We start from the raw sequence: 72,089 nt of genomic DNA on the forward strand, positions 1-72,089 counted from the left end.
TACAATGTAGAGAAGTGTATGGTCATGTACTTTAGTAGAAGGAATAAAGACATGGATTGTTTTCTGAGCAGGAAGCAAATTCAGAAACCAAAGCGACTTGGGAGTCCTCATGAAGAATTTCCTAAAGGTTAATTTGCAGGTTGAGTCAGTGGTGAGGAAGGCAAATGCAATATTAGAATTCATTTCAAGAGGACTAGAATATTAGAGCAAGGATGTAATGTTGAGGCATTATAAGGTATTGGGCAGACTGCACTTAGAGTATTGTGGGCAGTTTTGGGCCTCTTATCTAAGAAAGGATGTGCTGGCATTGGAGTGAGTTCAGAGGAGTTCACGAGAATGATCCCAGGAATGTCTGGTTTCATGTATGAGGAGCGTTTAATGACTTCGGCCCTGTAATCACTGGAGTTTACAAAAATGATGTTATTGAAACATATTGAATATTGAAAGCCCTAAATAGAGAGGACATGAACAGGATGTTTCCGACAGTGCAACACACATCAAAGTTGCTGGTGAATGCAGCAGGCCAGGCAGCATCTCTAGGAAGAGGTACAGTTGACGATTCAGGCCGAGACCCTTCGTCAGGACTAACTAAAGGAAGAGTTAGTTAGAAATTTGAAACTGGGAGGGGGAGGGGGAGATCCAAAATGATAGGAGAAGACAGGAGGGGGAGGGATGGAGCCAAGAGCTGGACAGGTGATTGGCAAAAGGGTTATGAGAGGATCATGGGACAGGAGGTCCGGGAAGAAAGACAAGGGGTGGGGGGAACCCAGAGGATGGGCAAGGGGTATAGTCAGAGGGACAGAGGGAGAAAAAGGAGAGTGAGAGAAAGAATGTGTGTATAAAAATAAATAACAGATGGGGTACGAGGGGGAGGTGGGGCATTAGCGGAAGTTAGAGAAGTCGATGTTCGTGCCATCAGGTTGGAGGCTACCCAGACGGAATATAAGGTGTTGTTCCTCCAACCTGAGTGTGGCTTCATCTTTACAGTAGAGGAGGCCGTGGATAGACATGTCAGAATGGGAATGGGATGTGGAATTAAAATGTGTGGCCACTGGGAGATCCTGCTTTCTCTGGCAGACAGAGCGTAGGTGTTCAGCAAAGCGGTCTCCCAGTCTGCGTCAGATCTCGCCAATATATAAAAGGCCACATCGGGAGCACCAGACGCAGTATATCACCCCAGCCGACTCACAGGTGAAGTGACGCCTCACCTGGAAAGACTGTTTGGGGCCCTGAATGGTGGTAAGGGAGGAAGTGTAAGGGCATGTGTAGCACTTGTTCCGCTTACAAGGATAAGTGCCAGGAGGGAGATCAGTGGGGAGGGATGGGGGGGACGAATGGACAAGGGAGTCGCGTAGGGAGCGATCCCTGCGGAAAGCAGAGGAGGGGGAAGGAAAGATGTGCTTAGTGGTGGGATCCCGTTGGAGGTGGCGGAAGTTACGGAGAATAATATGTTGGACCCGGAGGCTGGTGGGGTGGTAGGTGAGGACCAGGGGAACCCTATTCCTAGTGGGGTGGCGGGAGGATGGAGTGAGAGCAGATGTACGTGAAATGGGGGAGATGCGTTTGAGAGCAGAGTTGATAGTGGAGGAAGGGAAGCCCCTTTCTTTAAAAAAGAAGGACATCTCCTTCATCCTGGAATGAAAAGCCTCATCCTGAGAGCAGATGCGGCAGAGACGGAGGAATTGCGAGAAGGGGATGGCATTTTTGCAAGAGACAGGGTCAGAAGAGGAATAGTCCAGATAGCTGTGAGAGTCAGTAGGCTAATAGTAGACATCAGTGGATAAGCTGTCTCCAGAGACAGAGACAGAAAGATCTAGAAAGGGGAGGGAGATGTCAGAAATGGACCAGGTAAACTTGAGGGCAGGGTGAAAGTTGGAGGCAAAGTTAATGAAGTCAGCGAGCTCAGCATGCATGCAGGAAGCAGCGCCAATGCAGTCGTCGATGTAGCGAAGGAAAAGTGGGGGACAGATACCAGAATAGGCACGGAACATAGATTGTTCCACAAAGCCAACAAAAAGGCAGGCATAGCTGGGACCCATACGGGTGCCCATAGCTACACCTTTAGTTTGGAAGAAGTGGGAGGAGCCAAAGGAGAAATTATTAAAAGTAAGGACTAATTCCGCTAGATGGAGCAGAGTGGTGGTAGAGGGGAACTGATTAGGTCTGGAATCCAAAAAGAAGCGTAGAGCTTTGAGACCTTCCTGATGGGGGATGGAAGTATATAGGAACTGGACATCCATGGTGAAAATAAAGCGGTGGGGGCCAGTCGGAAATGGACCAGGTAAACTTGAGGGCAGGGTGAAAGTTGGAGGCAAAGTTAATAAAGTCAACTAGGAATATGGTTCCCCTGGTCCACCCACCAGCCTCCGGGTCCAACATATTATTCTCCGTAACTTCCGCCACCTCCAATGGGATCCCACCACTGAGCACATCTTTCCCTCCCCGCCTCTCTGCTTTCCGCAGGGATCGCTCCCTACGCGACTCCCTTGTCCATTCGTCCCCCCCCCATCCCTCCCCACTGATCTCCCTCCTGGCACTTATCCTTGTAAACGGAACAAGTGCTACACATGCCCTTACACTTCCTCCCTTACCACCATTCAGGGCCCCAAACAGTCCTTCCAGGTGAGGCGACACTTTACCTGTGAGTCGGCTGGAGTGATATACTGCGTCCGGTGCTCCCGATGTGGCCTTTTATATATTGGCGAGACCCGACGCAGACTGGAAGACCGCTTTACTGAACACCTACGCTCTGTCCGCCAGAGAAAGCAGGATCTCCCAGTGGCCACACATTTTAATTCCACATCCCATTCCCATTCTGACATGTCTATCCACGGCCTCCTCTACTGTAAAGATGAAGCCACACTCAGGTTGGAGGAACAACACTTTATATTCCGTCTGGGTAGCCTCCAACCTGATGGCAGGAACATCGACTTCTCTAACTTCCGCTAATGCCCCACCTCCCCCTCGTACCCCATCTGTTACTCATTTTTATACACACATTCTTTCTCTCACTCTCCTTTTTCTCCCTCTGTCCCTCTGACTATACCCCTTGCCTATCCTCTGGTTCCCCCCCCCCACCCTCCTTGTCTTTCTTCCCGGGCCTCCTGTCCCATGATCCTCTCATATCCCTTTTGCCAATCACCTGTCCAGCTCTTGGCTCCATCCCTCCCCCTCCTGTCTTCTCCTATCATTTTAGATCTTCCCCTCCCCCTCCCACTTTCAAATCTCTTACCAACTCTTCCTTCAGTTAGTCCTGAGAAAGGGTCTCGGCCTGAAACGTCGACTGTACCTCTTTCTAGAGATGCTGCCTGGCCTGCTGCGTTCACCAGCAACTTTGATGTGTGTTGCTTGAATTTCCAGCATCTGCAGAATTCCTGTTGTTTCCTACAGTGGGTGGGTTTAGCACCAGAGGGCACATCACAAACTATTCACTCTCTCGGCTGTGATAAAATGAGTTACTGTACCTTTCAAGACAATTCGAGCATTATTTACGTGAACAGTACAAACAGCCTCCAGTTCAGTGTGCACAGTGACTACAATTGTTGTGATCTTCGACCAGTCGTAATGATTCCAATCGCTCTCGTCCAGGTGAAAGGCAAATACCTTGAATAAAAATAAAACTGCCACCTGAGGTAATGGAAACATCAAAGTCTCATACAATAATATAGATTTGCATAGCATATAGCATTACAAAGAACAATTACAAGAAGGTCTTTACAAAGAAGGCACGGCAGCACCTCTACTTTCTTAGAAGTTTGCACAGATTCAGCAAGTTATCTAAAACTTTGTCAAATGTCTATAGATGCACAGTGCAGAGTATACTGACTGGTTGCCTCATGGCCTAGTATAGAGATACCAATACCCAGGAACAGATAAATCTAAAGATGGTGGTGGATTACAGCCCAGTCAATCACAGCCCTCCCCATCACTGGGCACATCTTCGAGGAGCACTGCCACAAGAAAGCAGCATCCATCATCAAGGACCCCCTCTATCCATTCAAGAGCTCTTCCCACAGGAAGGAGTTACAGGATCCTTGTGTCCCACACCACCAGGTTCAGAAACAGCTAATGCCCCTCAACCATCAGGAAGGAGATACAGGAGCCTCAGGTCCCACACTACCAGGTTCAGGGACAGTTATTACCTCTCAACCATCAGACTCCCAAACCAACATGAGTAATCTCACTCAACTCAACACTGAACTGTTCCACAACCTACAGACTCACTCTCAAGGACTCTACAACTCATGTTCTCAGTAATTTGTATTTGTTTTTATTTATAGAATTTGTCTTCTTTTGCACATTGGTTGTTTATCAGTCTTTGTTTATGCATAGTTTTCATAAATTCCCTTATACTGCATTTCTGTTTTTCTGCAAACGCCTTCAGGAAAATGTCGTGTATGGTGACATTTATTTTTGATCATCAATTTACTTTGAAGGTTTTGAACTTTTAACACTGAACAGAGAACGGTACAGCGCAGAAACAGGCCCTTCAGCCCACAATATCTACCCCAAACATGAAGCCGAATCCAGCTACATCTCTACGGTCTGCACATGATTCATTTCCCTCTATGTGTCTCTCTAACAGCCTCTTCAATGCCACGTTCATATCTGCTTCCGAATTACTTCATGTACTGAAGTAGTTCATTGTAAAATTATTGGTTTTCCGGCATATCCAATGATGACAGGAGGCCTGTGCAGGAGAGTTTTTAAAGTGGAAACACGGGAATAGTTCCACCCTCTCGACTTCAGAAGTCCGGGTCCACTGGTACAAGTAGTCGTCTCAGTTGGAGTATTCCTTGGTTGCAGTGGATGACCATGACTTCTGTACCTCGTCAGGACCTTCACTCTCCACGGAGCGCTGCAGGATCGTCTCCCTGGCTATTGAATCCCATCCACCCAGTCCGCCAGAGCTGACTTCACATGCTAGGACAAACATATGTCTACCTCACTGGGGTATGAGGCCCACCAGCTGCCCTCACCTTGTTTAGCCACCACTCAAAGCGGTGTGGCCCCTCCCATGCAAACAGCTTCCTGCACCGTAGGTGTGAGCTGACTGTTTAGTGGCACCAAAAGTAAGTGCTGTGCCCCAGAATGGACACGACAACCCCCTTCACCAGAGGAGCTACCCCTCCCTGGACACCCCATTCTCCCCTAATATCATTAAGGAATATACTTTTCTCCTGGGTCTGAGGTCGAGTTGGCGGTAGACGCATTCAACCTGCAGATTATTTTGCTGACTTTTGAAGAAGCACAGTCTGCAGAAGGAAGATTAAGAGAATGGGTGAAGAAGCGCCAGATGGAATACGGTGTAGGGAAGTGCGTGTTCATGCACTTTGGTAGAAGGAATAAAGGCACAGACAGTTTTCTAAATGGGGGGCTAATTCAGAAATCAAAGGTGTCAAGGGATTTGAGACTCCACGTGCAGGATTTCCTAAAGGTTAATCTGCTGTTTGATCGGAGGTGAGGAAGGCAAATGCAATTCCTTGGCATTCATTTTGAGAGGACTTGAATACAAGAGCAAGGATGTAATGCTCGAATTGAATTAATTAAATTTATTACCTTCATACATCCTTCTTTTGGCCAGACATGCCCTGCACAAAAAGGACAGGTTGCACTTGAATCTGAGGGGGACCAATATCCTGGGGGGGAGGTTTGCTGAGGCTATTGGGGAGAGTTTAAATTAGAATTGCTGGGGTGTGGGAACCAAACTGAAGAGACAGAGGAAGGGATGGTTGGCTCACAAATCGAGAAAGCTTGTAGACAGTGTGAGCGGGAGGATAAGCAGGTGATAGAGAAGGGATGCGCTCAGACTGATGGTTTGAGACGAGTCTATTTTAATGCAAGAAGCATCATGAACAAAGCGGATGAGCTTAGAGCGTGGATTAATACTTGGAGCTATGATGTGGCCGTTACAGAGACTTGCATGGATCAGGGGAGGGAATGGCTACCTGGAGTGCCAGGTGTTAAATGTTTCAGAAAGGACAGGGAGGGAGGCAAAAGAGGTGGGGGCGTAGCACTGCTGATCAGAGATAGCATCACGGCTGCAGAAAAGGAGGAAGACATGGAGGGATTATCTACGCGGTCTCTGTGGGTGGAAATTAAGAACAAGAAGGGGTCAATAACTCGACTGAGTGTTTTTTATAGACCACCCAGTAGAAATAGGGACATCATGTAGCAGATAGGGAGATAGATTCTGGAAAGGACACCTTTGTTTGTCATGCTGGGAGATCTTCATTTCCCAAATATTGATTAGCATCTCCCTAGAGCAAGGGGTTTAGATGGGGTGGAGTTTGTTAGGTGTGTTCAGGAAGGTTTAGAGAATCATGGTCTGATCAGGGACAGTCAGCATGGCTTTGTGAAGGGCAGATCGTGTCTAACAAGCCTGATAGAGTTCTTTGAGGAGGTGACCAGGCATATAGATGAGGGTAGTGCAGTGGATGTGATCTATATGGATTTTAGTAAGGCATTTGACAAGGTTCCACACGGTAGGCTTATTCAGAAAGTGAGAAGGCATGGGATCCAGGGAAGTTTGGCCAGGTGGATTCAGAATTGGCTTGCCTGCAGAAGGCAGAGGGTCGGGGTGGAGGGAGTACGTTCGGATTGGAGGGTTGTGACTAGTGGTGTCCCACAAGGATCTGTTCTGGGATCTCTACTTTTCGTGGTTTTTATTAATGACCTGGATGTGGGGGTAGAGGGGTGGGTTGGCAAGTTTGCAGACGACACAAAGGTTGGTGGTGTTTTAGGTAGTGTGGAGGATTGTCGAAGATTGCAGAGAGACGTTGATAGGATGCAGAAGTGGGCTGAGAAGTGGCAGATGGAGTTCAACCCGGAGAAGTGTGAGGTGGTACACTTTGGAAGGACAAACTCCAAGGCAGACTACAAAGTAACTGGCAGGATACTTGGTAATGTGGAGGAGCAGAGAGATCTGGGAGTACATGTCCACAGATCCCTGAAAATTGCCTCACAGTTAGATAGGGTAGTTAAGAAAGCTTATGGGGTGTTAGCTTTCATAAGTCGAGGGATAGAGTTTAAGAGTTGCAATGTAATGATGCAGCTCTATAAAACTCTGGTTAGGCCACACTTGGAGTACTTTGTCCAATTCTGGTTGCCTCACTATAGGAAGGATGTGGAAGCATTGGAAAAGGTACAGAGGAGATTTACGAGGATGCTGCCTGGTTTTGAGAGTAGGCATTATGATCAGAGATTAAGGGAGCTAGGGCTTTACTCTTTGGAGAGAAGGAGGAGGAGAGGAGACATGATTGAGGTGTACAAGATAATAAGAGGAATAGATAGAGTGGATAGCCAGCGCCTCTTCCCCAGGGCACCACAGCTCAATGCAAGAGGACATGGCTTTAAGGTAAGGGGAGGGAAGTTCAAGGGGGATATTAGAGGAAGGTTTTTTGACTCAGAGAGTGGTTGGTGTGTGGAATACACTGCCTGAGTCAGTGGTGGAGGCAGATACACTCGTGAAGTTTAAGAGACTACTAGACAGATAAATGGAGGAATTTAAGTTGGGGTGTTATATGGGAGGCAGGGTTTGAGGGTTGGCACAACATTGTGGGCCGAAGGGCCTGTAATGTGCTGTACTATTCTATGTTCTATAAGGTTTCCTGACACAATATGTCGATAAGCCTACAAGAGGAGAGGCTGTACTTGATCTGGTATTGGGAAATGAACCTTGTCAGGTGTCAGTGGGAGAGCATTTTGAAGATAGTGATCACAATTCTATCTCTTTTACCATAGCATTGGAGAGGGATAGCAACAGACAAGTTAGGAAAGCGTTTAACTGGAGAAGGGAGAAAATAAAGCTATCAGGCAGGAACTTGGAAGCATAAATTAAGAACAGATGTTCTTAGGGAAATGTACAGCAGAAATGTGGCAAATGTTCAGGGGATATTTGAATAGGTACGTTCCAATGGGACATGGAAAGGATGGAAGGGTACAGGAACCGTGGTGGACAAAGGCTGTTGGAAATCTAGTCAACAAGAAAAGAAAAGCTTATGAAAGGTTCAAAAAAAAGTTAATAATAGAGATCTAGAAAATTATAATGCTAACAGGAAGGAGTTTAAGAATGAAATTAGAAGAGCCAGAAGGGGCCATGAGAAGGCCTTGGCAAGCAAGATTAAGGAAAGCCCCAAGGCATTCTACAGTTATGTGAAGAGCAAGAGGATAAGACGTGAGAGAATAGGACCAATCAAGTGAGACAGTGTAGAAGTGTGTATGGAACCAGAGGAGATAGCGGGGGTACTTAATTAATACTTTGCTTCAGTATTCACTACGAAAAAGGACCTTGTTGATTGTCGGGACGACTTGCAGCAGACTGAAAAGCTTGAGCATATAGACATTAAGAAAGAGGATGTGCTGGAGCTTTTGGAATCATCAAGTTGGATAAGTTGGATCAAGTTGGAACAAGTTGGATCAATTCCAAAGAAGGAACATGCAAATTAGCCAGAATAAGCGGCACACCTGAGGACTGGGAGAAATTCAGAGTCCAGCAGAGGAGGACAAAGGACTTAGTTAGGAAAGAGGGAAAAAGAGAAAACTGGCAGGGAACATAAAAACTGACTGTAAAAGCTTTTATAGGTATGTGAAAAGAAAAAGATTAGTTAAAACAAATATAGGTCCCTTACAGTCAGAAACAGGTGAATTGATTATGGGGAACAAGGATGTGGCAGACCAATTGAATAACTACTTTGGTTCTGTCTTCACTAAGGAAGACATAAATAATCTTCCGGAAATAGTAGGGGACCGAGGGTCTAGTTAGCTGGAGGAACTGAGGGAAATACACATTAGTAGGGAAGTGGTGTTAGGTAAATTGAAGGGATTAAAGGCAGATAAATCCCCAGGGCCAGATGGTCTGCATCCCAGAGTGCTTAAGGAAGTAGCCCAAGAAATAGTGGCTGCATTAGTGATAATTTTTCAAAACTCTTTAGATTCTGGATTAGTTCCTGAGGATTGGAGGGTGGCTAATGTAACCCCAGTTTTTAAAAAAGGAGGGAGAGAGAAATTGGGGAATTATAGACCGGTGAGCCTGACATCGGTGGTGGGGAAAATGCTAGACTCAGTTATCAAAGATGTGATAACAGCACATTTGGAAAGCGGTGAAATCATCGGACAAAGTCAGCATGGATTTGTGAAAGGAAAATCATGTCTGACGAATCTCACAGAATTTTTTGAGGATGTAACTAGTAGAGTGGATAGGGGAGAACCAGTGGATGTTGTATGTTTGGATTTTCAAAAGGCTTTTGACAAGGTCCCATACAGGAGATTAGTGTGCAAACTTAAAGCACACAGTATTGGGGGTAAGGTATTGATGTGGATAGAGAATTGGTTGGCAGACAGGAAGCAAAGAGTGGGAATAAACGGGACCTTTTCAGAATGGCAGGTAGTGACTAGTGGGGTACCGCAAGGCTCAGTGCTGGGATCCCAGTTGTTTACAATATATATTAATGACTTGGATGAGGGAATTAAATGCAGCATCTCCAAGTTTGCAGATGACACGAAGCTGGGCGGCAGTGTTACCTGTGAGGAGGATGCTAAGAGGATGCAGGGTGACTTGGATAGGTTAGGTGAGTGGGCAAATTCATGGCAGATGCAATTTAATGTGGATAAATGTGAGGTTATTCACTTTGGTGGCAAGAACAGGAAAACAGATTATTATCTGAATGGTGGCCGATTAGGAAAAGGGGAAGTGCAACGAGACCTGGGTGTCATTGTACACCAGTCATTGAAAGTGGGCATGCAGGTACAGCAGGCGGTGAAAAAGGCGAATGGTATGCTGGCATTTATAGCAAGAAGATTCGAGTACAGGAGTAGGGAGGTACTACTGCAGTTGTACAAGGCCTTGGTGAGACCACACCTGGAGTATTGTGTGCAGTTTGGGTCCCCTAATCTGAGGAAAGGCATTCTTGCCATAGAGGGAGTACAAAGAAAGTTCACCAGATTGATTCCTGGGATGGCAAGACTTTCATATGTTGAAAGACTGGATCAACTAGGCTTATACTCTCTGGAATTTAGAAGATTGAGGGGGGATCTTATTGAAACGTATAAAATCCTAAAGGGATTGGACAGGCTAGATGCAGGAAGATTGTTCCCGATGTTGGGGAAGTCCAGAACTTCAAACAGTCACAGTTTGAAGATAAAGGGGAAGCCTTTTCGGACCGAGATGAGGAAAAACTTCTTCACACAGAGAGTGGTGAATCTGTGGAATTCTCTGCCACAGGAAACAGTTGAGGCCAGTTCATTGGCTATATTTAAGAGGGAGTTAGATATGCCCCTTGTGGCTAAAGGGATCGGGGGTATGGAGGGAAGGCTGGTGCAGGGTTCTGAGTTGGATGATCAGCCATGATCATACTGAATGGCGGTGCAGGCTCAAAGGGCTGAATGGCCTACTCCTGCACCTATTTTCTATGTTTCTATGTTTCTAAGTCACCAGGACGGGACAGTTTATACCCCAGACTACTGTGGGAGGTGAGGGAGGAGATTGCTGAGCCTCTGATGATGATCTTTGCATCATCAATGAGGACGGGAGAGGTTCTGGAGGATTGGAGGGTTGTGGATGTTGTTCCATTATTCAAGAAAGGGAGTAGAGATAGCCCAGGAAATTATAGACCAGTGAGTCTTACTTCAGTGGTTGGTAAGTTGATGGAGAAGATCCTGAGAGGCAGGATTTATGAACATTTGGAGAGGTATAATATGATTAGGAATAGTCAGCTTGGCTTTGTCAAGGGCAGGTCATGCCTCACGAGCCTGACTGGATTTTTTGAGAGTGTGACTAAACACATTGATGAAGGTAGAGCTGTAGATGTCGTGTATATGAATTTCAAGGCATTTGATAAGGTACCCCATGCAAGGCTTATTGAGATCCTATATAGCTGTAACATTACATCTCAGCTCTTGAACTCAATCCCACGGTTAATGAAGGCCAATGCACCGTATGCCTTCTTAACCACATGGTCAACCTGCGCAGCTGCTTTGAATGTCCTATGGATCTCTCTGATCCTCCACACTGCCAAGAGTCTTACAATTAATACTATATTCTGTATCATATTTGACCTACCAAAATGAACCACCTCACACTTATCTGGGTTGAACTCCATCTGCCACTTCTCAGCCCAGTTTTGCATCCTATCAATGTCCTGCTGTAACCTTTGCAGCACTCAACACTATCCACAACACCTCCAACCTTTGTGTCATCAGCAAATTTACTAACCCATCCATCCACTTCCTTATCCAGGTCATTTATAAAAATTATGAAGAGTAAGGGTCCCAGAACAGATCCTTGAGGCACACCACTGGTCACTAACCTCCATGCAGAATATGACCAGTCTACAACCACTCTTTGCCTTCTGTGGGCAAGCCAATTCTGGATCCACAAAGCAAGGTCCCGTTGGATCCCATGCCTCCTTACTTTGTTGTCAGACCCCACTTGGAGTACTGTGCTCAGTTCTGGTTACCTCACTACAGGAAGGATGTGGAAACCATAAAATGGGTGCAGAGAAGATTTACAAGGATGTTGCCTGGATTGGGGAGCATGCCTTATGAGAATAGGTTGAGTGAACTTGGCCTTTTTCTCCCTGGAGCGACAAAGGATGAGAGGTGACCCGATAGAGGTGTATAAAATGATGAGAGGCATTGATCGTGTGGATCGTCAGAGGCTTTATCCCAGGGCTGAAATGGCTAACACGAGAGGGCACAGTTTTAAAGTGCTTGGAAGTAGGTACAGAGGAGATGTCAGGGGTAAGTTTTTTTATGCAGAGGATGGTGAGTGCGTGGAATGGGCTGCCGGCGACGGTAATGGAGGAGATACTATAGGGTCTTTTAAGAGACTCCTGGAAAGGTGCATTGAGCTTAGAGAAATAGAGGGCTCTGGGTAACCCTAAGTAATTTCTGAAGTAAGTACATGTTCAGCACAGCATTGTGGGCCGAAGGGCCTGTATTGTGATGTAAGTTTTCTATGATTCTATATACATGAGGATTAAAAATCTTTATGTTACGTCTCTGTCTAAGTGTGCAATTTATAATAATTTATCATAAATAGTATGCATAACCAGACAGTCAATATAACATAGAAATACAATTGTATCAGCATGAGTTCATCAGTCTGATGGCCTGATGGAAGAAGCTGTCCTGGAGCCTTTTGGACCTGGCTTTTATGCTGCAGTACCATTTGCCACCACAAATGAAAGAATTAACATATGAATGAAGGGGGATCACATTGAAACTTAACGAATATTGAAAGACCAAGATAGCGTGTTCATATAGAGGATGTTACCTATAGTGGGGGATCTAGCACCATTGGCCACCAACTCAGAAAAGAGGGGCTTCCTTTCAGAATGGAGATGAGGAGGAATTTCTTTAGCCAGAGGGTGGTGAATCTGTAGACACAGGCGGCTGTGGAGGCCAGGTTGTTGGGTATATTTAGAGCAGAGGATGATAGATTCTTGATTAGACTTATTGAGTCAGAGTACACTACAGCCCAGCAACTGGTCCTTGGACCCATCTAGTCCACGCCGAACTATTAATATCCCTTCGACCTGCACTGGGACCATAGCCCTATATACCCCTCCCATTCATGTACCTATCCAAATTTAACTTAAATGTTGAAATCAAACCCACATCGATCCCCCACTGGCAGCTCATCCCACACTCACTACCCTCTGAGTGAAGTTCCCCCTCATGTTCCCTTTAAACATTTCCACTTGTTCTAGTCTCATCCCACACTCACTACCCTCTGAGTGAAGTTCCCCCTCATGTTCCTTTTCAACATTTCCTCTCATCCAACCTCAGTGGAAGAAGCCTGCTTGCATTTACCCTATCTGTACCCTTCATAACATTGTAGACTTCTATCAAATCTCCCCTCATTCTTCTAAGTTCTAAGGAATAGAATCATAAACCTGTTCAACATTACACTATCACTTAAGTCCTCAAGTTCTGACAACATCTTTGTAAATTTTCTCTGCACTCTATTAATCTTAATGATTTCTTTCCTGTAGGTAGAACCAGAACTATACTTTATATTCCAAATTAGGCCTCACAATGCCTTATACACTTCAATATTACATCCCAACTCTGGTACTCAATACTCTATTTACTGACTTCAATATTACATCCCAACTCCGGTACTCAATACTCTATTTACTGACTTCAATAATACATCCCAACTCCGGTACTCAATTCTCTATTTACAAAGGCCAACGTGCTAAAAGCTCTCTTTATGATGCTACCTAACTGTGACAACACTTTAAAGGAATTGTGGATATGTATTCATAGAAGTTCTGCTGTACCATAATCCTCGGTGCCCTGCCACTCACTCTGCAAATCCAACTCAACAGTTTGCCCTCCCAAACTGCAACATCTCACACTTGTCTGCATTAAATTCCAGCCGCCATCTTTTCAGCCTGTTCAGATCCCAGTGCAAGTTTTTATAGCCCTCCTCATTGCCCATGATGCCCCCAATCTTGGCTAATTTGTTAATCCAGTTCACCACATTATCATCCAGATCATTGACATAGATGACAAACAACCACAGACACGGTACCAATCCCTTCAGCACACCATTTGACACAGATGTCCAGTCAGAGAGACAACTATCTTACAACCAACTCTCTGGCTTCTCCCACAAGGCCAATGTTTCATCCAATTTACTACCTCATTCTGAGTGCCAAGCAACTGAAGCTTCTTGATCAACCTCCCATGTGAGACCTTGTCCAAGGCCTTGATAAAATCATTCACTTCCTTGTCTTCATCAACTTAGTAAGATTAGTAGGGGTGCCAGAGGACTGGAAAATTGCAAATGTTCCTCCAATCTTTAAGAAAGGAAATTATAGACCATTTAGCCTGACCTCAGTGATTGGGAAGATGTCAGAGTCAATTGTTAAGGACGAGGTGATGGAGTATGTGGTAAAACAGGACAAGGTAGTGCAAAGTCAGCATGGTTTCCTTAAGGGAAAGTCTAACATGGTAGGAGCATTGGCTGATTGGTAAGAGGCAGTGTGTGGGAATAAAAGGATCCTTTTCTGGTTGGCTGCCAGTGACTAGTGGTGTTCCGCACGGGTCAGTGTTGGGACTACTTCTTTTGATGTTGTATATAAATGATTTAGATGATGGAATAGATGGCCTTGTTGCCAAGTTTGCAGATGATACGAAGATTGCTGGAGTGGGAGGTAGTGTTGAGGAGAAGGGTAGGATGCAGAATGACTTAGATAGATTGGGAGAATGGGCAAGAAAGTGGCAAATGAAATACAATGTTGGAAAATGCATGGTCATGCACTTTGGTAGTAGAAATAAATGTGCAGACTATTTTCAAAATGGGGAGAAAATCCAGGAATCTGAGATGCAAAGGGACTTGGAGTACTTGTGTAGAACACCCTGAAGATTAACTTGCAGGGTGAGTTGGTGGTGAGGAAGGCAAATGCAGTATTAGCGTTCATTTCAAGAGGTCTAGAATACAAGAGCAAAGATGTGATGCTGAGGCTTTATAAGGCAATGGTGAGGTCTCAACTTAAGTATTGTGAACAGTTTTAGGCTCCTCATCTTAGAAAAGATGTGCTGGCATTGGAGAGGGTCCAGAGGAGGTTCACAAGGATGATTCCAGGAATGAAAGGATTATCATATGAGGAACATTTGATGGCTCTGGGTCTGTACTCTCTGGAATTCAGGGGGAATCTCATTGAAACCTTTTGAATGTTGAAAGGCCTAGACAGAATACATGTGGAAAGAATGTTTCCCATGGTGGGAGAGTCTGGGACAAGAGGGCACAGCCTCAGGATAGAAGGGCACCCTTTCAAAACAGAAATGCAATGAAATTTCTTTAGCCAAAGGGTGATGAATTTTGGAATTTGTTGCCACATGCAGCTGTGGCGACCAGGTTGTTGGGTGTATTTAAGGCAGAGATTGATAGGTTCTTGATTGGACATGGCATCAAAGGTTACGGGGAGAAGGCCGAGAACTGGGGTTGAGGAGGAGATAGAAAAAGGATCAGCCATGATTGAATAGTGGAACAGACTCGATGGGCCAGGTGGCCTCATTCCGCTCCAAATGAAGGTGGAGTTAAGATGGCGCTAAACGATGACTCCTTTGCTTGCGTCTTCGGAAACAGCTCTATTCCCATCTATATTATCTTTATTTTTCCCTTTCAGGGTTCTTTTGAGGACCCTGATCTGGAGTCGCACGCTGACTTCGGTTCCTTGCGGGAATGGGACCCATTCTTGGGGTTTCAGGACTGGTGGTTGCCAAGGGTTCGGCCTGAGAGTCTGGCTCGGATTTGGAAGCCAAAGATCTCGGGACTCTGGAGACGGGTGGATCAAGGGTCAGTGTCACAACAGGAGACCCCTGTGTCGTTGGGAGAGTCAGGATATCTACTGTGGGCCTGAAGACCTGGGATCTTTGTGATCTTTAAAAATGGTGGGAGGAGAGAGAGCAGCGCACCTGCGCGTGTACAGCCCTCTGGTGAAAAATGATATCGTATCTGTTAAATAGGGGCCGTGGATAATTCTGATTTGATGGAGAGGGACGTGAAAGCACAGAGGAACATCTGGAGAAATTTCTGAAACGCTCATTCGCTGCTGTCGTTACTGCGTAGTCGGGAATCTTTTGGAGGGAAGGCCTCAAAATCCCCGGCTTTGCCTGCTGTTGGCGACCAAGGTTGAGGACGAATGGTTCGGACAGAGATGGCGCTCAGTACTCGGTGTCGGACAGCTGATCAGAGTTTGAAGTTTTCGGATGACCCAGAGTCGGACTGTGGTCGGTATGGCAGGGAGAGTTCTTCCTTCTCCTGTCTGTGTGAGATGTGGGACATTTGAGAGACTTTGAACTTTACTGTGCTCATGGACTTCTTCATCAAGTTATGGTATTTGTGCACTGTTGTAACTATTTGTTATAATTATGTGGTTTTGTCAGTTTTTTCAGTCTTGGTCTGACCTGTGTTTTGTGATATCACACCGGAGGAAATATTGTATCATTTCTTAATGCATGCATTACTAAATGACAATAAAAGAGGACTACGTGTCTTCATAATCTAATCTAATCTTTGGGCACAAAGCTTGAAAATAGCGATGTAACAAACTTTTTAACATCATAAACCAGCAGGTTGTTTGTTATCTCTCCCCGCTCACAGGAAATGGAGACACCTTTTTCTCCCTTATTGGGGAGAGAGAGAACCTGTGGTATGTCGAATGCCGGGTGAAACGCGAAGTCTTTGGGGTAACTGCAAGTCTGTGTCTTTGCTGTTGCTTTGCTCACGCTTGAGTGCTCGGTGACGATGCTTGCTTTGTTTTGCTGGTGGGGGGAGGGGGCTCGTTGCTCGCAGCCACGTGCACGCGGGAGAGGGGGGAGCTGGGGGGACTTTAGAGATCTTAGTTAATCTGTCGTTCATTCTTTTACTTCTCTGTTTTCCATAAGACCATAAGACAAAGGAGCAGAAGTCAGCCATTCGGCCCATCAAGTCTGCTCCGCCATTTTATCATGAGCTGATTGTCATGGTCCGGTCCGTGAAGTCTGTATTCCGGTTCACGGTCTGGTCCATCGACCCTTGATCCAGGTTTTCCTGTCTACCCTGTTTCTTTTCTTCTTGAGCTCTAATTGAGGCAGCTGATTCTTGTTGGGGCTGGCTGCATAAATACCTTCAGAGACCAGGGCATGGCTGCTGGATTGTACTTGTCCTTACTCCTTGTATCCCTTCCCCTGCTTTCTGTTTTCTCGCCTAAAGCCCTGCCTTGTCTTGCTGGTAACTCTGGCCTCACCTGAAGTTCTTGTCTTGCCTTGCTTTGCCAGTAGCCTTGCCTTGTCTTGCTGTCTGGTCCTGGAGCCACTCTGTACCTAGCTCCCTTCCTGTCCCTCGCCTCCACCCAGGTAAGCCGGGCCGTCTTGCCGTTACCTGGGGTTGGTTCTGTCCCTTCCTGTCCCTTGCCTCTGTTGGGTGGTGATCCGTGCCCTGACCAGGTGATCCGCACCCTGCCCAGCAGGAGTCCAGCCTCGCCTCAAGTCTCCTGCCTCCAGCCTCTGGCCTTGCCTCTTCTCTTGCCTAGCCTCGAGCCTGAAGACTCCAGCCTCTAGCCTCTTGCCAAGCCAAGTCTCTAGCCTCTAGCCTGAAGATCCCAGCCTCGTCCTGCCTGCCTGCCAAGCCTCATCCTTGCCTAGTTCTGGGTTCCCAGCCAGAGGCAAGACCCAGGTACTGGGTCCTTGTCCAGTCTCTGGCTCGGAGTCCAAGCCCGGGCTCCTAGCTCTTTTGTCCAGTCCTGTTCCAGGTTCCTGGTTTTCCGGTCCATGTCCTTGCCATCACTCTGTATCTTAGTCCTGTCCCTAGTACTTCAGTGTCTGTGTCTTGCACTTGGGTCCATTCCTAGCTACCACCTTATGACACTGATCCATTCTTCCATTCAGTCCCACTCCCCCGCCTTCTCACCATAACCTTTGATGCCCTGGCTACTCAGATACCTATCAATCTCTGCCTTAAATACACACAATGACTTGGGCTCCACTGCTGCCCATGGCAACAAATTCCATAGATTCACCACCCTCTGGCTAAAAAAGTTTCTTCACATTTCTGTTCTGAATGGGCGCCCTTCAATCCTTAATTCATGGCCTCTCGTACTAGACTCCTCCATCATGGGAAACAACTTTGCCGCATCCTCAAAGTTGCTGGTGAACGCAGCAGGCCAGGCAGCATCTGTAGGAAGATGTGCAGTCGACGTTTCAGGCCGAGACCCTTCGTCAGGACTAACTGAAGGAAGAGCGAGTAAGGGATTTGAGAGTTGGAGGGGGAGGGGGAGATCCAAAATGATACGAGAAGACAGGAGGGCGAGGGATAGAGCCAAGAGCTGGACAGGTGATAGGCAAAAGGGGATACGAGAGGATCATGGGACAGGAGGCCCGGGAAGAAAGACAAGGGGGGGGACCCAGAGGATGGGCAAGAGGTATATTCAGAGGGACAGAGGGAGAAAAAGGAGAGTGAGAGAAAGAATGTGTGTAAAAATAAGTAACAGATGGGGTACGAGGGGGAGTTGGGACCTTAGCGGAAGTTAGAGAAGTCGATGTTCATGCCATCAGGTTGGAGGCTACCCAGACAGAATATAAGGTGCTGTTCCTCCAACCTGAGTGTGGCTTCATCGTTATAGTAGAGGAGGCCGTGGACATGTCTATCCACATGTAAGCACATGTAAGACCAGAAGACATAGGAGCAGAATTAGGCCATTCGGCCCATCGAAACTGTTCTATTTCATCACGGCTGATCCATTTTCTCTCTCGACCATACTCTCTTGCCTTCCTCTGTAAGTCGTGACACACTCACTAATCGTGAACCTATCAATCTCCATTTTAAATATTCCCAACGATCTGGCCTCCACAGCCGCCCATGGCAGATTCACCATCCTCCAGCTAAAGACATTACTCCTCAGCTCTGTTCTAAGCAGACGTCACTCTATTCTGAGGTTTTGTCCTCTGGTCCTAGACTCACCCACTATTGGAAACATCCTCTCCACATCCACTCTACATCCACTCTATCTAGGCCTTTCAATATTTGATAGGTTTCAATGAGATCCCCCTTCATTCTTCTAAATTCCAGCGAGTACAGGCCCAGAACCATCAAATGTTCCTTATACGTTAACCCTTTCATTCCTGGAATAATTTTTGTGAACTTCCTCTGAACCCTTTCCAATGTCAGCACATCCTTTGTTAAATAAAGGGCCCAAAACTGCTCACAATACACCAAATGAGGCCTCACCAGTGCTTTATAAAGTCTCAGCATTACATTCTTCCTTTTATATTCTAGCCCTCTCGAAATGAATGCCAAGATTTCATTTGCCTTCCTCACCATCGACCCAACCTGCAAATTAACATTTAGGGAATCCTGTACAAAGACTCCCAGGTCCCTCTGAACCTCAGATTTTTGGATCTTCTTCACATTTAGAAAGTGGTCTACGCTCTTATTTCTTCTACCAAAGTGCTTGATCGTACACTTCCTGAAACTGTATTCCATCATTTCTTTGCCTATTTTCCTAATCTGTTTAAGTCCTTCTGCAGACTCGATGATTCCTCAACACTACCTGACTATCCACCCATCTTCCTATCATCTCCAAATTCAGCCACATAGCCAGTAATTCTGTCATCCAACTTCCTGATATGCAGCTGTAATGCCCTGGATAAGATTTCTACTGCTATGGTGTAAGATAGTTTGTATCGGTAGTTTTCTGTGAAAGCACTGTGACATGCTGGTAAGTGTGTTTTGGCTTCGGCTAAAGATACGTTGTCCAATTTAGGAATGTGAATCAGCCAATCAGGATTGTGGGATGTGAGAGAAGGTTCTAGAGACCTGTGGGGAAGAGTTTTCTGAAGGACGGCAGTCTGGTTTGGGGTCCTTTTGGCGGGAGCTGTGAAGCGGGGCACAAAGGAAGATGTTGCAGAATGCCTTTGTAAGGAGACTCCCCATTGCAAGAAGTGCTTTGTGCAGATGAATGGCTCCTAGGAGGAAAGGCCAAAACTGAGAGAGCAGTTCGTTTGAGATGGTTTTCAAGGGCAGTTCGGTATGTGGTGGATGCTTTCATGAAGACCGTGGGTCCAGCACGTGAGTAAAGGGATATACCCCGACTACTCCAGTATGAGCTCCAACGTTATGTGCACATTGGACTGGTTTAACCGCAATGGGCCCTTTTAGTTTTTTTTTTGTAACTGTTCGTTAAAGTTGAAAATGTGTTCAATGTACTTGCTTTATAATTTTATGCTGGCTGTATGATTTGTCATTTCTGGGGTACTGATAACTGTAAATAGGCAGTATTTACACAGCATTTGCTCAAATCGAGGTTCCTTTAATCAGAACATCCCAACGTTCCTGTTTAGTTGAACTCCAAATCACACTGACCAAATGTATTTTGTAGCCTGGGAAAAATACTCACTCAGGACAACAAATACTTTTTCAGTCTTTAATTCCTTTCTCTGTTTTAGTTGCTTTAATACAGAAAGAGGGTATCAAAATAAAAACAACAAAATGAATTTAAAAAAACACAGTTCCTGCTGTTACAGTCTCAGTTTAATTTCGGTCTACACACTTATCTATCAAATAGTTACGTATGGAGAATAAAAATAAATAAAACAAAATATACAAAACCAATATGGTGGTGGCAATTCTAAAAACAATACAAGCAACATTAGAAACCCCCTTATACACAACATCAAATCTATGAATAAATACATCTCACTTTAACTACTCACTTCGGCACACGAGCTTAACTTCCAAACACATACAGGCTCAACCCTGAACCGAGTTCTCCTCGCTCACGCTACGTGATCAGAGATTAACACATTTACCTTCAGTCATGAAACAATAAAGTAAGGCAACAAACTTTTACAAGATGTTGACTTGTAGTTAAATTATTTGAAAGACTAACCTACTGGGCCGATAAGGAACTTCGCACAACCAGCTATCCAGCGCCAATACTTTACTTGCAAAAATATTCCCTATGACCAGCACTGAATGTGCTTTCTAGAACATTGCAGCTCTTCTTTCTACTCCACACGTGCATAAAGACGTCACCGTTTTTTCATAAAGGCACAGGCAGCTATTTTAGCATTACCAGGCTGAATGCATAAGTGAACTTTAACAACAAGAAGTGATATTCAATGGTCAACTGGTTACATGTATATTGTCTATGAAAGGTGGCCTTCTCACCACTGTTAGCGAAGTTATCTAACGAGCCAAGTCTGTATCAGCCCCGTGAGTCGGTTACACAACGTAAGAAGGAACAATCCCACCAGAAACACTTATAGAAAACCAGTAATCTTCAGCAGTCAACCAGAATAGGCTCCCTTTATTCCCACTCTTTGTCTCCTGCCAGTCAGCAAATCCTCTGTCCATTCTAGTATCTTTCCTGTGATATCATGGGCTTGTAGCAGTGTGCTACACACAGCGCTAGAAGAACCACACGGAGTCGGTGAGTTGGAGTTGCGATGAAAGAGATTTATTCAAATTTCGCGGCCTGCTTTAAAGACTTCTCGTTCCCGCCCTCCCTGGGGCGGGACTGCTGTGGGGAATGCATATTCCCAGACCCTTTCCGCGCGTGGGATTTTCCCCCTGCTGGTGAAGATGGCCTGGCGCCTTTTTTGCTGCCGACCCTCTGCCTGCGCGCGCTGTTGTGAGCCGGTTCGTGTGTGCTAGAATGTGGGTCACCACATAACGCCCCCCCCACCCCCAGAACCCGCGATACCTCCCCCAATGTCCACAGTCTGGATCGGCCTCTGTTTGGGAGGTCTGCCCCTGCGCCGCGGTGCCTGAGCCTGGACCGGCTGCGCCAAGTCCACATGGGCCGGTTTGAGTCGGTCCACCGTGAAAACCTCCTCTCTCCCCTCAATGTCCAGCACGAATGTGGACCTGTTGTTCCCGATCACCTTAAACGGCCCCTCGTAGGGCCGCTGTAGCAGTGCCCGGTGTCCGCCCCGTCGTACAAGAAGAAACTTACACTTCTGCAGGTCTTTGGGTACGCAGGTCGGGCTCTGTCCGTGCTGTGAAGTGGGGATGGGGGCCAGGTTACCTAGCCTCTCCCGTAGTCTGTCCAGGACTGCTGTGGGTTCTTCCTCTTGCCCCCTTGGGGCTGGTATGAACTCTCCTGGGACGACCAGGGGCGCGCCGTACACCAACTCGGCCGACAAGGTGTGCAGATCCTGTTTGGGCGCCGTGCGGATTCCGAGCAGGACCCAGGGAAGCTCGTCCACCCAGTTAGGCCCCTCCAGGCAGGCCATGAGAGCCGATTTCAGGTGACGGTGGAAGCGCTCCACTAGTCCGTTCGACTGTGGGTGGTAGGCAGTTGCGTGGTGTAGCTGTGTCCCTAAAAGTCTGGCCATAGCCGACCACAGGCTGGAGGTGAACTGGGTGCCCCTGTCGGAGGTAATGTGGGCCGGTACCCCGAAGCGTGCTGCCCAGGTTGCGATCAGTGCTCGGGCGCAGGATTCGGAGGTGGTGTCGGTGAGCGGGACTGCCTCTGGCCATCTGGTGAACCGGTCTATCATAGTTAGGAGGTACCGCGCTCCTCGTGACACTGGCAGGGGCCCCACGATATCCGCATGGATGTGGTCGAACCTCCGGCGGGTGGGTTCGAACCGCTGCAGTGGAGCCTTGGTGTGCCGCTGCACCTTGGCCGTTTGGCACTGCATGCACGTTTTGGCCCATTCACTGACCTGTTTACGAAGTCCATACCACACGAACCTGTTGGAGACCAGCCGGACGGTTGTCCTGATGGAGGGGTGCGCTAAGTTGTGAATGGATTGGAAAACCCGCCGGCGCCAGGCTGCTGGGACGACGGGGCGGGGTTGGCCAGTAGCTACGTCACACAATAGGGTCCTCTCACCTGGGCCTACGGGGAGGTCTTGGAGCTGCAAACCGGAGACTGCAGTCCTGTAACTGGGGATCTCAGCGTCTGCCTGCTGTGCCTCTGCCAGCGCTGCATAGTCCACCCCCTGGGACAGGGCCTGTATGGTAGGTCTGGAAAGTGCGTCCGCCACGACATTGTTCTTTCCAGAGACATGCCGGATGTCCGTCGTGTACTCGGAGATGTAGGACAGATGTCGCTGCTGGCGGGACGACCAGGGGTCGGACACCTTAGTGAACGCAAAGGTAAGCGGTTTGTGGTCTGTGAACGTGGTGAAGGACCTACCTTCTAAGAAGTACCTGAAATGCCGGATTGCCAGGTATAGTGCCAATAGCTCCCGGTCGAAAGCACTGTATTTGAGTTCAGGTGGTCGTAGGTGTTTGCTGAAGAACGCCAGGGGTTGCCAGCGACCCTCGATGAGTTGTTCCAGCACTCCACCGACCGCTGTGTTGGATGCGTCCACCGTGAGGGCATTAGGAACGTCCGTTCTGGGGTGCACTAGCATCGCGGCGTTTGCCAAGGCTTCTTTGGTTTTAACAAAAGCAGTTGCGGCCTCTTCGTTCCAGGTAATGTCCTTGCCCTTACCCGACATTAGAGTGAACAAGGGGCGCATGGTTCAGGCTGCTGAGGAGAGGAAACGGTGGTAGAAATTCACCATACCCACGAATTCCTGCAGGCCTTTGATTGTGTTGGGTCGGGGGAAGTTGCGGACCGCGTCTACCTTGGCGGGCAGCGGGGTTGCCCCGTCTTTAGTAATCCTGTGGCCCAGGAAGTCGATGGTGTCGAGTCCGAACTGGCATTTGGCTGGGTTGATTGTAAGGCCGAATTCACTCAGGCGGGAGTAGAGCTGGCGGAGGTGGGACAGATGCTCCTGCCGACTACTGCTGGCTATGAGGATGTCGTCCAAATAGATGAAGGCAAAGTCCAGGTCGCATCCCACCGCGTCCATTAGCCGCTGGAAAGTCTGTGCGACATTCTTTAGACCAAACGGCATTCGGAGGAATTCGAAAAGTCTGAACGGGTGATAAGTGCTGTTTTGGGGATGTTGTCTGGATATACAGGGATTTGATGGTATCCCCGGACGAGGTCAACCTTGGAAAAGATCCTTGCGCTGTGTAGGTTTGCTGCGAAGTCTTGAATGTGTGGCACAGGGTAGCGGTCTGGCGTTGTAGCCTCGTTCAGTCTGCGGTAGTCACCGCATGGTCTCCAGCCCCCCGTTGCCTTGGGCACCATGGGAAGGGGGGAGGCCCATGGGCTGTCGGACCGTTGTATGATCCCTAATTCCTCCATCTTCTTGAACTCCTCCTTCGCCAGTTGGAGCTTGTCCGGGGGAAGCCTTCGAGCACGGGCGTGGAGGGGTGGTCCCTGGGTCAGGATGTGGTGCTGTACTCCGTGTCTGGGCATGGCTGCCGTGAACTGCGGTGTTAGTACTGATGGGAAATCCGCCAGGACCCTGGTGAGTTCATCGTCGGACAGCGTGATGGAGTCCAGGTGTGGGGCTGGCAACTGTGCTTCACCCAGGGAGAACGTTTGAAAAGTCTTGGCGTGGACTAATCGCTTCCCTTGCAGGTCGACCAGCAGGCTGTGGGCTCGTAGAAAATCTGCCTCCAGGAGTGGTTGGGCCACGGTGGCCAGTGTGAAGTCCCACGTGAACCGGCTGGAGCTGAACTGTAGCCGCACCGTGCGGGTGCCGTAGGTTCGTATTGTGCTGCCATTAGCGGCCCTCAGGGTGGGTCCTGGTTCTCTGTTGCGGGTGTCGTAACTCGTTGGAGGTAAGACGCTGATCTCCGCTCCGGTGTCGACCAAAAGACGGCGTCCCGACTGCTTGTCCCAGACGTACAGGAGGCTGTCCTGATGGCCAGCCGCCGTAGCCATCAGCGGCGGCTGGCCCTGGCGTTTCCCGGGAATTTGCAGGGTGGTCTGCAGCGGCGGGCCTCTGTGCCCCACCGCTGGTGGTAGAAACACCATTGTTCGTTGGGCTCCTCACTCCCGTCGCCGGGTTTTGTAGGCTCTGCTGCCGGGCCTGGTCTGGTCTGTCGTTGGGCACGCGGCTTGGTGATCTGTGCGATGGATGCCCCTCTCTCTTTCCTGGCATTCCACAGCACATCTGCTCGGGCCGCCACCTCCCGGGGGTTGCTGAAATCTGCGTCGGACAGCAGCAGGCATATGTCCTCGGGCAGTTGCTCTAGGAACGCCTGCTCAAACATGAGGCAGTGTTTGTGTCCTTCAGCCAGGGCCAGCATCTCGTTCATTAATGCTGACGGCGGCCTGTCTCCCAAACCATCCAGGTGCATTAAGCGGCGTGCTCGTTCGCGCCGTGAGAGTCCGAAAGTCCTTATGAGCAGGGCTTTGAATGTTGTGTATTTGCCGTTCTCCGGGGGCTACTGTATAAACTCCTCAACTTGTGCAGCTGTCTCTTGGTCGAGTGAGCTCAGCACGTAGTAGTAGCGAGTGGACTCCGAGGTTATCTGCCGAATGTGGAATTGAGCTTCTGCTTGTTCGAACCATAATTGGGGTCGCAACGTCCAGAAGCTTGGCAGTTTTAACAAAACTGCGTGAACAGATGCGGCGTCAGTCATCTCTGGTCCAAATATCGTTTGGGCCGTTGGGGTCACCAATTGTAGCGGTGTGCTACACACAGCGCTAGAATAACCACACGGAGTCGGTGAGTTAGAGTTGCGATGAAAGAGATTTATTCAAACTTCGCGGCCTGCTTTAAAGTCTTCCCGTTCCCGCCCTCCCTGGGGCGGGTCTGCTGTGGGGAATGCATATTCCCAGACCATTTCCGCGCGCGGGATTTTCCCCCTGCTGGTGAAAAAACACAGTTCCTGCTGTTACAGTCTCAGTTTAATTTCGGTCTACACACTTATGTATCAAATAGTTACGTATGCAGAATGAAAATGGTTGTTTGTCCATTGTTGACGTTGATGAGGACCTCGTCACCATAATGATGGTGTCGAGACTAGCGCGTGATTTGGATTTAAGTGAGGGAGAGTTGCGTAGCGTCAGCCTCACTCTCTCTTCCCAATTCCCATCTGGATCCAGTGGCAAGACAGAGTCGAGACGGCTGGAGATGGGACTAGGCGCAGTGGATGACCAGAACACCTTCTGTGCCTTGTCCTGCTCTACACGTTCCATGACGCTTGCAGAGACCGCCTTGACCGTTGGACCTTCCATTGGTCTCGTCCGCTGAATCCGCCGGAGACTGTCTTCACATGCTGGGATAGACAACTCCCTATCTCACCGAGGGTTTGAGACCCGTCGGCTACCCTCACCTGGTTTAGCCGGCTTGTCGAAGCCGTTGCCCGGGGTGTGGCCGCTGTCGCATGCAAACAGCTACGGGGAGCCACAGGTGAGAGCTGAGTGCCAGGTGGGGACCAAAGGTGGACTAACCACCCTGAAAAGGACGCGACATGTTCCCCCACCAGAGGTGCTACCCCTCCCTGACACCCCATACACCCCATGCAGAATAAAAATAAATAAAATAAAATATACAAAACCAATATGGTGGTGGCAATTCTAAAAACAATACAAACAACATTAGAAACCCCCTTATACACAACATCAAATCTGTGAATAAATGCATCTCACTTTAACTACTCACTTTGGCACACACGAGCTTAACTTCCAAACACATACAGGCTCAACCCTGAACCGAGTTCTCCTCGCTCACGCTACGTGATCAGAGATTAACACATTTACCTTCAGTCATGAAACAATAAAGTAAGACAAAAATAAACTTTTACAAGATGTTGACTTGTAGTTAAATTATTCAAAAGACTAACCTACTGGGCCGATAAGGAACTTCGCACAACCAGCTATCCAGCGCCAATACTTTACTTGCAAAAATATTCCCTATGACCAGCACTGAATGTGCTTTCTAGAACATTGCAGCTCTTCTTTCTACTCCACACGTGCATAATGACGTCACCATTTTTTCATAAAGGCACAGGCAGCTATTTTAGCATTACCAGGCTGAATGCATAAGTGAACTTTAACAACAAGAAGTGATATTCAATGGTCAACTGGTTACATGCATATTGTCTATGAAAGGTGGCCTTCTCACCACTGTTAGCGAAGTTATCTAACGAGCCAAGTCTGTATCAGCCCCATGGGTCGGTTACATTGCGTAAGAAGGAACAATCCCACCAGAAACACATAAAAAAACCAGTAATCTTTGGCAGTCAACCAGAATAGGCTCCCTTTATTTCCACTCTTTGTCTCCTGCCAGTCAGCAAATCCTCTGTCCATTCTAGTATCTTTCCTGTGATATCATCGGCTCTTATCTTGTTAAGCAGCCTCTTGTGTGGCCTCTTGTCAAAGGCTTTCTGAAACCCAAGTACACAACATCCACCAATTCTTCTTTGCCTATCTTGCTTATTACTTCTTCAAAGAATTCCAACAGATTTCTCAGGCAAGATTTTCCCTTCAGAAAATCATGCTGATTTTGGCTGATTTTATCATGTGCCTCCAAGTGCCCTGAGACCTCATGCTTAAAAATTGACTCCAACATCTTCCCACCTACTGACATCAGGCTAACAGGCCTATAGTTTCTTTTCTTCTGCCTCCCTAACTTCTTGAAGAGTGGAATGACAATTGCAATTTTCCAGTCCTCCAGAACTATTCCAGGATTTAGTGATTCTTGAAAGATCATTACTATTGTCTCCACAATCTCTTCAGCTGCTTCTTTCAGAACCCTGGGGTGTTGTCGCTCTGCTCCAGTCCATGTGCCTAACCTTCAGATCTTTCAGCTTCCCAAGCACTTTCTCCCTCGTAATGGTGACTTCACACACTTCTGCCCTCAACACTCTTGAAGGTTCCGCAGTGAAGACTAATGCAGGATACTTATTCAATTCGCCTGACATTTCCTGGTTCCAAATTAATACCTCTCCTGCATCTTTTTCCAGTGGTTCAATATCTACATTCGCCATTCTTTTTCTCTTTGTACATATGCAAAATCGGTAAGCTTACCTTCATATGTCATCTTTTCCCTGCTTATGGCATTGAGTTGCTTTCTGTTGGCTTTTAAAAGCTTCCCAATTCTCTCACTTCCCACTAATTTTTGCTGGATTACATGCCTTCTTTTTTTTGCTTTTATGTTGCCTTTGATTTCCCTTGTTGCATCATTCTGTCTTTAGAAAACTCCTTCTTTGGGATGTATCTATCCTGTGCCTTCCAAATTGCTCCCAGAAATATCAGCCATTCATGTTCTGCCATCATCCCTGCTTAGTGTCTTCTTCGAATCAACATTGGCCAGCTCCACTCTCATGCCCCCATAAACCCCTTTTCCTCACTGTAATACTGATACATTTGACTTTAGCTCCTCTCTCTCAAATTGCAGATTTAATTGTATCATATAGTAAACACTGACTCCTAAGCGTTCCTTTACCTTAAGCTCTCTAATCAAATCTGCTCATTACACAACACCCAAACCATAATAGCCTTTCCCTATTGAACTCTGTCAAGGCCTAGACAGAGTAGATGTGGAAATGATTTTTCCCACAGTGGGAGAGTCTAGGACAAGAGAGCACAGCTTCAGGATAGAGGGGCGCCCTTTCAAAACAGAAATTTGGAGAAATTTCTTTAGCCAAAGGGTGGTGAATTTATGGAATCTGTTGCCACATGCAGCTGTTGGAGGCCCAGTTGTTGTGTGTATTTAAGGCAGAGAATGATAGGTTCTTGATTGGACATGGCATCAAAGATTACGGGGAGAAGGCCCAGAACTGGGGTTGAGGAGGAGATAGCAAAAAGGCTCTGCCATGACTGAATATATATACAGCTTAACTCATTTCACCACGCTGTTGTGCCTTTTTCACCACGTGAGGTTCTGGGTGATGTGGATGCCAAGGAACTTAAAGCTATTTACCCTCACAACCCCAGATCCATAGATGTTAATAGGGGTTAGCCCATCTTCATTCCTTCTGTAATCCACTACCAGCTCCTTTGTTTTTATAACATTGAGGGAGAGGTTGTTTTCTTGACACCACTGTGTCAGAGAGATGACTTGTAAAAGCACAGACCGATGTTGTCTGTTTTGCAGCCATGGTCATCTTTATGTTGAGGGCCTTGCTGACGAGTTTATTAACCATAACCATATAACAATTACAGCACGGAAACAGGCCATCTCGGCCCTTCTAGTCCGTGCCAAACTCCTATTCTCACTTAGTCCCACCGACTTGCCCTCAGCCCATAACCCTCCATTCCTTTCCTGTCCATATATCTGTCCAATTTAATTTTAAACAACAACATCGAACCTGCCTCAACTACTTCTGCTGGAAGCTCGTTCCACACAGCTACCACTCTCTGAGTAAAGAAGTTCCCCCTCATGTTACCCCGAAACTTTGCCCTTTAACTCTCAACTCATGTCCTCTTGTTTGAATCTCCCCCACTCTCAATGGAAAAGCCTATCTACGTCAACTCTATCTATCCACCTCATAATTTTAAATACCTCTATCAAATCCCCCCTCAACCTTCTACGCTCCAAAGAATAAAGACCTAACTTGTTGAACCTTTCTCTGTAACTTAGGAGATGAAACCCAGGCAACATTTTAGTAAATCTCCTCTGAACTCTCTCAATTTTATTGACATCTTTCTTATTGAGGTAGAGAAAGGAGGAGGAATGATGCATTGCTGCCTAGCTGAGTGTAGACTATCAGCCATTTTAGCATGATCCCCATAGTCCATCATGGGTGATTAGTGAGGGCTATGCAAACTTGATCAGGGATTCACTGCATGAAGGTTCTTTAACAATAAAACAAGGATGGTGATTTCCCAGGAGAGACAGCAGGGTGTCCATTAGCTCTGAAGGCCTAACTTCACCAAGACTGGGCAAGGACAGCAAATGTTTGGCATGCTCAGACTCCAAAGGTCTGTGAAAGGTAAATTTTCAGCGATTGGCATTTATTGTGTTCAGGCGGGTGTTCAAGCAGACTCACCACCCTCGCAGCCGTGGAGATTCTGAGTGATACTACCACATAGTAAATAAAACTTGGTGTCATCGGCAGTGATTTCTCACAGTGCAAATTGGGCCTCTGCTTGTACAAACCAACCAAAAGATTTTGCTCCAGATCTCCAGCAGTTTCAATGTGACTGCGTTGGCCAACATGTACAATAACTCTGGAATCGTGCTAGAGCATCGGGGTCACCAGTGTAGGATTTTGCAAATGAAATGAAGTGAGGCAATTTATATTTAACAAAATCCATAACACGTTTTATTGAACTTCAAAGCGTACACACGTGTAATAAAACTCTTTACATAATAACGTCATCACGTCAGAGCAGCCTCTAAAGTGAACCCCCGGCTCAAGGTTGGTGCGTCTCTTTCTATTGTACGGCTTTATTTGAATTTAATGAATAAAATGTTTGAATTGTTTTCTACATTTATATTTATTTTACTATTATTACAAATGAGCTCAATTTTGTTACACTCAGAAAATGCTGGAGGAACTCAGTAGGTCAGGCAGCATCTATTGAGAGGAATAAACAGTCGATGTTTCAGACCGAGACCCTTCATCAGGACTGGAAAGGAAGGGGGAAGAAGCTGGAGGGAGGGGGAGGAGTACAGACTGGCAGGTGATAGGTGAGACCAGGTGAGGGGGAGGATGGGTGGGTGGGGAGGGAGGTGGAGTACAGACTGGCAGATGATAGGTGAGACCAGGTGAGGGGGAGGATGGGTGGGTGAGGAGGGAGGGGGAGGAATACAGACTGGCAGGTGATAGGTGAGAGCAGGTGAGAGGGAGGATGGGTGGGTGGGGAAGGAGGGGGAGGAATACAGACTGGCAGGTGATAGGTGAGACCAGGTGAGGGGGAGGATGGGTGGGTGGGGAGGGAGGAGGAGGAGTACAGACTGGGAGGTGATAGGTGAGAGCAGGTGAGGGGGAGGATGGGTGGGTGGGGAGGGAGGGGGAGGAGTACAGACTGGCAGGTGATAGGTGAGACCAGGTGAGGGGGAGGATGGGTGGGTGGGGAGGGAGGGGGAGGAGTACAGACTGGCAGGTGATAGGTGAGGCCAGGTGAGGGGGAGGATGGGTGGGTGGGGAGGGAGGGTGGATTGAGAAGCTGGAAGTTGATAGGTGGAAAAGGTGAAGGACTGAAGGAGGAATCTGGAGATGAACGTGGACCATGGGAGAAAGGGAGGGGAGAAGGGGGACGAGGGGGGACACAGAGGGAGGTGGACAGGTGAGGAAATGAAAAGGGGTAGGAGGGGAGATAGATTGGGGAACTGAAGATTGGGGGGAGGGCGAGAAATTATCGGATGCTAGAGATATCGATGCTCATCTTGCAATACTAATTGATGAGCTGATACAGAGATGAAATGGTTCACACTCAGTAATCGCACCAGGGAGGACACACTGCGTTCCACATCTCCGCAGCCTGCATTCTTGTTCTGGCATCACCAGTGTAGTTGATGTCGTTTGCAGTCCACACGCCGACACCACGGAGGTTCAGTTTCAGCACGATAGACACCCTCATAGAAATGCTCTCGGGATCATCGTACCAGACCTCGTGGTACGTGTTACCAACCTGCAAACGAGCAAAGGGGAAATGCACAGATTGAGAGGAGACCAGGCTGAAATTGTTCGGTGGAGTAATTTGGGTGGCACGTTAGTGCTGGAGAGGGAGGATCTGTATCACGATTCCCGTGAACAGGTTCATTTCTGTCCTCTGGTACTGTATGTGCAGGGGTAGTAGTGTGTGTGTGTTTGGGTGGGGTCTATATTCACTCTGTCCTTGTCCATTTCCCCCAGGTGCTTCAGTTTTTTTCCCACATCATAAAGAGCCCACGGGAGGTTCCTTTCCTTTTCCTATGTCACATTATTCTTGGCAGTGATCTGTTCCCATTGCTTCCCCCCTGACATCTTTCCACGAGGCCATCTGTTAACTTCTTTTGAACAAGAAAGCCCAGCTATTGCCCATCGTTCTTCGTCTCATTAGAATTATCAAGGTTGGGAAAGATATGTGATCGTGGCAGCATCAACGTCAGGAATTTCAGACTCAGGAAGTGTTGAAACAGCTCTCCACCCAAATTCCCCGACTCTTGCCGGGACTTTGGTTCTGAAAACCCATAGCAGAGTTTACATTAATTGCAGAAGGAGTGAAAGGAGAATTGATGGATTTTTGAGGGAGAATAAGTTTCAGAAAGGAGAGATGCAGGGAGGGAGGGATGGGACTGATTTTCTTAATGAAGAGGCTGGGTGTCAACATCACTGAAGATCTATCCTGAGTCCAACACGTTGATACAATATAAAGAAGACACATCGGTGGCTGAATTTCATTACGGTTTGAAATTTGGTCTGTCATCAAAGACTCTAGCAATTTCTACAGATGTAACATGGAGAGCATTCTAATTGGATGCATCACTATCTGATCTGAAGGGGCAACTGCACTGGAGTGGAAAAATCGGCAGAAGTTTGCAAACTCAGACAGCTCCATCATTCCCAGCATTCTGGACATCTTTAAAAGGCGATGTCTAAAGAAGGCGATATCCAACATTAATGACCACCATCACCCAGGACATGCCCTCTTCTCATTGTAACCATCAGGGAGGAGGTACAGGAGTTTGAAGATGCACACTCAGTGTTTCAGAAACAGCTTCTTCCCGTCCGCCATCGGATTTGTGAATGGACATTGGACCCATGGACACGACCTCACTGCTGTCTTGCTTTCTTTTTGCATTACTTATTTAGTTTAATTTGACTGGTTCTCCAAAGAAGCAGGAAAAGTCTTTGCACAGTTCCAGAGTAACAACATGCCAGTACCTGAAGCAACCAAACAGCAACTGAGGAGAACTGGAAGAGTGCATGGGCGAGAGAAGCATCTAGAAACAATGGAGAAGGTTTAAGCCAGAGTAATCCTGGTGCTGATAGGAGCACCTGAAGCTGTGAAATCTGGATTGGGAGATTGACTCCAACAAATCCCAGGAACAACATCTGAGATCTCAATCCAGAAGAGTGAACTGATAGGAACAAGAATACAATGCTGAACCCTCAAGCTGCCAGGCCTCTGTAACAGGACCTGAGACTGAGGGGAAAAAATCACATACACACCACCCTTAAGGAGTGAGAAAAAATATAGATTACTGGGGTCCATGTATTGGGGATCAAATTTTAGGCAATTGAAAGTATTAACTAGAAACTTTGCAGATAATAATGAGACCAGAAACAGACAAAAACTCTAAATGTGATGATCACCAACATGAGTCTAAGTGAATGTCTACAGAAATCTTAGACATTGGTGAAGATAAGCCAGTATATATAGTACATCCTAAAAATTAGCCATCTGTGACACAGAAACCGTTACGAGACTCTCCCAACCACGCCAGTGTTTGTAATTTAGATGCTCTATCTCCCGAGAGTATGGATAGCTGGTACAGCTGCTTTAAGAGTTCAGGATGTTCTCACTAATTGGTAATTGTGTTTTGGGTGCTAAGAATCGAGTATTTAAAGAACCGGAACTGCAGTTTGGTGCTCAATTGTAAGCTTACTAGTGATATTGACTAGCATTTGTTGTGTTCAGATCCAGTGGCTCGATCCTTGCTTCGAGGTGCTCCAAAGGGCAAGGGCATTCACAAAACTAGACCCATGGAGTGCACACAGTCTGATCCGTATTAGGGAAAGCGATGTGTGGAAGACTGCACTCAGTACACTGACAGGGCACTACAACTACTGAGTTATACCCTTCAGCCTTGCAAATTCTCCAGCGGTTTTCCAGGCCTTTATAAACAACATGCTCTAGGATACTTTTGCAAAAATCTTGCCGAACCAAGAGAGAATATCTATTTCAGTTCTCATCTCCAGTCTCTCTATCTACACTTGATTCTAGACAATACTGTAGGATATCAACTAGTTACCACCAAACAGATCGGATGATTTGTGCTTTGCGGAGTTGTTTACACAGAATTTATTCAGTCTGGAAGACTGGAGTATTTGTATTGTAGGTGGAATGCTCTGATGCCCAGGTCCCCAATGTGTTCTGTAGATCATCTTACCAAGTAGACAAAATATGGGGCTTTCCAATCATCATCCCAGAACCTGCCAGTGAGTGATCTCGGCAGACTCTGCATGACGAGTTTGTATGGGATCCGTCTTGCTGCAGTATAACTACACGGGACAGATTGGGAAGTCATTTCCAGTTCACAGTCACCCACCTGAGAAATATAGAGAGAGAAACAAATTGTGGATGTAAATACAGTCACTCTGATAATATGAAAAATACACAGAAAGTATAATTGGTGTCTACGGTGACTCCATCGGAGTCATTAGGTATGATATTGAAGAAACATTTATCACACAAAATCATCAAGAATTCAGGTGATAGAGAAGGGTTATGGCACAAGGGAAAATGATCAAAGTTCAAAGTTCAGACAAAATTTATCATCATACTACAGATATATATCACTGTATGCTATACTGAGTTTCATTTTCTTGTGGGCATTCACAGTAAGTACAGAGAAACACAACAGAGTCAATGAAAGACCACTTCCAACAGGACAAACAACCAATGTTCAAAAGACCACAAACTGTGCAAATAGAAAAGAAAAAAAACAATAATAGTAAATAAGCAATAAATATCATGAAGATGGGATGAAGAGTAGTTGAATGTGACTCCATGGATCACGGGAACAGCTCAGTGATGGGGTGAGTGAAGCTGAGTGACACTACCCCCTCTGGATGAACCTGCTTGTCGAGGGGTAATTCTGCTCCTATGTCTTATAGTCTTCTCAATAATATCACCTCTTACCCTGAGAAAGCGCTTGCAGGTGTAGTCATAACCGTACCAAGCAACGCCCATCACCAGCTTTCTGGAGTCAATGCCCAGTCTGATATAATCCGACATTCCTGAAAGGACAAATTGTATAAATTGGATCTCAGTCAGCTTTGTGAGAGGGTGAGGCTGAGGTTCTCATAGAACCTACCTGACAAAACCCGGTGATAGGGAGCACTTGACCTTGCAACACAACCATCCCGCAGGTCATTTGGAATGTCATAGGATGCCACAAATAAAATGTCACAGGCTTGTGAAATTGCTAAAAAGTCATAACATCGTTCGTTCTTGCAGTGTGGTGACCAAGGTACGTGAAAGGAGATCTGAGGGCCAAAGAACAATGAGAAATCAGTCTCATATTATTATTTACACTGGGAAATAATCTCCAGCAGACAATTCCCCACACACCAACACTGTGACAGTGTTGGACACTGGCCTCAGTATATCAGAGGTACGTTTGAAATTTTCTGTTTTCCTGATCCAGTAATAACCAGGGCAAGTTCTGCCTCCATCATCACAGTCACAGTCACCATGCTTTGAGGAACCGTATTACAGGAAAGGGACAATACTGGTACCACAAGGTGGTGTAGAAACAGATAACTGTACAGAAGAATGGGAGATGGTTCCTCCTCCAATGATTCATCCTTGTGCCTCCAAAAATGTAGCCCCTCCACTTTGACATTCAACACTGTTGTAACATAGTTATTTGATTGACCTCTGCCTTCCTATTAGTCTGGCCATTCTCCTCTGATTGCTCATGGCATTTTTGCCCACAGAACTGCCATTCACTGGATGTCTTGTTTTTTTGTTTGTGCATCATTCTCTGTAACTCTGGAGACTGTTGTGTGTAAAAATCCCACGAGAGCAGCAGCTTCTAAGATACGCAAACCACCCCATCTGGCACCAACAATCATTCCAAAGAAGAAAGCCCTTAACTCCAAGTGGAGTCCTCGGGACACCATCACGACGGCGTTTTTCTTTTAGCAAGCTTTCTTATTTTTATGAGGCCAAGTTGCTAGCTCGACGCTCAACCCAGCACGGATGGAAAGCATGCAAGGGAGCCGGCCAGATTCGAACTCGGGAGTCTTTGCTCCGAAGTCTGGCACTGATGTCACTACGCTACCAGCCAGACTTCCAATCATTCCAAGTTCAATGTCATTTAGCTCAGATTGCTTCCCCATTCTGATGTTTGGTCTGAACAACATCTGAAACTTCACCATGTCTGCATTCTTTTATGCTTTGAGATGCTGCCCAGTGATTGGCTGATTAGATATTTGCATTAATGAGCAGGTGTACAGATGTACCTAATAAAGTGGCCACCGAGTGCATGCAGAGTGTTCCCATCAAATAAAACTTGAATATTTGACCATTTTACCTGAGATCCAGGTAGCTCTTGGTGGAAATGTGAGGCAGTTTCTTTAATGAACTCAGTTACTTTATGATACTGATCAGACCCTTTTTCAACCATTTCCAGAAGCTCTAAATACATTCCATCCATATGTCGGAATTTTACGATGCTTGAAGTGTATTTCATCCAATTTCTTCTAAAATGCCTGCTTTCAATGTCAGACATTGTTAAGCTGCCTGATAAGGGGTAAAACACAGCTCAGTTCAGACAACAGACAACAGGATGTACAGAATGTTACAAGGCATGATCAATTGAACATACAAACATAAGAAATAGGAGAAAGAGTCGTCCATCTGCCTGTCGAGCATGCCCCACTCCGCCATTCAATAAGATCACGGCTGATCTGACCATGGACACTTCTCCACCTACCTGCCTTTTCCCTATAACCCTTAAGTCCCCTACTATGAAAAAATCTATCCCTCCACGTCTTAAATATATTTACTGAGGAAGCCTCCACTGCTTCATTGGGCAGAGAATTCCACAGATTCACCACTCTCTGGGAGAAGCAGTTCCTCTTCATCTCCATCTTGAACTACGCCTCTGAATCTTGAGGCTATGTCCCCTAGTTCTAGTCTCACCTACCAGTGGAAACAACTTTTCTGCCTCTATCTTATCTATCTCTCTCATAATTTTATGTTTCTATAAGATCCCCTCTCATTATTTTGAATTCCAGCGAGTACAGTCCCAGTCAACTCAATCTCTCCTCATAGTCTAACCCCATCATCTCTGGAATCAACCTGGTGAACCTCCTCTGCACTGCCTCCAAAGCCAATATATCCTTTTTCAAGTAAGGAGACTAGGACTGCATACAGTACTCTAGGTGTGGCCTCACCAGTACCCTGTGCATAACCTCCCTGCTCTTAAATTCAATCCCTCTAGCAATGAAGGCCAACATTCCATTTGGCTTCCTGATAGCCTGCTGTACCTGCAAACCAACTTCTTGTGATTCATGCACATGAACTCCCAAATCCCTCTGCACAGCAGCGTGCTGCAATTTTTACCATTTAAGTAATAATCTTTTCTTACATTTTCCCTTCCAGAGTGCATGACCTCGCATTTTCCGACATTGTACTCTATTTGCTCTTCTCTGTGGATTGTCACCTTGTCGCGGTGGAGAAGCTTGTGTGGTCCTGTGATCCCGAGAGCAATGCCGTCTGGAGCTGTGCTCCTGGTAGGGTCACCCATGCCGGTAAGGTCGAGGGTGAGGTCCCTGACAAAGAACAATCCAACCAAGACCTCAACGGTGAAACAGGCGGACGAAGTTACTTCGAACTCAACGGCTGTGAAGGCGGATGAAGGCTGCAACAAATCCGTCAGCTCCGATCGTCATGGTTTCCATGCCATTGGAATCAGTTGGTTGATTTGTGAAGTATCGTGTGCTTCTTGGAGTGCAACATCAAGTACACGTTAAACAAATACACGCACATGCGTCTTCGCTCTGTGGGCCACTTCTTCAGAATGAAGACCATCATCCTCAACCTCGAGGGATAGCCACTCTATCTGCCAGACCCTTTTTCACTTACTTAACCTATGCATATCTCTCTGAAAACCATATGATACAGGAGCGGAATGAGGCCATCTGGCCCATCGAGTCTGCTCTGCCATTCGATCGTGGCTAATCCCCTTTATCTCCTCCTCAACCCCAGTTTCTAGCCTTCTCCCCATAACCTTTGAAGCCATGTCCAATCAAGAACCTATCAATCTCTGCCTTAAATACACCCAACAACTTGGCCTACACAGCTGCATGTGGCAACAAATTCCACAAATTCCCACTGTCTGGCTAAAGAAATTTCTCCGCATCTCTGTTTTGAATGGATGCCCCTCTATCCTGAAGCTGTACCCTCTTGTCCTAGACTCTCCCACCATGGGAAACATCCTTTCCACATCTACTCTGTGTAGTCCTTTCAATATTTGAAAGGTTTCAATGAGATCCCCCTCATCCTTCTAAATTCAAGCAAGTACAAACGTTCCTCGTATGGTAACCCTTTCATTCCTGGAATCATCCTTGTAAACCTCCTCTGGACCCTCTCCAATTCCAGCACATCTCTTCTAAGATGAGAGGCCCAAAACTGTACACAATAGTCAACGTAAGGGCTCACCAGTGCCTTATAAAGCCTCAGCATCACATCCCTGCTCTTGTAATCTAGACCTCTTGAAATGAATGCTAACATGGCGTCTGCCTTCCTCACCATTGATTCAACCTACAAGTTAACCTTTAGGGTGTCCTGCACAAGGAATCCCAAGTCCTTTTGAAAGTCAGATCTTTTTTGATTTTCTCCACGTTTAGAAAACAGTCCACATATTTATTTCTACTACCAAAGTGCATGACCATGCATTTTCCAACATTGTATTTCATTTGTCACTTTCTTGCCCATTCTCCTCATCTGCCCAAGTCCTACTGCATCCTACCTGTTTCCTCAATACTACTTGCTTCTACACTAATATTCATATCATCAGCAAGCTTGACAACAAAGCCATCTATTTCATCATCTACGGCAGTTATATATAGCATAAAAGGAAGTTGACCCAACACCGACCCCTGCGGAACACCACGAGTCACTGTCAGCCAAACAGACAAGGATCCTTTTATTCCCACTCACTGCCTCCTACCAATCAGCCAATGCTCTAACCACCTTAGTAACTTTCCTGTAATACCATGGTAAGCAGCCTCGTGTGGCACCTTGTCAAAGGCCTTCTGAAGTCCAAATATACAACATCCACTGCATCCCCTTTATCTATGCTACTTGTAATCTCCTCAAAGAATTCCAATAGTTTGGCAGGCAGGATTTAGCCTTAAGGAAACCATGCTGACTTTGTACCATCTTGGCCTGTGTCACCAAGTTCTCCAGCACCTCGTCCTTAACAATGGACTCTACCACTGAAGTCGGACTAACTGCCTTAAATACACCCAATGACTTAGCCTCCACTACCACCCTCTAAAAAAAAATTTGCTGCCTCGATTCAGCCTTGGACACAGCGCTTAAATCCATCGAACTCTGGGTCCTCCTCACCCTCGGTGACAGGCCCGTCACCTCACCTCGGTTCTGCCCAGTCGAATTGCCTTCAAGTCCAAAGGGAAGTTACAGACTATTACTGGCAATGATCGTTTGCCAGTAAAAGTGTTCCAAACATCACTCCTGGCAATGAGTTCCACACACCACCGCTCTCTGGATAAAGAACCTACCTCTGACACCCCCATAATTTCTTCCAGTCAACATACAGTAAAATTGTGCCCCTTTGAGCCATTTCTACCCAGGGAAAAAGACTGGCTTTCCGTTCTATCTGCACCTCTTATCAACTTGTACACCTCGATCAAATCACCTTTCATCCTCCTTCGCCCCAAAGAGAAAAGCCCTACCTCAGAATCAGAATCAGGTTTAATCTCGCCGGCATGTGGTGTGAAATTTGTTAACTTAGCAGCAGCAGTTCAATGCAATACATCATACAGCAGAGAAAAAAAAAAGAGTAATAATAATAAATAAACAAGTAAATCAATTATGTATATTGAAAATAGATTTAAAAAATATACAAAATACTGCATATTAAAAAAAGTGAGGTAGTGTCCAAAGATTCAACGTCCATTTAGAAATCAAATGGCAGAGGGGAAGAAGTTGTTCCTGAATCGCTGAGTGTGTGCCTTCAGGCTTCTGTACCTCCTACCTGATGGTAACAGTGAGAAAAGGGCATGCCCTGGGTGCTGGAGGGTCCTTAATAATGGATGCTGCCTTTCTGAGACACCGCTCCCTAAAGATGTCCTGGGTACTTTGTAGGCTAGTGCCCAAGATGGAGCTGACTAGATTTACAACCTTCTGCAGCTTGTTTTGGTCCTGTGCAATAGCCCCTCCACACCAAACAGTGATGTAGACTGTCAGAATGCTCTCCACAGTACATCTGTAGAAGTTTTTGAGTGTATTTGTTGACATACCAAATTTCTTCAGACTCCTAATGAAGTATAGCTGCTGTCTTGCAATCTTGCCTTCTTTATAACTGCATCGATATGTTGGGACCAGGTTAGAATCTCAGAGATCTTGACACCCAGGAGCTTGAAACTGCTCATTCTCTCCACTTCTGATCCCTCTATGAGGATTGGTATGTGTTCCTTTGTCTTGCCCTTCCTGAAGTCCACAATCAGCTCTTTCATCTTACTGACACCGAGTGCCAGGTTGTTGCTGTGGCACCACTCCACTAGTTGGCATATCTCACTCCTGTATGCCCTCTCGTTACCACCTGAGATTCTACCAACGATGATTGTATTGTCAGTAAATTTATAGATGGTGTTTGAGCTATGCTTAGCCACACTCACCTCAAGCTATCCTCATATGGCATGCATGTTAGTCCAGACAGCATCCTGGTAAATCTCCTCTATACCCTCTCTAAAGCTTCCACATTTTTCCTTTAGTGAGGTGACTGGAACTGAATGCAATACTCCAAGTGTCGTCTAACCAGAGCTTTATAGAGCTTCAACATTACTTCATGGCTCTTGTACTCTTGAATGTATTGCAAGACAGAATTGGTGTTAAAACATAAGACATAAACATTGGAGCAGAATTAGGCCATTTGGCCCTTCTAGTCTGCTCTGCCAATCCACAGTTGATTTAGGATCCATCTCAACTCCATTCTCTTGCCTTCTCCCCTTAACCTTTAATGCCCTGACTAATCGAGAACATATCAACCTCCACTTTAAACATACCCAATGACTTTGCATCTGTGGCAATGAATTCCGCAGATTTGCCACTCTGGCTCAAGGAATTCTTCCTCATATCTGTTCTAAATGAATGTCCCTCTGTTCTAAAACTGTGCTGTCAGGTCCTAGACTCCCCAAATATAGGAAACATTCTCTCCATCCACTCTGTCTGGGCATTTCAATATTCAAAAAGTTTCAATAAGATCCCCCTTCATTCTTCTAAACTCCAGCAACTAAAGGCTCAGATTCATCAAATGTTCCTCATACAGTAAACCAGTAATTCCAGGGATCATTCTCGTGGACCTCCTCTGCACCCTCTCCAGTATCAGCACATCCCTTCTCAGATAGAGAACCCAAAACTGCTCACAATACATCATGTGTGGTCTGATCGATGCCTGTGATTGCACCCTTCCCATTCCTGAGTTCTACCCTAATTAACCATTTAGATCTATAGATGTTAATCACAAACTATTCACTCTCTCGGCTGTGATAAAATGAGTTACTGTACCTTTCAAGACAATTCGAGCGTTATTTGCATGAGCAGTACAAACAGCCTCCGGTTCAGTGCGTAGGGCGACTACAATTGTTGTGATCTTCGACCAGTCGTAAAGCTTCCAATCACTCTCGTCAAGGTGAAAGGCAAATACCTTGAATAAAAATAAAACTGCCATCTGAGGTAATGGAAACATCAAAAGTCTCATACAATAATATAGATTTGCATAGCATATAGCATTACAAAGAACAATTACAAGAAGGTCTTTACAAAGAAGGCACGGCAGCACCTCTACTTTCTTAGAAGTTTGCACAGATTCAGCAAGTTATCTAAAACTTTGTCAAATGTCTATAGATACACAGTGCAGAGTATACTGACTGGTTGCCTCATGGCCTAGTATAGAGATACCAATACCCAGGAACAGATAAATCTAAAGATGGTGGTGGATTACAGCCCAGTCAATCACAGCCCTCCCCATCACTGGGCACATCTTCGAAGAGCACTGCCACAAGAAAGCAGCATCTATCATCAAGGACTCCCTCTATCCATTCAAGAGCTCTTCCCACAGGAAGGAGGTACAGGAACCTTGTGTCCCACACCACCAGGTTCAGAAACAGCTAATGCCCCTCAACCAACAGGAAGGAGGTACAGGAGCCTCAGGTCCCACACTACCAGGTTCAGGGACAGTTATTACCTCTCAACCATCAGACTCCCAAACCAACATGAGTAATCTCACTCAACTCAACACTGAACTGTTCCACAACCTACAGACTCACTCTCAAGGACTCTACAACTCATGTTCCCAGTAACTTGTATTTGTTTTTATTTATAGAATTTGTCTTCTTTTGCACATTGGTTGTTTATCAGTCTTTGTTTATGCATAGTTTTCATAAATTCCCTTATACTGCATTTCTGTTTTTCTGCAAACGCCTTCAGGAAAATGTCGTGTATGGTGACATTTATTTTTGATCATCAATTTACTTTGAAGGTTTTGAACTTTTAACACTGAACAGAGAACGGTACAGCGCAGAAACAGGCCCTTCAGCCCACAATATCTACCCCAAACATGAAGCCGAATCCAGCTACATCTCTACGGTCTGCACATGATTCATTTCCCTCTATGTGTCTATCTAACAGCCTCTTCAATGCCACGTTCATATCTGCTTCCGAATTACTTCATGTACTGAAGTAGTTCATTGTAAAATTATTGGTTTTCCGGCATATCCAATGATGACAGGAGGCCTGTGCAGGAGAGTTTTTAAAGTGGAAACACGGGAATAGTTCCACCCTCTCGACTTCAGAAGTCCGGGTCCACTGGTACAAGTAGTCGTCTCAGTTGGAGTATTCCTTGGTTGCAGTGGATGACCATGACTTCTGTACCTCGTCAGGACCTTCACTCTCCACGGAGCGCTGCAGGATCGTCTCCCTGGCTATTGAATCCCATCCACCCAGTCCGCCAGAGCTGACTTCACATGCTAGGACAAACATATGTCTACCTCACTGGGGTATGAGGCCCACCAGCTGCCCTCACCTTGTTTAGCCACCACTCAAAGCGGTGTGGCCCCTCCCATGCAAACAGCTTCCTGCACCGTAGGTGTGAGCTGACTGTTTAGTGGCACCAAAAGTAAGTGCTGTGCCCCAGAATGGACACGACAACCCCCTTCACCAGAGGAGCTACCCCTCCCTGGACACCCCATTCTCCCCTAATATCATTAAGGAATATACTTTTCTCCTGGGTCTGAGGTCGAGTTGGCGGGTAGACGCATTCAACCTGCAGATTATTTTGCTGACTTTTGAAGAAGCACAGTCTGCAGAAGGAAGATTAAGAGAATGGGTGAAGAAGCGCCAGATGGAATACGGTGTAGGGAAGTGCGTGTTCATGCACTTTGGTAGAAGGAATAAAGGCACAGACAGTTTTCTAAATGGGGGGCTAATTCAGAAATCAAAGGTGTCAAGGGATTTGAGACTCCACGTGCAGGATTTCCTAAAGGTTAATCTGCTGTTTGATCGGAGGTGAGGAAGGCAAATGCAATTCCTTGGCATTCATTTTGAGAGGACTTGAATACAAGAGCAAGGATGTAATGCTCGAATTGAATTAATTAAATTTATTACCTTCATACATCCTTCTTTTGGCCAGACATGCCCTGCACAAAAAGGACAGGTTGCACTTGAATCTGAGGGGGACCAATATCCTGGAGGGGAGGTTTGCTGAGGCTATTGGGGAGAGTTTAAATTAGAATTGCTGGGGTGTGGGAACCAAACTGAAGAGACAGAGGAAGGGATGGTTGGCTCACAAATCGAGAAAGCTTGTAGACAGTGTGAGCCGGCGGATAAGCAGGTGATAGAGAAGGGATGCGCTCAGACCGATGGTTTGAGATGTGTCTATTTTAATGCAAGAAGCATCATGAACAAAGCGGATGAGCTTAGAGCGTGGATTAATACTTGGAGCTATGATGTGGCCGTTACAGAGACTTGGATAGTGCAGGGGCAGGAATGGCCACTTAGAGTGCCAGGCGTTAGGCGTTAGAACAAGAAAGGGTCAATAACTTGACTGGGTGTTTTTTATAGACCACCCAATAGAAATAGGGACATCATGTAGCAGATAGGGGGATAGATTCTGGAAAGGACACCTTTGTTTGTCATGGTGGGAGATTTTAATTTCCCAAATATTGGTTAGCATCTCCCTAGAACAAGAGGTTTAGTTGGGGTGGAGTTTGTTAGGTGTGTTCAGGAAGATTTCCTGACACAATACGTAGATAAGCCTACAGGAGGAGAGGCTGTACTTGATCTAGTATTGGGAAATGAACCTGGTCAGGTGTCAGTGGGAGAGGATTTTGGAGATAGTGATCATAATTCTATCTCCTTTACCATATCATTGGAGAGGGATAGGAACAGAGAAGTTAGGAAATTGGACTAAGGGGAAATATGAAGCTATCAGGCAGGAACTTGGAAGCATAAATTAGGAACAGATGTTCTCAGGGAAATGTATGGCAGAAATGTGGCAAATATTCAGGGGATATCTGTGCGGCGTTCTGCATAGTTACGTTCCAATGAGACAGGAACCATGGTGTGCAAAGGCTGTTGAAAATCCAGTCAACAGGAAAAGAAAAGCTTACAAAAGGTTAAAAAAAAAGGTAATAATAGAGATCTAGAAAATGATAAGGCTAGCAGGATGGAGTTTAACAATGAAATTAGCAGAGCCAGAAGGGGCCATGAGAAGGCCTTGATGAGGAGGATTTAGGAAAGCCCCAAGGCATTCTACAGTTATGAGAAAAGCAAGAGGATAAGATGTGAGAGAATGGGACCAATCAACTGTGACAGTGGAAAAGTGTGTATGGAACCGGAGGAGATAGCGGAGGTACTTAATGAATACTTTGCTGCAGTATTCACGACGGAAAAGGACCTTGGTGATTGTCAGGATAGAACATAGTTCATAGAATAGTACAGCACAGTACAGGCCCTTTGGCCCACAGTGTTGTGCCAACCCTTAAACCCTCCCTCCCATATAATCCCCCAACTTAAATTCCTCCATATACCTGTCCAGCTGTCTCTTACAGCAGACTGAAAAGCTTGAGCATATAGACATTAAAAAGGAGGATGTGCTGGAGCTTTTGGAAAGCATGAAGTTGGATAAGTCACCAGGACCGGATGGGATATACCCCAGGCTATTGTGGAAGGCAAGGGAGGAGATTGCTGAGACTCTGGCAATGATCTTTGCATCATCAATGGGACGGGAGAGGTTCTGGAGGATTGGAGGGTTGCAGATGTTGTTCCCTTGCTCAAGAAAAGGAGTAGAGATAGCCCAGGAAATGATAGACCAGTGAGTCTTACTTCAGTGGTTGGTAAGTTGTTGGAGAAGATCCTGAGAGGCAGGATTTATGAACATTTGGAGAGGCATAATATGATTAGGAATAGTCAGCATGGCTTTGTTAAGGGCAGGTCATGCCTTACGAGGCTCATTGAATTTTTTGAGAGTGTGACTAAACACATTGATGAAGGTAGAGCTGTAGATGTCGTGTATATGAATTTCAAGGCATTTGATAAGGTACCCCATGCAAGGCTTATTGAGATCCTATATAGCTGTAACATTACCTCTCAGCTCTTGAACTCAATCCCACGGTTAATGAAGGCCAATGCACCGTATGCCTTCTTAACCACACGGTCAACCTGCGCAGCTGCTTTGAATGTCCTATGGATCTCTCTGATCCTCCACACTGCCAAGAGTCTTACCATTAATGCTATATTCTGTCATCATATTTGACCTACCAAAATGAACCACCTCACACTTGTCTGGGTTGAACTCCATCTGCGACTATCCACAACACCCCGAACCTTGTGTCATCAGCAAATTTACTAACCCATCCATCCACATCATTTATAAAAATCATGAAGAGAAAGGGTCCCAGAACAGATCCCTGAGGCACACCACTGGTCACTGACCTCCATGCAGAATATGACCCATCTACAACCACTCTTTGCCTTCTGTGGGCAAGCCAATTCTGGATCCACAAAGTAAGGTCCCCTTGCATCCTATGCCTCCTTACTTTCTTGTCAGACCTCACTTTGAGTACTGTGCTCAGTTCTGGTCACCTCAGTACAGGAAGGATGTGGAAGGCCACGATAGAGTGTTCATATAGAGGATGTTTCCTATAGTGGGAGGTCTAGCACCATTGGCCACCAACTCAGAATACAGCGGCATCCTTTCAGAACGGAGATAAGGAGGAATTTCTTTTGCCAGAGGGTGGTGAATCTGTAGACACAGGCGGCTGTTGAGTCCAGGTTGTTGGGTATATTTAGAGCAGAGGATGATAGATTATACAGCCCAGCAACTGGTCCTTGGACCCATCTAGTCCACGTTGAACTATTAATATCCCTTCGACCTGCACTGGGACCATAGCCCTATACACCCCTCCCATTTATGTACCTATCCAAATTTAACTTAAATGTTGAAATCAAAACCACATCGACCGCCCACTGGCAGCTCATCCCACACTCACTACCCTCTGAGTGAAGTTCCCCCTCATGTTCCCTTTAAACAATTCCTCTCGTTCTAGTCTCATCCCACACTCACTACCCTCTGAGTGAAGTTCCCCCTCATGTTCCCTTTAAACAATTCCTCTCGTTCTAGTCTTATCCCACACTCTCTACCTCTGAGTGAAGTTCCCCCTCATGTTCCCTTTAAACATTTCCTCTCATCCAACCTCAGTGGAAGAAGCCTGCTTGCATTTACCCTATCTATACCCCTCATAATATTGTATACTTTTATCACATCTCCCCTCATTCTCTAAGTTCTAAGGAATAAAGTCAAAAACCTGTTCAACATTACACTATCACTTAAGTCCTCAAGTTCTGACAACATCTTTGTAAATTTTCTCTGCACTCTATTAATCTTAATGATTTCTTTCCTGTAGGTAGAACCAGAACTGTACTTTATACTCCAAATTAGGCCTCACCAATGCCTTATACACTTCAATATTACATCCCAACTCCGGTACTCAATACTCTATTTACTGACTTCAATAATACATCCCATCTCTGGTACTCAATACTCTATTTACAAAGGCCAACATGCTAAAAGCTCTCTTTATGACGCTACCTAACTGTGACAACACTTTAAAGGAATTGTGGATATGTATTCATAGAAGTTCTGCTGTACCATAATCCTCGGTGCCCTGCCACTCACTCTGCAAATCCAACTCAACAGTTTGCCCTCCCAAACTGCAACATCTCACACTTGTCTGCATTAAATTCCAGCCGCCATTTTTTCAGCCTGTTCAGATCCCAGTGCAAGTTTTTATAGTCCTCCTCATTTCCCATGATGCCCCCAATCTTGGCTAATTTGTTAATCCAGTTCACCACATTATCATCCAGATCATTGACATAGATGACAAACAACCACAGACACGGTACCAATCCCTTCAGCACACCATTTGACACAGATGTCCAGTCAGAGAGACAACTATCTTACAACCAACTCTCTGGCTTCTCCCACAAGGCCAATGTTTCATCCAATTTACTACCTCATTCTGAGTGCCAAGCAACTGAAGCTTCTTGATCAACCTCCCATGTGAGACCTTGTCCAAGGCCTTGATAAAATCATTCACTTCCTTGTCTTCATCAACTTAATAAGATTAGTAGGGGTGCCAGAGGACTGGAAAATTGCAAATGTTCCTCCAATCTTTAAGAAAGGAAATTATAGACCATTTAGCCTGACCTCAGTGATTGGGAAGATGTCAGAGTCAATTGTTAAGGACGATGTGATGGAGTACGTGGTAAAACAGGACAAGATAGTGCAAAGTCAGCATGGTTTCCTTAAGGGAAAGTCCTGCCTGATGAACCTGTTGGACTCTTTGAGGAGATTACAAGTAGGATAGGTAAAGGGGAGGCAGTGGTTGTTGTATATTTGGACTTTCAGAAGGCCTTTGACAAGGTGCCACACATAAGGCTGCTTACCAAGTTAAGAGCCCATGGTATTACAGTAAAGTTACTAACATGTTTCGAGCATTGGCTGAATGGTAGGAGGCAGTGTGTGGGAATAAAAGGATGCTTTTCTGGTTGGCTGCCAGTGACTAGTGGTGTTCCGCAGGGTTCAGTGTTGGAACTACTTCTTTTTATGTTGTATATAAATGATTTAGATGATGGAATAGATGGCCTTGTTGCCAAGTTTGCAGATGATACGAAGATTGCTGGAGTGGGAGGTAGTGTTGAGGAGAAGGGTAGGATGCAGAATGACTTAGATAGATTGGGAGAATGGGCAAGAAAGTGGCAAGTGAAATACAATGTTGGAAAATGCATGATCATGCACTTTGGTAGTAGAAATAAATGTGCAGACTATTTTCAAAATGGGGAGAAAATCCAGGAATCTGAGATGCAAAGGGACTTGGAGTACTTGTGTAGAACACCCTGAAGATTAACTTGCAGGTTGAGTCAGTGGTGAGGAAGGCAAATGCAGGATTAGCATTAATTTCAAGGGGTCTAGAATACAAGAGCAAAGATGTGACGCTGAGGCTTTAGAAGGCACTGGTGAGGTCTCACCTTGAGTATTGTGAACAGTTTTAGGCTCCTCATCTTAGAAAAGATGTGCTGGCATTGGAGAGGGTCCAGAGGAGGTTCACAAGGATGATTCCAGGAATGAAAGGATTATCATATGAGGAACATTTGATGGCTCTGGGTCTGTACTCTCTGGAATTCTGAAACCTTTTGAATGTTGAAAGGCCTGGACAAAACCTGGATAACTGCAAGTCTATTGCTTTGCTCACGCTTGAGTGCTTGGTGGCGGTGCTGATGCTGGCTGTTTTTGCTGGTGGGGGAGGGGAATCGTTGCTCGCTGCCACGTCCATGTGGGGGGAAGGGACTTTGCAGTCCTTACGTTTAACTGCCATTCATTCTGTGGGGCACATCTCTGTTTTCGTGGATGTTCGTGAAGAAAAAGCATTTTTGGATTTCTCTGACATCAAGTTGGACCTTTGGACCTTTGAACCTTTGCTATATGGTCTTATGGGTGTCATAGGTTGTGGGAAGAAGGCAGGAGAATGGGATTGAGAGGGTAAATAAATCAGTTACGATGGAATGGAAGAGCAGACTCGATGGCCTAATTCTACTCTTACATCTTCTGATCTAATGGCCTTTCGTTCCTGCCCTGAATTAAATGTAATATCACTGACCACGTACCTGAATTGAATTTTGTAGAGAGGACAGAGTCCTTCGGTCCCACACCATCAGTTTCAGGATCAGTTATTACCCTGCAACCATCAGGCTCCTGAATCAGAGTGAATAACTTCACTCGCCACAACTCTAATCTGATTCCACAACCTACAGACTCACTTGGGTTGGGAGGTAGCATAGGAGTTAGCAGAACACTACAACAGTGCGGGGCACCAGTGATTGGAGTTTAATCCCAATGTCACCTGTAAGGAGTCTGTACGACCTCCCATGGAATACGTGTTTTCTCCAGGAGCTCCAGGCTCCTCCCACAGTCTAAAGACGTACTGGTTAATAGGTTAATTAGTCATTGTAAATTGTCCTGTGACTAGGCTCGGGTTAAATCGGGGGGAAGCTAGGTGGCGTGTCTCAAAGGGCTGGAAGGATCTGTCTGTGCTGTATCTCAATAAATAAACAAACTTTTAGGGGCTCTTTACAATTCTATTATTTTTCTTTATTTTCCTGTAAATTTCTGCAAGAAAATGAATCTTAGGGTAGTATATAGCAAAGTACATGTACTTTGGTAATAAATTTACTTTGAACATAGAAGGAGCTCCCTCACAATGCTCCTATTTAAATGTTGCTGCTCATTGCCGTCCAGGAGACAAGGAGTCACAGAACCACTTACCCTCGGGAATTCATAGGCCTCATCACTCACCTCGACTTCGGCCTGATTCTCTCGACGCAGAGGCTGGCACAGGTTTGGATCATCACACAAACATTCTGAGGCGATGGAAAGTTGCTTGTTGAAACTGTGGATCCACGGTGTGGTTATGAACAGACCTAGCACCAATTCCAGACTCCAGACCATCCTCTCTGTACAAACTCCACCAGAAATGTGACTTCTTTCCAGTAATCTGTACATGGCTGAGAATGACTCCTCTATTGTCTCTCTATCGCTCTCTCTCCCTGTATGTGGTAACAATGAAATATTGATGCAAAATTCGTGCTATCGAATGTAACTTTGTAGGATAAGTTACTTTCTCTCATCTCTCACATCCTTGAACAATAGACACAACTATCGCTTCCTCTTTAATTCGTCCAACATTCAGCCCCGGAACCTGAATTCTCTTCTCTCACAGATATGGACAAAGTTCATCCCAAAACCATGATTTGTACCAAATCTCCACCTTTCACATCTTTCCACTGTAACTTGGGCAATAATGATAAAGAAAAAAAGATTAGATTTATTTGACACATGTACATCATAACATCGAAACAACTGGTGAAATGGGCTGATTAGGTTTGACACATTTCACTGTATGTATCAATATGCAAGTAAAGCTAATCAAATGTAATCTAATTTTCAAGACTCAAGATTTAAATTTATTTGCCGAAACGTACAGTAAAACACGTCATTTGCGTGAACAACCAACAAGGGTGTGCTGCAGGCAGTCTGAAAGTTTCAGCACATGTAAGACCAGAAGACATAGGAGTAGAATTAGGCCATTCGGCCCATCGAAACTGCTCTATTTCATCATGGCTGATCCATTTTCTCTCTCAACCACACTCTCCTGCCTTCCTCTGTAAGTCTTGACACACTTACTAATCATGAACCTATCAATCTCCATTTTAAATATTCCCAACGATCTGGCCTCCACAGCCGCCCATGGCAGATTCACCATCCTCCAGCTAAAGACATTACTCCTCAGCTCCGTTCTAAGCAGACGTCACTCTATTCTGAGGTTTTGTCCTCTGGTCCCAGACTCACCCACTATTGGAAACATCCTCTCCACATCCACTCTACATCCACTCTATCTAGACCTTTCAATATTTGATAGGTTTCAATGAGATCCCCCTTCATTCTTCTAAATTCCAGCGAGTACAGGCCCAGAACCATCAAATGTTCCTTATACGTTAACCCTTTCATTCCTGGAATAATTTTTGTGAACTTCCTCTGAACCCTTTCCAATGTCAGCACATCCTTTGTTAAATAAAGGGCCCAAAACATCTCACAATACACCAAATGAGGCCTCACCAGTGCTTTATAAAGTCTCGGCGTTACATTCTTCCTTTTATATTCTAGCCCTCTCGAAATGAATGCCAAGATTTCATTTGCCTTCCTCACCATCGACTCAACCTGCAAATTAACATTTAGGGAATCCTGTACAAAGACTCCCAGGTCCCTCTGAAGCTCAGATTTTTGGATCTTCTTCACATTTAGAAAGTGGTCTACGCTCTTATTTCTTCTACCAAAGTGCTTGATCGTACACTTCCTGAAACTGTATTCCATCATTTCTTTGCCTATTTTCCTAATCTGTTTAAGTCCTTCTGCAGACTCGATGATTCCTCAACACTACCTGACTATCAACCCATCTTCCTATCATCTCCAAATTCAGCCACAAAGCCAGTAATTCTGTCATCCAAATTATTGATATGCAACTGTAATGCCCTGGATAAGATTTCTACTGCTATGGTGTAAGATAGTTTGTATCGGTAGTTTTCTGTGAAAGCACTGTGACATGCTGGTAAGTGTGTTTTGGCTTCGGCTAAAGATACGTTGTCCAACTTAGGAATGTGAGGCAGTCAATCAGGATTGTGGGATATGAGAGAAGGTTCTAGAGACCTGTGGGGAAGAGTTTTCTGAAGGACGGCAGTCTGGTTTGGGGTCCTTTTGGCGGGAGCTGTGAAGCGGGGCACAAAGGAAGATGTTGCAGAATGCCTTTGTAAGGAGACTCCCCATTGCAAGAAGTGCTTTGTGCAGATGAATGGCTCCAAGGAGGAAAGGCCAATACTGAGAGAGCAGTTCGTTTGAGATGGTTTTCAAGGGGAGTTTGGTATGTGGCGGATGCTTTCATGAAGACCGTGGGTCCAGCACGTGAGTAAAGGGATATACCCCGACTACTCCAGTATGAGCTCCAACGTTATGGCACATTGGACTGGTTTAACTGTAATGGGCCCTTTTAGTTTTTTTTTTGTAACTGTTCGTTAAAGTTGAAAATTTGTTTAACGTACTTTCTTTTTAATTTTATGCTAGCTGTATCATTTGTCATTTCTGGGGTTCTGATAACTGTAAATAGGCAGTATTTACACAGCATTCGCTCAGATCGAGGTTCCTTTAATCAGAACATCCCAATGTTCCTGTTTGGTTGAACTCCAAATCACACTGACCAAATGTATTTTGAAGCCTTGGAAAAATACTCACTCAGGACAACAAATACTTTTTCAGTCTTTAATTCCTTTCTCTGTTTTAGATGCTTTAATGCAGAAAGAGGGTATCAAAATAAAAACAACAAAATGAATTTTGAAAAAACACAGTTCCTGCTGTTACAGTCTCAGTTTAATTTCGGTCTACACACTTAATGTATCAAATAGTTACGTATGCAGAATGAAAATGGTTGTTCGTCCATTGTTGACGTTGATGAGGACCTCGTCACCATAATGATGGTGTCGAGACTAGTGCGTGATTTGGATTTAAGTGAGGGAGAGTTGCGTAGCGTCAGCCTCACTCTCTCTTCCCAGTTCCCATCTGGATCCAGTGGCAAGACAGAGTCGAGACGGCTGGAGATGGGACTAGGCGCAGTGGATGACCAGAACACCTTCTGTGCCTTGTCGTGCTCTACACGTTCCACGACGCCTGCAGAGACCGCCTTCTTGACCGTTGGACCTACCATAGGTCTCGTCCGCTCAATCCGCCGGAGTCTGTCTTCACATGCTGGGATAGACAACTCCCTATCACACCGAGGGTTTGAGACCCGTCGGCTACCCTCACCTGGTTTAGCCGGCTTGTCGAAGCCGTTGCCCGGGGTGTGGCTGCTGTCGCATGCAAACAGCTACGGGGAGCCACAGGTGAGAGCTGAGTGCCAGGTGGGGACCAAAGGTGGACTAACCGCCCTGAAAAGGACGCGACATGTTCTCCCACCAGAGGTGCTACCCCTCCCTGACACCCCATACACCCCATGCAGAATAAAAATAAATAAAATAAAATATACAAAACCAATATGGTGGTGGCAATTCTAAAAACAATACAAACAACATTAGAAACCCCCTTATACACAATATCAAATCTGTGAATAAATGCATCTCACTTTAACTACTCACTTTGGCACACACGAGCTTAACTTCCAAACACATACAGGCTCAACCCTGAACCGAGTTCTCCTCGCTCACGCTACGTGATCAGAGATTAACACATTTACCTTCAGTCATGAAACAATAAAGTAAGACAAAAATAAACTTTTACAAGATGTTGACTTGTAGTTAAATTATTCGAAAGACTAACCTACTGGGCCGATAAGGAACTTCGCACAACCAGCTATCCAGCGCCAATACTTTACTTGCAAAAATATTCCCTATGACCAGCACTGAATGTGCTTTCTAGAACATTGCAGCTCTTCTTTCTACTCCACACGTGCATAATGACGTCACCATTTTTTCATAAAGGCACAGGCAGCTATTTTAGCATTACCAGGCTGAATGCATAAGTGAACTTTAACAACAAGAAGTGATATTCAATGGTCAACTGGTTACATGCATATTGTCTATGAAAGGTGGCCTTCTCACCACTGTTAGCGAAGTTATCTAACGAGCCAAGTCTGTATCAGCCCCATGAGTCGGTTACATTGCGTAAGAAGGAACAATCCCACCAGAAACACATAAAAAAAACCAGTAATCTTTGGCAGTCAACCAGAATAGGCTCCCTTTATTTCCACTCTTTGTCTCCTGCCAGTCAGCAAATCCTCTGTCCATTCTAGTATCTTTCCTGTGATATCATCGGCTCTTATCTTGTTAAGCAGCCTCTTGTGTGGCCTCTTGTCAAAGGCTTTCTGAAACCCAAGTACACAACCTCCACCAATTCTTCTTTGCCTATCTTGCTTATTACTTCTTCAAAGAATTCCAACAGATTTCTCAGGCAAGATTTTCCCTTCAGAAAATCATGCTGATTTTGGCTGATTTTATCATGTGCCTCCAAGTGCCCTGAGACCTCATGCTTAAAAATTGACTCCAACATCTTCCCACCTACTGACATCAGGCTAACAGGCCTATAGTTTCTTTTCTTCTGCCTCCCTAACTTCTTGAAGAGTGGAATGACAATTGCAATTTTCCAGTCCTCCAGAACTATTCCAGGATTTAGTGATTCTTGAAAGATCATTACTATTGTCTCCACAATCTCTTCAGCTGCTTCTTTCAGAACCCTGGGGTGTTGTCACTCTGCTCCAGTCCATGTGCCTAACCTTCAGATCTTTCAGCTTCCCAAGCACTTTCTCCCTCGTAATGGTGACTTCACACACTTCTGCCCTCAACACTCTTGAAGGTTCCGCAGTGAAGACTAATGCAGGATACTTATTCAATTCGCCTGACATTTCCTGGTTCCAAATTAATACCTCTCCTGCATCTTTTTCCAGTGGTTCAATATCTACATTCGCCATTCTTTTTCTCTTTGTACATATGCAAAATCGGTAAGCTTACCTTCATATGTCATCTTTTCCCTGCTTATGGCATTGAGTTGCTTTCTGTTGGCTTTTAAAAGCTTCCCAATTCTCTCACTTCCCACTAATTTTTGCTGGATTACATGCCTTCTTTTTTTTGCTTTTATGTTGCCTTTGATTTCCCTTGTTGCATCATTCTGTCTTTAGAAAACTCCTTCTTTGGGATGTATCTATCCTGTGCCTTCCAAATTGCTCCCAGAAATATCAGCCATTCATGTTCTGCCATCATCCCTGCTTAGTGTCTTCTTCGAATCAACATTGGCCAGCTCCACTCTCATGCCCCCATAAACCCCTTTTCCTCACTGTAATACTGATACATTTGACTTTAGCTCCTCTCTCTCAAATTGCAGATTTAATTGTATCATATAGTAAACACTGACTCCTAAGCGTTCCTTTACCTTAAGCTCTCTAATCAAATCTGCTCATTACACAACACCCAAACCATAATAGCCTTTCCCTATTGAACTCTGTCAAGGCCTAGACAGAGTAGATGTGGAAATGATTTTTCCCACAGTGGGAGAGTCTAGGACAAGAGAACACAGCTTCAGGATAGAGGGGCGCCCTTTCAAAACAGAAATTTGGAGAAATTTCTTTAGCCAAAGGGTGGTGAATTTATGGAATCTGTTGCCACATGCAGCTGTTGGAGGCCCAGTTGTTGTGTGTATTTAAGGCAGAGAATGATAGGTTCTTGATTGGACATGGCATCAAAGATTACGGGGAGAAGGCCCAGAACTGGGGTTGAGGAGGAGATAGCAAAAAGGCTCTGCCATGATTGAATATATATACAGCTTAACTCATTTCACCACGCTGTTGTGCCTTTTTCACCACGTGAGGTTCTGGGTGATGTGGATGCCAAGGAACTTAAAGCTATTTACCCTCACAACCCCAGATCCACAGATGTTAATAGGGGTTAGCCCATCTTCATTCCTTCTGTAATCCACTACCAGCTCCTTTGTTTTTATAACATTGAGGGAGAGGTTGTTTTCTTGACACCACTGTGTCAGAGAGATGACTTGTAAAAGCACAGACCGATGTTGTCTGTTTTGCAGCCATGGTCATCTTTATGTTGAGAGCCTTGCTGACGAGTTTATTAACCATAACCATATAACAATTACATCACGGAAACAGGCCATCTCGGCCCTTCTAGTCCGTGCCAAACTCCTATTCTCACTTAGTCCCACCGATCTGCCCTCAGCCCATAACCCTCCATTCCTTTCCTGTCCATAGATCTGTCCAATTTAACTTTAAACGACAATATCGAACCTGCCTCAACCACTTCTGCTGGAAGCTCGTTCCACACAGCTACCACTCTCTGAGTAAAGAAGTTCCCCCTCATGTTACCCCGAAACTTTGCCCTTTAACTCTCAACTTATGTCCTCTTGTTTGAATCTCCCCCACTCTCAATGGAAAAGCCTATCTACGTCAACTCTATCTATCCACCTCATAATTTTAAATACCTCTATCAAATCCCCCCTCAACCTTCTACGCTCCAAAGAATAAAGACCTAACTTGTTGAACCTTTCTCTGTAACTTAGGAGATGAAACCCAGGCAACATTTTAGTAAATCTCCTCTGAACTCTCTCAATTTTATTGACATCTTTCTTATTGAGGTAGAGAAAGGAGGAGGAATGATGCATTGCTGCCTAGCTGAGTGTAGACTATCAGCCATTTTAGCATGATCCCCATAGTCCATCATGGGTGATTAGTGAGGGCTAAGCAAACTTGATCAGGGATTCACTGCATGAAGGTTCTTTAACAATAAAACAAGGATGGTGATTTCCCAGGAGAGACAGCAGGGTGTCCATTAGCTCTGAAGGCCTAACATCACCGAGACTGGGCAAGGACAGCAAATGTTTGGCATGCTCAGACTCCAAAGGTCTGTGAAAGGTAAATTTTCAGCGATTGGCATTTATTGTGTTCAGGCGGGTGTTCAAGCAGACTCACTACCCTCGCAGCCGTGGAGATTCTGAGTGATACTACCACATAGTAAATAAAACTTGGTGTCATCGGCAGTGATTTCTCACAGTGCGAATTGGGCCTCTGCTTGTACAAACCAACCAAAAGATTTTGCTCCAGAACTCCAGCAGTTTCAATGTGACTGCATTGGCCAACATGTACAATAACTCTGGAATCGTGCTAGAGCATCGGGGTCACCAGTGTAGGATTTTGCAAATGAAATGAAGTGAGGCATTTTATATTTAACAAAATCCATAACACGTTTTATTGAACTTCAAAACGTACACACAAAAGTGTGTTAAAACTCTACGTAATAACGTCATCACGTCAGAGCAGCCTCTTAAAGTGAACCCCCAGCTCAAGGTTGGTGGTTGTGAATGATGCGTCTCTTTCTATTGTACGGCTGCATTTGAATTTAATGAATAAAATGTTTGAATTGTTTTCTACATTTATATTTATTTTACTATTATTACAAATGAGCTCAATTTTGTTACACTCAGAAAATGCTGGAGGAACTCAGTAGGTCAGGCAGCATCTATGGAGAGGAATAAACAGTCGATGTTTCAGACCGAGACCCTTCATCAGGACTGGAAAGGAAGGGGGAAGAAGCCGGAATAAGAAGCTGGAGGGAGGGGGAGGAGTACAGACTGGCAGGTGATAGGTGAGACCAGGTGAGGGGGAGGGTGGGTGGGTAGGGAGGGAGGGGGAGGAGTACAGACTGGCAGGTGATAGGTGAGAGCAGGTGAGGGGGTCGGGGAGGGTGGGGAGGGAGAGGGAGGAGTACAGACTGGCAGGTGTTAGGTGAGACCAGGTGAGGGGGAAGATGGTTGGGTGGGGAGGGAGAGGGAGGAGTACAGACTGGCAGGTGATAGGTGAGACCAGGTGAGGGGGAGGATGGGTGGGTGGGGAGGGAGGGGGAGGAGTACAGACTGGGAGGTGATAGGTGAGACCAGGTGAGGGAGAGGAGTACAGACTCGCAGGTGATAGGTGAGACCAGGTGAGGGGGAGTGGGGAGGGTGTGGAGGGAGAGGGGGAGTATAGACTGGCAGGTGTTAGGTGAGGCCAGGCAAGGGGGAGGATGGGTGGGTGGGGAGGGAGGGGGAGGAGTACAGACTGGCAGGTGATAGGTGAGACCAGGTGAGGGGGAGGATGGGTGGGTGGGGAGGGAGGATGAACTGAGAAGATGGAAGTTGATAGGTGGAAAACATGAAGGAGGAATCTGGAGATGAACATGGACCATGAGAGAAGGGGAGGGGAGAAGGGGGATGAGGGGGGACACAGAGGGAGGTGGGCACATGAAGAAATGAAAAGGGGTAGGAGGGGAGCTGGACTGGGGAATTGAAGAAGATTGGGGAGAGGGTGAGAAATTATCAGATGCTAGAGATATTGAAGCTCATCTTGCAATACTAATTGATGAGCTGATACAGAGATGAAATGGTTCACACTCAGTAATCGCACTAGGGAGGACACACTGCGTTCCACATCTCCGCAGCCTGCATTCTTGCTCTGGCATCACCAGTGTAGTTGATGTCGTTTGCAGTCCACACACTGACACCACGGAGGTTCAGTTTCAGCACGATAGACACCCTCATAGAAATGCTCTCGGGATCATCGTACCAGACCTCGTGGTACGTGTTACCAACCTGCAAATGAGCAAAGGGGAAATGCACAGATTGGGAGAACACCAGGCTGAAATTGTTAGATGGAGTAATTTGGGTGGCACGTTAGTGCTGGAAAGGGAGGATCTGTATCACGATTCTCGTGAATAGGTTCATTTCTGACCTCTGGTACTGTCTGTGTGTGTGGGGGGGGGGATATTCTCTGTCACCTCTGGCACTGTCTGTGTGTGGGGGGGGTATATTCTCTGTCCTCTGGCACTGTCTGTGTGTGGGGGTGGGTATATTCTCTGTCCTCTGGTACTGTATGTGCAGGGGTAGTAGTGTGTGTGTGTTTGGGTGGGGTCTATATTCACTCTGTCCTTGTCCATTTCCCCAAGGTGCTTCAGTTTTTTTCCCACATCATAAAGAGCCCACGGGAGGTTTCTTTACTTTTCCTTGTCACATTATTCTTGGCAGTGATCTGTTCCCATTGCTTCCCCCCAGACATCTTTCCACGAGGCCATCTGTTAACTTCTTTTGAAACAAGAAAGCCCAGCTATTGCCCATCGTTCTTCGTCTCATTAGAATTATCAAGGTCGGGAAAGATATGTGATCGTGGCAGCATCAACGTCAGGAATTTCAGATCGTTTGGAGAAACTGGTTAAACAGTTCTCTCCCAACCAACCACACCCCGCCCACCTCAATTCCCCGGCTCTTCCGACATCTCAGTGGCACAACCATCCTGATAAACCACATCTGAGTTTACATTTATTGTGGAAGGAATGAAAGGAGAATTGATGGGTTTTTGAGAAGAACAACCTTCAGAATGGAGAGGCACAGGGAGGGGGGAGGGGGGAGGGGACAAGTTGGATTGTCCCCCTGTAAACTCTCTTGGACTCAAGGAGCCAACTGGCCACTTTCTGAGTTGGGACCGTAATGTATAGGAGCAGAATAGGCTCTGTGACCTGCTACGCCATTCTATCCTGGGTAATATATTATCCCTCTCAACCCCATTTAAAATCCAAAAGTTCAGAGAAAGCTTTATTATCAAAGTATGTATATGTCAGCAAATACTATCCTTGGACTGATTTTCTTGCAGGCACTTACAACAGAATAAAGAAATACAATATAATCAATGAAACATGACTGACAAATCCTGACAAACTGTGGAAAAACAAAACAAAATAAATATTAAGTAAATAAATACATAAATATGACTGAGAACTTGAGTTGTAGAGCCCTTGAAAGTGCATTCTCCGAACCTCTCCCGATACTCTTTCATTCCCAAATTCCTTCTCGTGAACCTCCTCTGGACCCTGTTCAATGTCAGCATATCTTTTCTTAGATAAGGGGCACAAAACTGCTCACAATGCTCCAAGCACAGTTACATCAGTGCCTTATGAAGCCTCAGCATTACGTCTTGCTTACATTGCATTTGCCTTCCTTACCACTGACTCGACCTGCAAATTAACCTTTCGGGAACCTGTATGAGAAATGCAGTCCCTTTGCATGTCTGATTTCTGAATTTGCTCCCCATTTACAAAATAGTCCATGCTTTACTTTCTAACAAAGTGCGTGACTGTGCATTTCCCGACACTGTATTCCATCTGCCACTTATTTGCCCATTCTCCTAATCTGTCAAAGTGCTCCTTCAGACTCCATGCTTCCTCAACGATACCCACCCATCCACCTAACCTTTGTATCATCCACAAACTTGTCCACAAAGCCATCAATTCCATCATCCAGATCACTGACATATAACATGAAATGAGGAGATCCCAACACGGACCCGTGGAATGCCACTAGTCACTGGCCGCCAACCAGAGAAGTGTTGTTAAGTGTAGAATGAGGAAGGCAGGGATAACCTCTTTTAAACTGAGCAAATTATGAACACTTTGAGTTAAATGACTTGAGGTTTAAAAGACCAATGCACAGAATGCTGGGCCTACTTATTTGTTCCAAGGCAGTGATCGGTCAGGGATGAGATATTTGGGAAGCTGTTGAACAAAGAAGGCTCATTCCAACAGCCCAATTAGTGGCAGGAGCAGGCCACAGCAACGAGGTTTCTCTCAAGTTCAAGACACCTGTCTGAAAGTACAAAAGGGACAGGCGGGTTGGCCATTGTTGGGAGTAGGCCTGTGGTGAGAGTAGGAGTGTCAGGCTTTGGGTCAAAGGAGGCTTCAGCTCGAAAAAGGCGTTGGCTCTGAGTAAGCTTCTGTTAAGGTTCCTTTTTCTCTCTCTTGCTGTACTGAGTGTAGTAAATGGCTGCTGTGTGTTCTTCATGCTGGATGTTGGAGTCCTGGGAGACCCAGAGTCTCCCAAGGAGCAACATCTGTGTCAGGTGCATCCGGCAGCAGCTTCTTGAAGACCGTTAAGGATCTGGAGGAGCAGCTGGATGACCTTCGGCTTGCACGGGAGAGTGAGGAGATAATCGATCAGAGTTACAGGGACGTATTTACAGAACTCAAAAGTGTTATATCTCAATGCTTGGAGTATAAGAAATAAGGTGGATGATCTTGTTGCACTTTTACAGATGGTCAGGTATGATGTTGTGGCCATCACTGAATCGTGGCTGAAGGATGGTTGTAGTTGGGAGTTGAATGTTCAAGGTTACATATTGTATCAGAGGGATAGCAAGGTAGACAGAGGGGTGGTGTGGCTCTGCTGGTAAAGAATGGCATCAAATCAGTAGAAAGATGTGACATAGGATCAGAAGGTGTTCCGTCGTTAGCGGTTGAGTTAAGACACTGCAAGGGTAAAAGGACCCTGATGGCATTTACATAGAGGCCTCCCAAGAGTAGCTGGGATGTGGACCCCTAACTAAGGGAAATAGAAAAGCGGTATCAAAAGGGGAATGTTATGATAGTCATGGGAGATTACAACATGCAGTTCAATTAGAAAAATTAAGTTGGTAATGGATCTCAAGAGAGTGAGTTTGCTGAATCCCAATGAAATGGCTTTTTAGAGCAGTTTGTTGTTGAGCCCACTAGGAGATCAGCTATACTGGATTGGGTGTTATGTAATGAACCAGAGGCGATACGAGAGTTTAAGGTAAAAGAACCCTTAGGAACCAGTGATCCCTTAGGACGCTTAGGAAGGTGCAGGATAGATGCATTTCAAAAACAAAGAAATACTCAAATTGCAAAATAGTACAACCGTGAATGACAAGGGAAGTAAAGACTAATGTAAAAGCAAAAGAGAGGGCACACAACAAAACAAAAAGTAGAGGGAAGATAAAGGATTGGGAAATTTTTTAAAAACCTACAAAGAATAACTGAAAGAATCATTAGGAGGGAAAACGTGAAATATGGAAGCAAGCTAGCAAATAATATCAAAGTGGATAGTAAAGTGTTTTCAAGTGTGTATAAAAAGAAAAGAGAGATTAGAGTGGATGTAGGACTACTAGAAAATGAGGCCAGAGAAACAATAACAGGGACAAGGAGATGGCAGATGAACTAAGTGAGTATTTGACATCAGTCTTCATTATGGAAGACACTAGCAGTATGCATTAAGGAAGAAAAGCAAGTGCAGTTACTATTACAAGGGAGAAGGTGCTCAAAAAGCTGAAAGACCTAAGGGTACATAAGTCACCAGGGCCAGATGAACTGCACCATAGGGTGCTGAAAGAGGTAGCGGTCGAGTTTGTGGAGGTATTAATAATGATCTTACAAAATTCATTGGACTCTGGCATGGTGCCAGAGGACTGGAAAATTGCAAATGTCATTCCACTCTTTAAGAAAGGATGAAGGCAGCAGAAAGGAAATTATAGACCAGTTAGCCTGACCTCAGTGGTTGGGAAGATGATGGAATCAATTGTTAAAGATGAAGTTATGGAATACTTGGAGACACTGTACAAGATAGGACTAAGTCAGCATGGGTTCCTTCAGGGAAAATCTTGCCTGATGAACCTGTTGTAATTCTTTAAGGAGATTACATTTAGGATAGATAAAGGGGATGCAGTGGATGTTGTATATTGGGACTTTTAGAAGGTGTTTGACAAGGTGACACACATGAGGCTGCTTACCAAGTTAAGAGTCCATGGCATTACAGGGAAGTAACTGGCATGGTTAGAGCATTGGCTGATTGGTAGGAGGCAGTGAGTGGGAATAACAGGAATCTTTTTTTGGCTGCCAGTGACTCGTGGTGTCCTGCAGGAGTCGGTGTTGGAACCACTTCTTTTTATGTTGTATATCAATGATTTAGATGCTGGAATAGATGGCTCTGTTCCTAAGTTTGGAGATGATACGAAGATTAGTGGAGGGGCGGGTAGTGTTGAGGAAACTGGTAGGCTGCAGAAGGACTTGAACAGATTAGGAGAATGGGCAAGAGGGTGGCAAGTGAAATACAATGTTGGAAAATGCATGGTCATGCACTTTGGTAGTAGAAATAAATGAGAAGACTATTTTGTAAATGGGGAGAGAATCCAAAAATCTGAGATGCAAAAGGACTTGGGAGTCCCTGTGCACGACACCCTAAAGGTTAACTTGAGGTAGAGTCGGTGGTGAGGAAAGCAAATGCCGTGTTAGCCTTCATTTCAAGAGGTCTTGAATACAAGAGATGGGATGTGATGCTGAGGCTTTATATGGCACTGGTGAGGCCTCACTTGAATATTGTGAACAGTTTTGGGCTCCTCATCTGAGAAAAGATGTGCTGGCAGTAGAGAGGGTTAAGAGAAGATTCACAAGGATGATTCTGGGAATGAAAGGATTATCATACGAGGGACGTTTGATAGCTTTGGGAATGTATTCACTGGGATTTAGAAGGATGAGGGGGATCTCATTGAAACCGTTCAAGTACTGACAGGCCTAGACAGAGTAGATGTGGAAAGGATGTTCCTCATGGTGGGGGAGTCTAGGAAACGAGAGCACAGCCTCAGATCCATTTAAAACAGAATGCAGAAATTTTTCTTTAGCCTGAGGGTGGTGAATTTGTGGAAATTATTACCACAGGCAACTGTGGAGGCCAGGCCATTGGGTGTATTTAAGGCAGAGATGGATAGATTCTTGATTGAACAAGGCATCAAAGGTTACAGACAGAAGGCTGGAGAGTGGGGCTGACAAGTGAGGAAAAGGATCAGCCATGATAGAATAGCAGAGCAGATTTGATGGGCCAAGTGGCCTATTTCTGCTCCTAGGTCTTTGGTCTAATGGACATTTCAGACCCAAACCCTTTATCAGGACTGGGTCTCAATGCTGGAGGGACTCAGCATCCCAGTCCATCCTGTCTCCTGCAAAAATGCTATTCCCTTTTCTCAGTTTGTTTCTCTCTCCCATATCTGTTCCCAGAAGGTGGCTTTCCCTTCCAGAACATCAGAGGTGTCCTCCTCCATCAAAGAACGGGCTTTTCCTTCCTCCACCATTGATGCTGCCCTCACCCACATCTCCTCCATTTCCCTAACATGTGAGCTCACCCCATCTTCCTTTCTCCTTAACAGTGATAGGGTTCCTCTTGTCCACCCCATGAATCTCTGTATCTAAACATCATTCTCTGGAACACTCTCTAAAGAGATCCTACCGTAAAATACATCTACCCCACCCCTTCCGCCTTCCACAGGAATCACTCCCTCCATGATTTCCTTGTCCGTTCATTCCTTTCCATTAATCACCCTCCCGACACTTATCCCTGCAAGTGCTACACCTGCCCAGTCACCTCCTCCCTCATCTCCACTCAGAGGCCCAAACAGTCCTTCCAGGTGAGGCAACACTTCACCTGCAAATCTGCTGGGGTCGTCTATTGTACCCAGTGCTCCCGATCCAGCCTGCTCTACATTGGTGAGACCCATGGTAAATTGGGCAACTGCTTCATCGAGTACCTCTGCTCCATCTGCCAAAAGAAGAACCTCCCAGTGGCTGACCATTTTAATTCCCATTCCCTCTCCCATTCTGACATGTTAGTCAATGGCCTCCTCTTGAGCCACAATGAGGCCACCCTCAGGGTGGAAGAGCAACAACTTATATCCCATCTGGGCAGCCTCCAATCTGATGGCAAGGATATCACTTTCTCCCTCCCCTCTTCTTCGATTCCCCACTCTGGCCTCTTACCTCTCCTCAACTGCATACCACCTCTCCCCTGTGTCATCCTGCTTCCCTTTCTTTCATGGCCCTCACTCCTCTCCAATCAGATTCCTTCCTGTTCAGCCCTTCCACACTTGGCATCACCTACCACCTTCTAGCTATCCCCCTTACCCTCTCCCCACCTGTTAATTCAGCTGTCTTCCCCTTCCTTTCCAGTCCACAAGAAGGGATATGGAATGACCACTCACAGAAAATGGAGAAACTCAGCAGGTGAGACAGAATAAACAGTCAATATTTTATGCCAAGTCTTCATCCGGACGTATGGGCCGTGTAGGAGGGAAGGGTCAGATTGATCATGGCGGTTTATATTGGTCAGCACAGCATCGTGGGCCGAAGGGCCTGTTCTGCGCTGCACAGTTCTATGTTCTAACCCTCCCTCAATTTGAATTACTGTTGATATTTTTCTTTTCAGTGTCAAATAATATATGTATAATTTACATTAATTTATTTAATTATGATTGTCATGTTCTGTACTGCTGTTGCAAAAAGCCCATTTTTGTGTCATTTAAATGCCGAGTGTATTGCAAACAATTTCCCAAGGTTCCCGTTTGGACGTCAGTGTTGCTGTGACGGTGTGACGGAGGGAGCTGCTGGGACATTTCAGAGGGTGTCCAAGAACAGTCTGGGTCAGGAGTCACATGTGGGACAAGAGATCTCCCCCCTGAGGGACATGGGTGAACCCAATCTATTTTTAGCCACTGTTACCATGGTGATTGGGTGTCGTTTTGAAAATTCTGGAACTGGAAATGAAGTTACATTTGACCGATTGTGATGTCACGCGACATCAGAATGGAAACCATGACAGGGGGGAGATGAGTGTTGAGTGTTAGTTGGTGAGAGCAGTGGACGAGGAAGCAGCAAGTTTAGTTCCTCCCCTGTGAGTGAGGCCGAGGTGTGAGTGCTCAGGAGATGGGACTCACCCTCCGTCCGCAGAATTGGGTGGGGGGAGAGGGAGAGAGAGAGGGGGGAGAGAGGGGGGAGAGAGGGGGAGAGAGGGGGGAAGGAGAAAGAGAGGGGGAGAGGGAGAGAGGGGGGAGAGAGAGGGGAGGGGGAGAGAGATGGGGAAGAGAGAGAGGGGGGAGGGAGAGAGAGGAGAGAGAGAGGGGAGAGAGAGAGGGGAGAGAGAGAGGGGGAGAGAGATGGGGAAGAGAGAGAGGGAGGGAGAGAGGGGGGAGAGGGGGAGAGGGGGGGAGAGAGACGGGGAACGAGAGAGAGAGGGGGAGGGAGAGAGAGAGGGGGGAGAGGGAGAGAGAGAGGGGGAAGAGGGAGAGGGGGGAGAGAGAGGGGGAGAGAGAGTGGGAAAAGGGGGAGAGACAGGGAGGGGGAGAGAGGGGGGACGGAGAGGGGGAGGGAGGGAGAGGGGGAGGGAGAGGGAGGGAGAGAGGGGGAGAGAGTGATGGGAGAGAGGGGGGAGGGGGAGAGAGGGGGGAGGGGGAGAGAGAGATGAGGGGGAGGGAGGAGAGAGAGATGAGGGGGAGAAGAGAGAGGCGAGATGGGGAGGGGACGAGAGAGGGGGAGGGGAGAGGGGGAGGGAGGGGGAGAGAGGGGAGGGAGGGGGAGAGAGAGGGGGGAGGGGGACACAGATGGGGAGGGGAGAGAGGGGGAGGGGGAGAGAGGGGGGAGGGAGAGAGAGGGAGAGGGAGAGAGGGGGGAGAGAGAGGGGAGAGGGAGAGAGGGAAGTGAGAGAGAGAGAGGGGAGAGAAGCAGGGAAAGGGGGAGAGAGGGGAAGGGGCAGGGGAGAGGGGGGAGGGGGAGATAGAGCAGGGTGTAGAGAGGGAGGTGGGAGAGAGAGGGGAGGGAGAGATAGGGGGAGAGAGAGGGGGAGGGGGAGAGAGGGGGAGTGGGAGAGAGAGAGAGGGGGAGGGGGAGAGATGGGGGGAGAGGGAGAGAGGGGGAGGAGGAGAGAGGGGGAGGAGAGAGAGATGAGGGGGAAGGAGAAGAGAGAGGGGAGAGGGGGAGGGGAGAGGGGGACGGAGGGGGAGACAGAGGAGGGAGGGGGGCAGAGTGATGGGGAGGGGAGAGAGGGAGGGGTAGAGAGGGGGAGGGAGAGAGGGGGAGAGGGAGAGAGAGGGGAGAGGGAGAGAGAGCAGGGAAAGGGGGAGAGAGGGGAAGGGGGCAGGGGAGAGGGGCGAGGGGGAGATAGAGCGGGGTGGGAGAGAGGGAGGTGGCAGAGAGAGGGGAGGGAGAGAGAGGGGGGAGAGAGAGGGGGAGAGAGAGGGGGAGGGGGAGAGAGGGGGAGGGGAGAGAGAGGGAGAGGGAGGGGGAGGGGGAGGGGGAGAGAGGGGGAGGAGGAGAGAGGGGGAGGAGGAGAGAGGTGGGGAGAGAGGGGGGAGGGGGGGAGAGAGGGGGAGGGGAGAGAGGGGGAGGGGGGAGGGGGAGAGAGAGGGGGAGGAAGAGAGAGAGGGGGAAGGAAGAGAGAGAGGGGGAGGGAGAGAGAGAGGGGAGAGAGAGAGAGGGGGAGAGAGAGCGGGGAAAGGGGGAGGGGGAGGGGAGAGAGAGGGGGAGGTAGAGAAAGGGGAGAGAGAGGGAGAGGTGGGGAGAGAGACGGGGAGAGAGAGGGGGGGAGAGAGAGAGGGGGGGAGAGAGGAGGGGATAGAGGGGGATAGAGGGGGGAGAGAGGGGGAGAGAGGGGGAGAGAGGGGGGAGAGAGGGGGAGAGAGGGGAGGAGAGGGGAGGAGAGAGGGGGAGAGGGGGGAGAGAGAGGGGGGAGAGAGAGGGGGGAGAGAGAGGGGGGAGAGAGGGAGGGGAGAGAGGGGAAGAGAGAGGGGAAGAGAGAGGGGAAGAGAGAGGGGGGAGAGAGAGGGAGAGAGAGAGGGAGAGAGATGGGGAGAGAGATGGGGAGAGAGATGGGGAGAGAGAGGGGGATAGAGGGGGAGGTGGGAGAGAGAGGGGGAGGTGGGAGAGAGAGGGGGAGGGGAGATAAGGGGGAGAGAGAGGGGGATAGAGGGGGAGGTGGGAGAGAGAGGGGGAGAGGGAGATAGAAGGGGAGAGAGGGGAAGGAGAGAGGGGGGGAGAGAGAGGGGGAGAGAGAGCAGGGAAAGGGGAGAGAGAGCGGGGAAAGGGGGAGAGGGGGAGGGGGAGGGGAGAGAGAGGGGAGGTAGAGAAAGGGGAGAGAGAGGGAGAGAGGGGGGAGAGAGACAGGGGGAGAGAGACGGGGAGAGAGAGGGGGAGAGAGGGGGGGAGAGAGAGAGGGGGAGAGAGAGAGGGGAGAGAGGGGAGGGGGAGAGAGAGGGGGGAGAGAGGGGGAGAGAGGGGGAGAGGGGGGAGAGAGAGGGGGAGAGAGAGGGGGGAGAGAGAGAGAGAGAGAGAGGGAGAGAGATGGGGAGAGAGAGGGGGATAGAGGGGAGGTGGGAGAGAGAAGGGGAGAGAGGGAGGGTGAGAGTGGGGGAGTGAGGGAGGAGAGAGAGGGGGAGAGAGGGGGAGAGAGAGGGGGAGGGGAGAGAGGGAGAGAGGGGAGGGGAGAGAGGGGAGGGGAGAGAGGGAGAGAGGGGAGGGGAGAGAGGGGAGGGGAGAGAGGGGAGGGGAGAGAGGGGAGAGGGGAAAGACGGGGAGAGGGGAAAGACGGGGGTAGGAGAGGGGGAAAGATGGGGGTAGGGGAGGGGGAAAGATGGGTGTAGGGGAGGGAGAAAGACGGGTGTAGGGGAGGGAGAAAGATGGGGTAGGGGGAGGGGGAGAGAGAGGGTGAGGGGAAAGATGGGGTGAGAGGAAAGACAAGGGAGGGGGAAGGGAGAGAGAGAGGGGGAGGAGAGAGAGAGGGGAGGGGAGAGAGAGGGGGGAGGGGAAAGACTGGGGAGGGGAGGGGAAAGATGGGGGAGGGGGAGGGGAGGGGAAAGACAGGGGAGTGGGAGGGGAGGGGGAGAGAGAGGGGAGGGGAGGGGAGGGGGAGAGAGAGGGGGAGGGGAGGGGGAGAGAGAGGGGGGGGAGAGGGGGGGAGAGAGAGGGAGGGGAGGAGAAAGATGGGGAGGGGGAGGGAGGTGTGAGAGAAGAGGAGGGAGAGAGAGGGGGAGGGAGGGAGGGAGAGAGAGGGGGAGAGAGGGGGAGAGAGGAGGGAGGGAGAGAGGGAGAGAGAGGGGGAGGGAGAGAGAGGGGGGACGGAGGGGGGAGGGAGGGGGGAGGGAGGAGGGAGGGAGAGAGGGGGGAGGGAGGGAGGGAGGGAGGGAGAGAGAAGAGGGAGAGAGATGAGGGAGAGAGGGAGAGAGATGGGGAGGGAGGGAGAGAGAGGGGGGAGGGAGGGAGAGAGGGGGAGGGAGAGAGGGAGAGAGGGGGAGGGAGGGAGGGAGAGAGAGAGGGGGAGGGAGAGGGAGGGAGGTAGAGAGAGGGGGGAGGGAGGAGAGAGAGGGGGGAGGGAGGGAGGGAGAGAGGGGGAGGGAGGGAGGGAGAGAGAGGGGGGGAGGGAGGGAGGGAGAGAGAGGTGGAGGGAGCGAGAGAGAGGGGGAGGGAGGGAGAGAGTGGGGAGGGAGAGAGTGGGGAGGGAGAGAGTGGGGAGGGAGAGAGTGGGGGGAGGGAGAGATTGGGGAGGGAGAGATTGGAGGAGGGAGAGATTGGAGGAGGGAGAGGGCAGAGAGGGGGAGGGAGGGGAAAGGCAAGGGGATGGTGGGGGAGGGAGAACATCTCCCCCCTCCCTCTCCCTCCCCCCTCTCTGTCCATCCCCTGCTCTCTCCCTTCACCCTCTCTCCCTCACCCTCTCTCTCCCCCCTCTCTCCCCCTCTCCCCTACCCCTTTCACCACCCCTCTCCTCCTCCACCCTCTCTCTCTCCCTCCCCCTCTCTCTCCCCCTCATTATCGCCATCCCCCTCCCACTCTCTATCCCCTCTCACCCCTCCCCCACTCCCCCTCCCCTCCTCGCCTCCCACCCCTCCCCTCTTAACTCTCCCCTCCTCCACTCTCTCCCTTCCCCACCTCTCTCCCCCTCCCCCTCTCTCATCCCCCACTCCCACTCTCCCCCCACTCTCTGCCTCCCTCTCTCTCCCTTCCCCCTCTCTCCCCCTCCCCCACGCCCCTACCCCCACTCTCTCCCCGTCCCCCTCCCTCCCCCTCTCTCCTCTCCCCCTCTCCTCTATCCCTGTCTCTCACCTCTACCCCACTCTCTCCCTCCCCTCCCCTTCTTCCCCTTCCTCCCTCTCCCTCCCTCCCCCTCTGCTTCTGTCCCCCTCTCACACTCTTTCACCCTCTCTCTGCCTTCCCCCACCCCTCTCCCTCCGCTCTCGCTCCCCTCCCCCTCTCTCTCCCTCACCCCTCTCTCCCTGTCTCCCCTCCCATTGTCTCTCCCTCCCCCCACACCCTCCCCAACTCCCTCCCCCACTCTCTCCCCTCTCTCCCCCTCCCCCCTCTCTCCCCTCCACCTCTCCCTCCTCCTCTCTCTCCGTCTCCCCTCCCCGTCTCTCCCTCCAACTCCCTCCACTGCCCCTCTCCCCCTCCCCCTCTCTTCCCCCCCTCTCTTTCCCCTCTCTCCCCTTCCCCCCCTCTCTCCCCCTCCCCCTCTCTTTCCCCACTCTCTCTCCCTCCCCCCTCTCTCCCTCCCCTCTTCCACTCGCCGTCTCTCCCCTCCCCCTCTCTGCCCCTCCCCCCCCTCCCCTCCCCGTCTCTCCCCCTCTCTCTCCCCTCCCCTCTCTCTCCCCTCTCTCTCTCTCCTTCTCTCCCCTCTCTCTCCCCCTCTCTCTCCGCCCGTCTCTCCCCCGCCCCTCCCCTCACCACTCCCCCTCCCCTTCTCTCCCCTCCTCTCTCCCTTCCCTCCCCCTGCCCCACTCTCTCTCCCTCTCCCCATCTCCCGCTCTCTCTTCTCCCTCCCCCTCTCCATGCACCCCTCTCTCCCTCACCCCTTTCTCCCCCTCCCCCTCTCTCTCCATCCCCATCTCTCTCCCTTTCCCCCTCTCTCTCCCCTCTTCCCCTCCCCGTCTCACCCTCTCACCCTCTCCCCCTCCCCTCCCCTTCTCTCTCCCTCCCCTCTCCCATCCCCCTCTCTACCCCTCCCCCTCTCTCTCCCCTCCGCCCTCTCTCTCCCCTCCCCCTCTCTCCCCATCTCCCCCTCCCCTGTCACTCCCTCCCCCTCACTCTCCTTTTCCTCCCTCTCTCCCCCTCCCTCCCCTTCCCCCTCTCTCTCCCCCCTCTCCCTCCCCTCTCCCTCTCTCCTCCTCCCCCCTCTCTCTCCCCCTCCCTTCTCCCCCTCCCTTCTCCCCTCTCCGTCTCTCCCTCCCCTCCCCCTCTCTCTGCCCTCCCCCTCTCTCTCCCTCCCCTCCCCCTCTCTCTCTCCTTCCTCCCTCTCTCTTCCCCTCCCCTCTCTCTCCCTCTCTCACCTTCTCCCCCTCTCCCCCTCTCTCTCCCCCCTCTCTCTCCCCCTCCCCCATCTCCCCCCTCTCTCCTCCCTCCCCCTCCCCTCTCTCTCCCTCCCGTCTCCCCCTCCCTACCGTCTCTCTCCCTCCCCCTCTCTCTCCCCCTCCCTCCTGTCTCCCCCTCCCCATCTCTCCCTCCCCTCCCCCTCTCTCCTCCTCCCCATCTCTCTCCCTCCCTCTTTCTCTCCCCACTCCCCCTCCCCCCTCCTCCCTCTCTCTCCCCCTCCCCCTCACTCTCCCTCTCACCCCTTCTCCCCCCTCTCCCCTCCCCCATCTCCCCCCTCTCTCCTCCCTCTTCCTCTCTCTCCCATCTCTCTCCCTCCCCTATCTCTCCCCTGTCCCTCCCCCTCACTCTCTCCCCTTTCTTTCCACCTCCCACCTCTCTCTCCCCCTCCCCCCTCTCCCTTCCCGTTCTCTCCCCCCTCTCCCTCCACCCCCTCTCCCCTTCCCTATCTCTCCCCCTTCCCCACTCTCTCTCCCCCTCTCTCTTCCTCCCCCTCTCTCCCACTCTCTCTCCTTCCCCCCTCTCTCTCCCTCCCCCTCTCTCCTTTCCTCCTCTCTTTCTCTCCCCCCTCTGTCCTCCGTCTCTCCCTCCCTCTCTCTCTCCCCCCTCTCTCTCCACCCTCTCTCCCTCTCTCTCTCTCCCTACCCCTCTCTCCCCTCCCTCTTCTCTCTCCCCTCCCACTCTCCCTCCCCCTCTCTCCCTCCCCCTCTCTCTCCCTCCCATCTCCCCCTCCCCATCTCTCCCTCCTCTCCCCTCTCTCTCTCCCCCTCCCCATCTCTCTCCCTCCCCCTCTCTCTCCCCCCTCCCCCTCCCCCTCCTCCCTCCCTCTCCCCTCCCCCTCTCTCTCCTCTCCCTATCTCCCCCCACTCTCTCCCCCTCTCTCCCTCCTTCTCCCTCGCCCTCTCCCTCCCTCCCCCTCTCCGTCCCCCCTCTCTCCCCCTCCCTGTCTCTCCCCCTTTTCCCACTCTCTCTCCCCCCTCTCTCTCCCCCCCCCTCCCTCTCCCCCTCCCTCTCCCCCCTCTCTCTCTACCCTCTCCCTCTCCCTCCCTCTCTCTCCCCCTCTCTCTCCCCCCCTCGCTCCCTCTCCCCCCCCTCTCCCCCCCTCTCTCTCTCCCTCCTCCCTCTCTCTCTCTCTACCCTCTCCCTCTCCCCCCACCCAATTCTGCGGACGGAGGGCGAGTCCCATCTCCTGAGCACTCACACCTCGGCCTCACTCACAGGGGAGGAACTAAACTTGCTGCTTCCTCGTCCACTGCTCTCACCAACTAACACTCAACACTCATCTCCCCCCTGTCATGGTTCCATTCTGATGTCGCGTGACATCACAATCGGTCAAATGTAACTTCATTTCCAGTTCCAGAATTTTCAAAACGACACCCAATCACCATGGTAACAGTGGCTGGGGTTCACCCATGTCCCTCAGGGGGGAGATCTCTTGTCCCACATGTGACTCCTGACCCAGACTGTTCTTGGACACCCTCTGAAATGTCCCAGCAGCTCCCTCCGTCACACCGTCACAGCAACACTGACGTCCAAACGGGAACCTTGGGAAATTGTTTGCAATACACTCAGCGTTTAAATGACACAAAAATGGGCTTTTTGCAACAGCAGTACAGAACATGACGATCATAATTAATTTAAATAAATTAATGTAAATTATACATATCTTATTTGACACTGAAAAGAAAAATATCAACAGTAATTCAAATTGAGGGAGGGTTAGAACATAGAACTGTGCAGCGCAGAACAGGCCCTTCGGCCCACGATGCTGTGCTGACCAATATAAACCGCCATGATCAATCTGACCCTTCCCTCCTACACGGCCCATACGTCCGGATGAAGACTTGGCACAAAATATTGACTGTTTATTCTGCCTCACCTGCTGAGTTTCTCCATTTTCTGTGAGTGGTCATTCCATATCCCTTCTTGTGGACTGGAAAGGAAGGGGAAGACAGCTGAATTAACAGGTGGGGAGAGGGTAAGGGGGATAGCTAGAAGGTGGTAGGTGATGCCAAGTGTGGAAGGGCTGAACAGGAAGGAATCTGATTGGAGAGGAGTGAGGACCATGAAAGAAAGGGAAGCAGGATGACACAGGGGAGAGGTGGTATGCAGTTGAGGAGAGGTAAGAGGCCAGAGTGGGGAATCGAAGAAGAGGGGAGGGTGTAATTGATATCCTTGCCATCAGATTGGAGGCTGCCCAGATGGGATAATAGGGTTCTATTCTTGTCCTGCTGTAGAAAGCATCAGAGAAACAGCAGCATCGGATCAAGGACCCACCATCTGTGTTTCTACAGA

General features: G+C 47.7%; 1 protein-coding gene across 1 annotated transcript; it reads right to left on the minus strand.

Moving 5' to 3' along the window:
- Positions 1–30,680: 30,680 nt before the first annotated feature.
- LOC134354547 (di-N-acetylchitobiase-like) lies at positions 30,681–40,732 on the minus strand. The gene is made up of 6 exons (XM_063063465.1): positions 40,719–40,732; positions 35,494–35,702; positions 34,270–34,441; positions 34,095–34,192; positions 33,343–33,501; positions 30,681–30,878 (listed from the first exon to the last, which is right to left on the minus strand). Exons 2-6 carry the CDS (start codon positions 35,689–35,691, stop codon positions 30,681–30,683), a joined length of 825 nt encoding a protein of 274 aa, XP_062919535.1. The 5' UTR covers positions 35,692–35,702; positions 40,719–40,732.
- Positions 40,733–72,089: the final 31,357 nt, after the last annotated feature.

Source organism: Mobula hypostoma, chromosome 12 (genome assembly GCF_963921235.1).
Source record: "Mobula hypostoma chromosome 12, sMobHyp1.1, whole genome shotgun sequence".
Classification (NCBI taxonomy): Eukaryota; Metazoa; Chordata; class Chondrichthyes; order Myliobatiformes; family Myliobatidae; genus Mobula; species Mobula hypostoma.

Coding starts and splice junctions, on each gene's coding strand:
- LOC134354547 (XM_063063465.1), bottom strand. CDS start 35,691: ATGTCTGACATTGAAAGCAGGCATTTTAGAAGAAATTGGATGAAATAC. Junction 34,193..34,269: donor CTATCACCGGGTTTTGTCAG/GTAGGTTCTATG, acceptor TTGTCCTTTCAG/GAATGTCGGATTATATCAGA. Junction 33,502..34,094: donor CCTGCAAGCGCTTTCTCAGG/GTAAGAGGTGAT, acceptor TATATTTCTCAG/GTGGGTGACTGTGAACTGGA.